This window comes from Chiloscyllium punctatum, chromosome 18 (assembly GCF_047496795.1).
Source record: "Chiloscyllium punctatum isolate Juve2018m chromosome 18, sChiPun1.3, whole genome shotgun sequence".
Lineage (NCBI taxonomy): Eukaryota > Metazoa > Chordata > Chondrichthyes > Orectolobiformes > Hemiscylliidae > Chiloscyllium > Chiloscyllium punctatum.
The window spans coordinates 1,563,249-1,635,337 of record NC_092756.1 but is presented as its reverse complement, the minus strand read 5'-3'; positions in this window follow the sequence as shown (position 1 = coordinate 1,635,337).

Sequence of the window (72,089 nt, the reverse complement as noted above, 5' to 3'; positions counted from 1 at the left end):
TAACATTCCCCATTCACCTGTATTCAGACATGTCAAGCGTCTTCTAAAAATACAAATACTCCAATCCCATTGGTTCTCAACTTTCGATGTCACAACGGACAATCTCCACAAACAGGTTTATCAAAGATCATTTCCCTTTCCTGAATCTAGGCCGAATGTACCAAATCATATCATTATTCTCCAAGTGTCTAGTCGTCATGTTCCTTCAAAAAGGTTCCAATTTTTTTTCTCACAGCCGACCTCAAATTATTTAGTTTTCTGTTTTCCCTCTCCATCCTGTTTTAAATATTTAGGTTGACAATAGCTGCTGTCCAATCTGCAGGATCCTTTCCAGAATCTAACTAGCTTTGAAGAATAATCAGTAATTCTTTCACGAGCTCTGTTCTCGTCTCAATCACTCTGAGATGTAACTCATCAGATGCAGCAACTTATGAAACTTCAATTCAATTAGATTTTCATTAACATACACTTCATTAATTCTGATTTCCTTCAGTTTCCAATTTTTACCAGTCCCTCTGTTCCCTAATATTTGTGGAAAGTAGTTTCTGTACCTTCCCTTGCGGACATGGAACCAATGCATTCCTCTCAGCAGGCAGATGGTTTCAGTCAACTGGTGAATACATTGGAGGACTGCACTTCAGAGATGGTGGATATATTACCCACTGCTGCCTGAAATGTTCCAGAATCAATCCAGTTTAATTTATCGTGAGTGTCAGCGCAGTCCTGCTACTGGTGTGAGAACACAGGTTATACTGAAGGAGGGGATACAGCTCAGTGACCACCTCAGTTTTGAGACAAGCTGGTTTTACACTTTACACCTGAATGGCTGCAGATTAGACAAATCTTCCTGGAAATCCCAGAGAGGAAAATATAGTGCCTCGCTCCTCCCTGTTTATACAGCTTCCCTTCTTTGTAGTCTCAGCTCCATTTGTTTATCATGGGCCCAGACACACTGTAAATGCAGTATCCAGAATGGGCTTCCCAGACCACCGAGGCTCCATGAATGAACCCAGTAGCTGACATCAAAATCTTGAGAACACCATCCACAGAGCCTCCACTGACTTTCCAGATGGCAGCAGCAAGTGAATTCCCCACACCTACAATGCATCCATTCACTACTGAAAATGCCTCGGTCTCCTCAGTTTCTCTAGGAGACAGTGAAGACTGCAGATACTGGAGATCAGAGCTGAAAAATGTGTTGCTGGAAAAGCACAGCAGGTCAGGGAGCATCCAAAGATCTGGAGAATCGACGTTTCGGGCATGAGCCCTTCTTCAGGAATGAGGAAAGTGTGCCAAGCAGGCTAACGTAAAAGGTAGGGAGGAGCGACTTCGGGGAGGGGCGTTGGAAATGCGAGAGGTGGAAGAGGGTGGTAGGCCGGAGAGGGGGTGGGGGCGGAGAGGTCAGGAAGGAAATTGCAGGTCAGGAAGGTGGTGCTGAGTTCGAGGATTGGGATTGAGACAAGGTGAGGCACTCTTCCTGCTGGAGGAAGAGCACCTCATCTTCCGCCTACGAACCCTCCACCCACAAGTGATGAATTCAGATGTCTCCAGCTTCCTCATTTCCCCCACCCCCACCTGAAAGTGGAGTCACAGGTAGATAGGGCAGTGAAAAAGGCATTTGGCAAACTGGGCTTCATCAGTCAGAGTAATGAGTATCGAAATTCGGGAGTTATGTTGCAGTTATACAGGATGGTGGTGAGGCAATACAGGTAGTTTTACGTGAAGTATTGTTCACTTTGCTACGGGAAGGATGTTATTATACTGGAAATAGTGCAGAAGAAATTTACAATGATGTTGCCCGGACTCAATGGTCTGAGTTATAGAGAGAGGTTGGGCAAGCTTGGAGTTTTTACTTTAGAATGTATGAGACAGCGGGGGATCTGATACCAGTGTATAAGATCATGGGAAGCATGGATAGAGTGAATTCAATCAGTCTTTTTGAGCAACCACGGACTATTTCTTTTACACACAGGGTGGGGTGCACGTGGAATGATATGCCAGCAGAAGTGGTTGAGGCGGGTAGATACGCAAAATTTAAAATGCATTCGGACAAATACACGGATAGGAAAGAATAAGAAGGATATGGGGCAAGGGCAGGGAAATGTGAATGGACATTTTGTTCGGAATGGACCAGTTTGGGCTGAAGGGCCTTTCTACGTGCTGTCGGACTCTATGATTCTCACAATCATTGCTTCTCCCGTTGAATGTTATATTATATTTCCCCAATTCATTGGAGCGTGCTTGACCCTCTAGCCTCCGGGCTTCCATGATGCTTAACCAGACTGTTCAAACATTCGATATTGTATTCAGACGCCGTGTAAAAATGTAACATATTGATGTCACTCTTCCTCCAAAGCTGCTTCAGAGCAAGGTTATTAATTAGTCCTCCTGACAACACAAAACCAAATCTGAAATAACCTCCTCTCTAGTTTGGTTCACAACATACTGTTCAACCTACCTAATACACACTTACGGAAGTTTATCTTCACAGTATTAGTAGTCACTGCAGTTTCGGTGCAACTTGAGACCATCTATTATTACTGCAGCACACACGATTATTTGTTATTCATTCACAGGATGAGGGCGTCGCTGGATAACCAGCATTTATTGCTCATGCCAGAGGGCAGTTAAGAGTCAGTAGCGTTGTCTTGAGACTGGAGTCACATGCAGGCTACACCAGGTAAGGACAACAGTATCCTTCCCTCAAGGACATCAGTGAACCAGATGAGTTTTTCCAACAATCGACAATGGATTCCTGGTCATCATAAACCCTTGATTCCAGATACATATTGAATTAAAATTCCACCATGGCAGGGTTAGAATTCATGTCCCCAGAATATTACCTGGATCTCTGGGTTTAGACCCCAGCGATAATATCACTGTGTCATTGCTCCCCCTTGCATATACTTGCATACCTAATTTCCAGAGCATATGTTGTAAAGTATTTACGTGACAGATTTGGTTTTGATATATAACACACTAATGTTTGCTTCACCTTGCTATTTATAAGATCCCCCCAAACTGATTCTGTGGGAAGTGGTGGAAAGGGTCTGTGGCGTTATTTCCGATAGACTTGGACAAGACGGTCAGGGAGACTCACCTCAACGCTGAGATGATCTGAAGAATTGGTCAGCAATACAGGACAAGCATCAATATTCTTTCCCCCCACTTTTCCAGGATAAGTGTCACCATATTCTTCTGCTGCCTCACACTCACTGTGTATCTGTTATAACACCTACCCCCGAACAAGGCTCACACTCTATCTCCAAATAAGGGTCAAGCACGACCACACTCACTGTTGAGTTCAGCCAGTTCCTTCCCTCAGTTTTTCTGTCACTGACGCAATAGCCCCGCACACTAATACCACTGCATGGATACAATACTTTGGTCAGACTCCCTACGGACATCTCACCCTTCCCCCATACCAGCATTAACAGCAGGGACAGCCACTCCCACCCTCACTCCGTCCCTCCTCTTCTCCCATTACACGAGAAACATCCTGGAATAGGACATAACAGGCCAAGCAGGGTGTTAGAGTGCCCGATTTCCGTTCCCTCACCCTCTACCTCGACATTTGGGGAGGATCCTGGAAAGAGCCAGAGAGGACCAGGACACCTTGTGTGGAGATTCTGAAACATCGCCGTCCCACCAACCAAGTAAACAGCAATGTTCAGTAAAGCGCAATTCTCAATTTAAACTCGCTGGCAGTTCCAATCTCATCTCTCTCACTTTTCAGGCTGAGTTAAAAGATGTCAGATGGAGACAGAGCGTCTGCAATGGGATACAGACAGGGGGAGGTCAGGGCATCTGCAATGGTATACAGACAGGGGGAGGGCAGAGGGTCTGCAATGGGATACAGACAGGGGGAGGGCAGAGCATCTGCAATGGGATACAGGCAGGGGACGGCAGAGCGTCTGCAATGGGATACAGACAGGGGGAAGACAGGGCATCAGCAATGGGATACAGACAGGGGGAGGGCAGAGCATCTGCAATGGGATACAGACAGGGGGAGGGCAAAGCGTCTGCAGTGGGATACAGAAGGGGGAGGGCAGAGCGTCTGCAATGGGATACAGACAGTGGAGGGAACACTGTCTGCAGTGGGATACAGACGGGGGAGGGCAGAGCGTCTGCAATGGGACACAGACAGGGGGAAGGCAGGGCATCTGCAATGGGATACAGACAGGGGAAGGAAAGATCACCTGCAATTGCATACAGACGGGGGGAGGGCAGAGAGTCTGCAATGGAATACACACAGGGGGAGGGAAAAGCGCCTGCAATGAGATACAGACAGCGGAGGGCAGAGCGAGTGCAGTGCGTCGACAATGTGATACAGACAGGAGAAGGGCAGTGTGCCTGCAATGGGAGACAGACTGGGGAAGGGATGCACCTCTGCAATGGGATACAGACAGGGGGAAGGCAGGGCAACTGCAATGGAATACAGACAGGGGAAGGACAGAGGGTTTGAGCTACAGGGAGATGATGAACAGGATGAGGCTTTTTCCTCTGGCATGTCAGAGACTGAATGGTGACATGACAGAGGTTTAATTAAGTCCTGAGGGACATGGAGAGTCTGATTGGTCAAGATCTTTTTCCCAGTGTAGGGGCGTCCAGAACTAGACGGCATAGGGTGAAGGTGACAGGGCAAAGACAGAAGGGACCTGAGGGGAACCTTTTCATACAGAGGCTGGTGGGTGTACTGTCAGAGAGAGTAGTGAAAGCGGGTACAATTACATGTTTACAATGTATCTGGATAGGTACATAAATAGGAATGGATCATGTGATGTGGGCCAAATGCTGGCAAGTGGGACGAAATCTGATTAAGATGCCTGATTGGCATGGACAAATTGGTCAAAAGGATCTTTTTCCACGCTGTATGATTCTCTTATTCTCACAGCGGGATGAGGAATAATTCTAAAAGGGCCATTCGAATGGGAATTCTCTTCCCCGGAAGTTTGTGGTTCTTCTCTGATTACAAGTATTCTCAGCTGAGTTAGTTAAAGATTTGACAGAAAAGTGAGTCACGGATAATGGGAGACAGACAGGACGATGAGCTTGAGACCACAATCTGATCAGCCACAATCTTAATGCCTGGTGGAGAAGGCTCAAGTTCTCCAATGACCCGCTCCTGCTCCTCAGTCCCATGTTTCTGTGTTCCATTCAACCCCTCAAACCTGATAGACAGGAGCAGTTAGATTCCACTTATTGTTATAGCATGGTTTACAGAAATAGAGGAAACACTTCCGTCCCTCGAGACTGTCCCACTCGGTTTGGGAGATTGGAAAATGTAATTGGAAGGCCTAGGCTGGATATGGAAGAGGTTGCTCATTTCTCTTTACAAAACTTCCCCTCTCTGTATCTTGTGCTTCATTTGTTGAACATGTTGTAGACCCAGATTCACTGTGAATACAGCCCCCAAATCTCACCCAGTGATGTCTCACAAAATCCACGGGTCTCCCTGATTGCAATAGTCCATAAAATACCTTCCAGGAAAATAACACATACTAACTTTCCAATAACAGAATGGGAGAGCATCAGAAACAGGTGCAGGTCATTCACATCCCAAGCCTGCCATGCCCTTCACTAAGATCAAGGCTGACCTGCTCCAAGTCTCAAATCTTATTAATGTCCAAGTCTTCTTGAGCACTTCCATAGAACACAGAACAAAGAACAGTATTGATTTGGAGATGTCGGTGTTCGACTGGGGTGTACAAAGCTAGAAATCACATAGCACCAGGTTATGTTCCAACAGGTTTAATTGGAAGCACAGTAGCTTTTGGAGCATCGCTTCTTCATCAGGTGATAGTGGAGGGCTCGATCGTAACACAGAATTTATAGTAAAAATTTACAGTGTGATGTAACTGAAATTATACACGGAAAAATTGATTGTCTGTTAAGCCTTTCATCTGTTAGAATACCAAGATAGTTTCACTTCTTTCATGTGTAAATCACAAAACCTTTTTTTTAAAAAAAAATTTGCATTCTCAGGTGAGCTGTGCACAATGGTGACAGCAAGATAAAATGTTGAAGGTGTTGGCCCCCTGTGTTCTCTGACTATGCCATGATGTTTAGATTGATTCTAAGCTAAAAAGTGAGATAACGGAGTTTTACATGAATTCCTGCAGATTTTGAGCTCAAGGTTCTACATTAATGCATGCAGTTAGGACCTTCAGCTCTCGACGTTGTGTTGTTTGTCCTACTCGAACCTACATGCTTCCGTTCACTTTGTTCCATGTGCCTATCCAAGAGTCTCTTAAGTTTCCCTCACGTATTTGACTCTACTACCACTGATGGTAGTGCATTCAACACACCCACCACTCTCTGTGTAAAGAGTCTACCTCTGATATCTCCCCTAAAACTTCCTCCAATTACCTTCAATTTATGCCACCTCGTGATAGACATTTCTGCCATGGGAAAATGTCTCTGGCTATTCACTCTCTATCTGCCTCTCATCATCTTGTACACCTCTGTCAAGTCACCTCTCATCTATTTTTCCTCCAATGAGAAAAGCCCTCACTCCCTCACGGTTTCTTCGTAAGACTTCTAGTCCAGGCAGCATCCTGGTAAATCAGATCTTTACACTCTCAAAAGCTTCATTATCCTTCCTATAATGAGGAGACCAGAACTGAACACAATATTCCCTGTGAGGTCTGAGCAGGGCTCTATCGAGCTGCAGCATAACCTCGCGGCTCTTAATCTCAATCCCCCTGCAAGTGAAAGCCAACATACCATACGCCTTCTTAACAACCTGATCAACTTGGGTGGCAGCTTTGAGGGATCTGTGGACACGGACGCCAGGATCCCTCTGTTTCTCCACACTGCCAATAATCCTGCCTTTAACCATGTATTCTGCATTCACATTCCAGCTTGCAAAGTGAATTACTTCAGTTTGAACTCCATGTGCCATTTTCAGCCCAGCTCTGCATCCTTTCGATGTCCCATTGCAACCTACAATAGTCCTCCACATTCTGTACCACTCCAACCACCTTTGTGTAATCGGCAAACTTACTATACAACACTTCAACACCCGCATCCAAGTCATTTTTGAAAATAACAGAAAGCAGAGGTCACTGAACTGATCCCAGCGGGACACCACTGGTCCCTTTCAGTGATCTAGCTCCCCTAACTCTCTGTGTAAGAGAATTCCTGACATTCACGACCTTCTGTTTGAAGAAAACATTCTCTGCCTCTGCACCATGACCTATTGATATGAACAAAAGAGGTAACGCAGGGGCTCAGGTAAGAGAGACTGATCTTGAACTCAAGGCAGTATTTGACTGAGGATGACATCAAGAAACCTGAACAAAATCACACTCACTGAGAATTAATTATGACCTCTACACTGCTTGGAGTCATTCACGGCACAAGGGAAGATGATTATCATTGGTGGGCATCAATCATCTTAGCCGTGGGACACATCTGCAGGAGATCCTCAGCGTAGCTTCCTCAGCCCAGGCATCTCCAGTTTGTCATCATAGAATCCCTACAGTGTGGAAAAAAGCTATTCAGCCCATTGAGTCCAAACTGAGCAGATTAGATTCCTGACAATGTGGAAACAGGCACTTCGGCCCAACCAGTCCACACCGACCCTCCGAAGAGTAACCCACCCAAACACATTTCCGTCTGACTAATGCACCTAACATGATGGACAATTTAGTATGGCCAATTCACCCTGCGTGCACATCTTCAGACTGTGAGAGGAAACCGGAGCACCCGAAAGAAACTCATGCAGACAAATGGGGAATGTGCAAACTCCACACAGACAGTTGCCTAAGGCTCTAATCGAACCTGGGACCCTGGTGCTGTGAGGCAGCAGTGTTAGCTACTGATTCACCGTGCCAGCAGAAGAGGGGGCATTCACTGAAGTCTACAAAGTTTTCAGGACAGGTTGTCCCTCTTCAGCTCTTGAAACAATCTGTGACCATGTATAGCAAGACTCAGACAACATTCAAGACCGTGTTGTTAAAGTCTGGGTAACATTTATGTAACAGCACAGTACATTTCCACAGTAAAAGGACAAGTTCATTCAGCAGCTCAATCTGGTTTCACGAGAATGTGGGGAAGCCATTCATCCCATCAAAACTACTGGGCAAAAGAAGGATAGCCCATTCAGTGCCTCCTGCCTGTTGCACAGGAACGTGGGAGTCTGCTCTCTCGCACATGTCACGTACATGGGATCAGAAAGAACCATTTCACACCCGCAGTCACTTACAAAGGAACAGGAAGAGGTTATTCAGCTTGTCAAGCCACTAACGCAGGAACAGGAAAGTGTCAGACATTCTCCAACATCACAAACAAATGGAGCAGGGGCTGCACAGACAGACTGCTCCAAATATGATACATATGGCTTAATTACTCATGGCACATATGTGTTACTTTAACATGGTTTTCTGGCAGTCGGAATGAAGCCAACATTTTTTAGCCATTCTCCAAGTTATCTTCCATCTCCACGAAGGCAGACCCATGGTCTCCGTGGAGGTCAGAAACCGATGGGGAATAACTAACTGTTTCAGAATGATGGCATTTTGGCTGCTGACAGGATTGTGTACAAAGTGACATTCAATGCAGTGTCACACAGTAACTGTGCATTAAAGTGTTCAGAGTTCATTCAGAGCCTCCACCTCTCTGTCAATCGACGTGCGGGTTCTGCAGATGCATGTAAACTGTCGTGAATTAAACATTCAATGAAAAGTATGACATTGTCACCCCATTCAGCTGTTTGGGTCATAATGAGTTTCTGTCCATACCCATCAAGCTTCAACTTCTTATTCTTTCACAGCGCTACAGATTAAGCACATAGTTACTGCACTCTCTCCTCATGGTAACATCATGCTAGTGTTTAGTCTGGTCAAACCCCTTTGCACTGTCTCGGTGACAAAGAGATCATTGGTTATAAAGCAGACCAAACTTTACACAAAGCACCAAATACTGTCTCAACAAAACACGATCAGTGGGAAAGATATTCTAACTTTTGTACTTCAATCATTTTGCCTGAAGAGCCACATATCATTTACTTCCTGTCCCTGTATGAATTCTGTCAGTGACTTATTACCAAGGACATCCAGGTCTTTTTCAACAAAAGCACTCACCAACCTCTCTACCATTTAATAAATATAAATGTACATGATGATATTTGTTGTTCACATCTGAATAATTGTTATACCTTGTGAACAGCTATTGCTCAAACACTGATCCTGCTGCCATCCATCAATCCTTCAGTCCAGAGAAAAACGCTACGCTTCTCGTATCTCCGTTTCTCAAATTTTATTCCATGTGGTATATGTTCCACGCCTACCTACCTATGGACTCTAACATTCCCCATTCACCGGTATTCAGACATGTCAAGCGTCTTCTAAAAATACAAATACTCCAATCCCATTGGTTCTCAACTTTCGATGTCACAACGGACAATCTCCACAAACAGGTTTATCAAAGATCATTTCCCTTTCCTGAATCTAGGCCGAATGTACCAAATCATATCATTATTCTCCAAGTGTCTAGTCGTCATGTTCCTTCAAAAAGGTTCCAATTTTTTTTCTCACAGCTGACATCAAATTATTTAGTTTTCTGTTTTCCCTCTCCATCCTGTTTTAAATATTTAGGTTGACAATAGCTGCTGTCCAGTCTGCAGGATCCTTTCCAGAATCTAACTAGCTTTGAAGAATAATCAGTAATTCTTTCACGAGCTCTGTTCTCGTCTCAATCACTCTGAGATGTAACTCATCAGATGCAGCAACTTATGAAACTTCAATTCAATTAGATTTTCATTAACATACACTTCATTAATTCTGATTTCCTTCAGTTTCCAATTTTTACCAGTCCCTCTGTTTCCTAATATTTGTGGAAAGTAGTTTCTGTACCTTCCCCTGCGGAGATGGAACCAATGCATTCCTCTCAGCAGGCAGATGGTTTCAGTCAACTCGTGAATACATTGGAGGACTGCACTTCAGAGATGGTGGATATATTACCCACTGCTGCCTGAAAAGTTCCAGAATCAATCCAGTTTAATTTATCGTGAGTGTCAGCGCAGTCCTGCTACTGGTGTGAGAACACAGGTTATACTGAAGGAGGGGATACAGCTCAGTGACCACCTCAGTTTTGAGACAAGCTGGTTTTACACTTTACACCTGAATGGCTGCAGATTAGACAAATCTTCCTGGAAATCCCAGAGAGGAAAATATAGTGCCTCGCTCCTCCCTGTTTATACAGCTTCCCTTCTTTGTAGTCTCAGCTCCATTTGTTTATCATGGACCCAGACACACTGTAAATGCAGTATCCAGAATGGGCTTCCCAGACCACCGAGGCTCCATGAATGAACCCAGTAGCTGACATCAAAATCTTGAGAACACCATCCACAGAGCCTCCACTGACTTTCCAGATGGCAGCAGCAAGTGAATTCCCCACACCTACAATGCATCCATTCACTACTGAAAATGCCTCGGTCTCCTCAGTTTCTCTAGGAGACAGTGAAGACTGCAGATACTGGAGATCAGAGCTGAAAAATGTGTTGCTGGAAAAGCACAGCAGGTCAGGGAGCATTCAAAGATCTGGAGAATCGACGTTTCTGGCATGAGCCCTTCTTCAGGAATGAGGAAAGTGTGCCAAGCAGGCTAACGTAAAAGGTAGGGAGAAGCGACTTCGGGGAGGGGCGTTGGAAATGCGAGAGGTGGAAGAGGGTGATAGGCCGGAGAGGGGGTGGGGGCGGAGAGGTCAGGAAGGAAATTGCAGGTCAGGAAGGTGGTGCTGAGTTCGAGGATTGGGATTGAGACAAGGTGGGGGGAGGGGAAATGAGGAAGCTGGAGAAATCTGAATTCATCCCTTGTGGTTGGAGGGTTTCCAGGCGGAAGATGAGGCACTCTTCCTGCTGGAGGAAGAGCACCTCATCTTCCGCCTACGAACCCTCCACCCACAAGTGATGAATTCAGATGTCTCCAGCTTCCTCATTTCCCCCACCCCCACCTTGTCTCAATGCCAATCCTCGTACCCAGCACCACCTTCCTGACCTGCAATTTTCTTCCTGACCTCTCCACCACGACTCCCACTCCGGCCGATCACCCTCACTTTAACCTCTTTCCACCTCTCGCATTTCCAACGCCCCTCCCCCAAGTCCCTCCTCCCTACTTTTTATCGTAGCCTGCTTGGCACACTTTCCTCATTCCTGAAGAAGGGCATGCCCCAAACGTGGATTCTCCTGATCTTTGGATGCTTCCTGACCTGCTGTGCTTTTCTAGCAACACATTGTTCAGCACCTCAGTTTCTCATCCTGGCTGAGAAAGCTCATACATCTCCACACAGTCGCACAGTAACAGTTCCTCTCTCCAAATAAACAGTTGACAATGGAACTTTACGTTTCTCTATATCTCAGCGACTAGAAGTATTGCTGATGGAGTTGATCACCACACTCAGAGACAAGAGATAGAGGGAAAATAACTCACGGTAAGCAGGGACATCCCGTAATAAATATGATATTCAGGAATATGTGAAAAGTGGAAATGGTAGAATAACTTCCCATTCTGTTTTTCTTCCAGTCCATCATCAGCAATCCTTTTGCTTGCTTTTCCTTCTCTCTCTCTCTCTCTCTCTCTCTCTCTCTCTCTCTCTCTCTCTCTCTCTCTCTCTCTCTCTCTCTCTCTCTCTCTCCATCTCTCTCTCCATCTCTCTCTCTTTCTCTCTCTTGATGGACATCACCCACTCAACACAAACCTCCCGCTCACCCTTCCTGCCATCCCTGATATAATAATATTATTTCTCAGCTGCATTCAGTTTTGATAGGTTCACTGAACTCGAAACATGTTTTTTTTTTCCGACCGACTGCCATACCTGCTGAGATTCTCCAACATTCTTTCAGACGGTGCAGAATTTTATTTCAGATCGCCAGCATCCGCATTTCCTTGGTTATTTCACCTTTAATGTTGTTGTTTCCCGGGATGCCAGAATCACTAGCAAGGCAGTATTTATTGTCCATCCTAACTGCCCTTGACCACGCGGCCATTTGTCAAGGCAATATGGAGGCAACTAAATTGTTGTGGATCTGAGGTGACACTTAGTTCCGACAGGTCAAACATGTTAGGCTTCTTTACCAAAGGTTATCAATAAAATAAGAAAAGAAATCCTGATGGTTTGTGCTTGTCATGAGTGAAATTAGGTTTCATTCCAATTTTTGATCTTGGAATTTAACTTTAGTCATCGGCTGTGGTAGGATTTCAGACAATGCTTTTAGAGTCATGACTTGCGCCTCTGAATTACACAGTCAGTGACATTATTCCTCTGTTTAAGATTCCCTGTTGTGAAGTAACTGTAGAGACAAGAACAAGTTTGTGGTCAAAGTTTTTGTAACTGGAAGAGAGGTCAGAAGAGAACTGGAGCCATAAAATCTGTCGTGAACGAAGGGGTCGGTGATTGCGAAGTCAGCAACATAACTCAGGCAGAGCTGGAAATTGGGGATATTATGAAGGGAGTGTCAGCAGATTTGATCACACAGAGCGAATATGGAGATATAAAACCGTTCACAGTAAAAAGGAAACTCAAGGTTCCGAACAGTCTTATTCCTTCTCAATATTTATGAATAAGTAGTTTTGAAATGCATAAGAAGGAAGTGGGGTTTGTGACTGAAAGTTTATGTATTTGTTAAATATAATCAACCAGAATAGCAATGACATTCAGCATCATTTATAGAATTGACAGAGATAGACTAACCAAGAACACCAACAATAGCGAGGATGGGATAGTACCCAGTTTGAATAATCATCAGTACTGCTCGTATCCGCAACTGTAACCATGCCCAATCCTGAGAAAGCCAGTAAAGACCCACATATAAACTCCTGTCCATTGTTGGAACATTCAAGTGTAATGTTCTCAGATTCGGATCCATTGTTGGAACATTCTAGTCTAATATTCTCAAATTAAATCCATTGTTGGACCATTCTAATGTTCTCAGATTCTGATTTCTCTCTCTTCCTCTGTAGCTGCTGATTCCAATCTTGTTGAGGTTGACGCTGCGCCGAATACTATGGCAAAACAAGTTAAAAGAAGGCTCTAATTATGGAAGAGGGAAAGCCTCCAGTGACCCAGGTGGGTCCAGACAGACTGATATTAATCACAGTCACTGAACAAACAGTTCCAGTTAACCCGTTTCATGGCAACTCTGATATATCACAATAATTGGTGTGGGTGGGATTTTGATATCGATGATTATTGGGCTCATGGCACATCTCCAGTTGTAAACATCGAGGTGGGGGAGAGACATAATTCTTTCTCTTCACAAGCTCGATTATTCTGCTGCTTTTTGGCAATATAGGAACTGCTGGGCTCCTGAGGCCGTCTGTGTCTGATCACCAGGCCTGCTGCATCTTTTTGTTTTATTTATTTATGTTTAAATTTGACTTTTGTCTGTCCAGCATTTAACGGCTTAGGTGGGTTTAGGCATTTTTGAGAGACACCTACAGAGCCATAGACGATGTAGATACAGTCCATTCCTTGTGTTCTTGCAGCCACGGCCTGGTCCTGTAGAGTGATGGTCGAACTCTCACAGAACCAGGACTCTTAATTTAAACTTTCACCAGTTATTGCTGGGGTCTCAGCGGGGTTGGAAGGCAGGAAATCTCTTCCCGGTTCTACACACTCTCTCTGTGATTTCTCTCGGAACTGTCTCTTGATGTTCTTTCCTCCTGGATTGGAGAACTGCATGTCAGACAATCTGTTTCCTGCATTTGTTTTTTGACCTTTGTGTGCTTATTAGATGATACCATATTGAAGCAGTTAGTGTATAGTAGTTAAATAAACTATTATTCTGCTAAGTTTTCGAACAGAATTAAGTTATTGCAAGTTCGTCTTCCTTTTGTTGTCTTTTATCGTCAGTCTTCGAATAAATTGTGTTTTGCTAAATGTCGAATATTTTGACCAAGTAAATTCTATCTCAAACACAACACCTTACATTTACCAGCGGAATGGGCCGAGCTGGAGGAGTGATAATCATGGCAAGAATTATATCGGTTACCCAATCCACCTCTCAGATCCAGCCCGGGCACGTATAAGGCCAGATGAGGTACCTCCTCAACATGAAGCGCTGCGTAGACCAGGCTCGTGTACTACTCAGCAATCTGTTCAGGATCGAACACTGTTTAGAGCTCACAAGTGCACTACTTATGTGTCCAACAGTGCACTTATCTATAAATTTGGACGAAATGATCTGTTCAAGACAGGGCGCTGTGCATTGCTCTGTGCACACGGACTGGATATCTGTGCAGCATGGGGAGCTGTGCAGTAAATAGCAGTGAATTTATCTTTTAATCTGGAGCAATTACCTTCCCAGCATACGCAATGCGTGCACCAATTGCTGCATTGCTGTGTAACACTGTATTAGATCACTGCCCAGCGTGGGGAACCTTGCAGTTCATGCTGGAAGCTGCAGGATGTGCAGCACCTCTCCATTTACAGCTCCATATCTCCAGTGTGGCATGACACAGGAGTGCTGTGGGTGTGAAACTCACTGCCAGAGAGAGATGGCGGGGGAATCAGTTTAAATACCAACAAATAGGAGAAACTTTCTTAAAAGCGAGGGGAAGATTGAGAGAGAATTTCAGAGAATGATCTGATAGTAGGTTTAAAAATTGTGAAATGAGAACATTTTGATAGCGTCTTGCAATATAGGCCACTGTTTCTAGGAATGATGGGTGAGCAGGATATTTGTGTAAATTATGATGATTGAGAATTTTGGATAAGCATTTGTCCTGCAGCGTTGTAACTGGGAGTAGGATCAGCAGAGTTTTCGACTCACTGGGCTGAATCGTACAATAATTTGTCTCAGTGCCATTTTCATTGAATGTGACAGAAGGAATATCTGCACGAGGCAGAGCTAGTTTCCTGGTGTTATCTTATCGAACTCACCTCATTAACTACCCACCCTACCTCATGGTGTCCCTCTCATTCAACGCCAGCACGATTTTTCCCCCCATTATGGCTGGAGGTGCTCACCATCGCCCGGATGCCCCTGGATATTCCGTGATCGCTGGTACTGCTGCCATCATGAAAAGGCCAATGGGCACACGGTTGAGCTTTCCCAGTTTGGAGCTGCCCTGCACAGTTTACCCGAGCATGGCAGATAAAGGGAAATTACACCACAGCTTGACGACAGAGGCACGGAGGTCATGGTGAATTGTCTAGTACAGAGGGGGACCATTCTCTTCCCAGACCATGGTCTGAGCACACCACCCAGCTCAGTGCAGTATCTGCGTCCGAAGAAAAGTCCAGCAATACAGGAAAAGCATCAATAACCTTACCCGTTCTGTCAGGATAAGGGTCAATGTATTCTCTCTACTCTCTCACACTCATTGTATATCTGTTAGTGCCTTCCCCAGAATAAGGCTCCATCACTCTTACCACTGTAATAAGCACCTTCTTTCTGTCTCTCTCTCTCTCTCTCTCTCTCTCTCTCTCTCACCTACGTCCTACGTAATACCCCCACATGGTTATAAAATATTCTTATGAGTGCAGTTTCTAGAATTCTCTGGTTGATGTCGTTCGTAAAAATGTTCCAAATAATTTTCAAAATAATTCAATTTCAGCAAAATGTTCATCCCCCAGTATGCAACGCATCAGAGGAAGGAGCAGAGTTTTACTTTTTTAAAAAAATCACTCAGGATGAAAGTGCATCATGAGGCCATTAATCCTCTCAAATATGCTCCACTAATCAAGCAAAGGGAGCACCTAAACACTTGAAGACTCACTCTCTTCTTGAAGACAGGCGCCACTTTGGAGTTTCGCCAGTTTCACTGGAACACTCCTGTAATCCCAAGAGTTATGGAATATTTCACACAGTGCCACCAGTCACTCCGTAACCATTTCTATCAAAACAAGCTATGAATTGCTGATGAGCTGTTTACCTTTGGTCTTTTCTGTTTGAGAAAAGCCTTGTTTATTTTGCTAGAGACAATGCAAAACTTTCATCGGACTACAATTTTGTTTATAATATTGAAACTCTTCGTGCCTTCCCCTGCGAGGAACAATGTAAAATAATGTTTTAAATTCTCTGCATGTTCCCTGAAATCAGTTCCCCAGTCACATCCTACAGGTATCCCATATATTCTTTCTTACCTTCCTTCCAAGGGTCACACACACATCATGAATGTTTTTTTATTTGATATGGGAAAACTCTTGCGGTTAGTTTCTTTTCATATTTCTTGCCAGTTTTGAAATGTTTTTTCTTCGTATTTTGTTTTATACAATCTGCTTCTTGTTCCAAAAGTAAACTTCCCAAATGTGGCCGACGCTAGAGCTCAACAATCTGAATTCTTTAGTTTGTGATTAATTAGTATCCTTCACAACATTTGTGCATCATGGGTGGTTCATCTTCACATCTTCATATCATCTTCTTTTTCACCAGAGCCAAACATTACTGAGAGTTATTAATCAGTACCTGCTTTAATGTTCCCACACCCCTACCCCCGTCACACACATATCTGCTGACCTTCATCTGTGTATATTTTCACACTCCGTATTTGACCAGATATATGACATAAATCTGCATTTGAAATGCCTGGCTCTTTTCAATCATTCAGGGGGAACATACGTATGTGGCTGAACACATGATCAGCTGAGGGTAACTCCATTCTCCCAGTTTCCCTGGCTCTGTCATTTCTGTTCGATGATGTTACATTCCAGTGGGAAGCTTCCTACATGTCATCCTTTTCTCTCAAACAAGAAATCCCCTAAATCTGATGGACTGAGTTTTCAGCTGTGTCTGTCCCATCTCCCTCACTTCTGCCCTCACTCCGTCCTTCCTCCCCAGAACAATGATAGATCTCCCCTTGTCCACACTTCCTTCTGCATTAGAATCTGCATTCACACTCCGCCACTTCCACCACCTCCAGCAGGACAGCACCAGCAAACACAACTTCCCCTCCCGTCCACTGTCAGAAATTCACAGGGACCATTCCTTCTGTGGCACGCTCCATAACTCCGAACACTTCCCCACTCCCCCATGGCACATTCCCATGTAAAGCTGCAACTTTTGCCCATTCATCTCTTACCTCCTCACTGTCCAAGACTCTAAACACACCATCCAGGTGAAGCAGCATTTCACTTGTACGCTTTCAATCCAATTTCCTGTCATTGCTGCTGACAATGCAGTCTTTACATTACTGAGCTAAACAGAAACGGATTTGATGAACATCGCCATTCTGTCTGTAGGAATGACACTGACATTCTGATTGCTCCCCATTTCAAGAACCTGCATTGCTATCAAGATAATGAGAATTCTTTGAGGAGGTAACGACGGGTTGGACAATAGAGAGTTACCTATCTGAACTTCCAGAAGGCCTCTGATATGATACCCCACAGGACGCTGCAGAGTAAGATAAGGACCTATGGTGGCAGAGGACAGGTACTAGCATGGATTAAAGATTGCCTCTCTTACAGGTTGCAGAGTGAGGATAAAATTGTCTCTCTCAGGTTGGCAGCCGGTGACTAGCAGTGTTCCACAAGAGTCAAAGTTGGGACCACAACATTTCACTTTATAGGTTGATGATCTGAGTGGCGGGACAGAAGGCATTGTGGCTACGTTTGCAGATGAAGCGAAGATAGGTGGAGATGCATGTAATAGTGAGGAGGCAGGGAGTCTGCAGAAAGATTTCGACAGTTTAGGTGATTGGGAAAAGGAGTAGCAGATAGATTACAATGTGAAGCAGTGTGAGGTCATGCACTTTGGTATGAAGAATACAGGCATTGACTATTTACTAAATGGGAAAAAATCAGAAATCTGAGGAACAAAGTGACTTGGGATTCCAAGCGCAGGATTCCCCTTATATAAATTTGCAGGTTCAGTCAGTAGTTAAGAAGACAGATACAATGTTGTCATTCATCTCGAGAGGAGTCGGATATAATGGTGGGGTTTCTGAGGCATTCTAAGGCTCTGGTCAGACCACATTTCCAGTATTCTGTGCCTCATACCTCAGGAAGGATGGATTAGCCTTGCTGTGTGTCAAGAGAAGGTTCACCAGAAATGAAAAACTCAGCACATCAGGAACGTTGGAGAAATCTGGGTTTATACTCGATGGAGATTAGAAGAATGGGTTGTGGGGGGGGGGGGATCATATTGAAACTTACAGAATACTGAATGACCTGGATACAGACAAAATTGGGAGCACGTTGGCACTGGCAGGAGGACACAGGCGTAGAGAAAAGGGAAAACCCATTAGAACGGGGATAAGGTGAAACGTCTTTAGCCAACGAGTAGTGACATTGTGGAATTCCTTACCACAGAAGGCTGTGGAAACCAGATCATTTGACACCAACAATATAGCCAGGAAAGTGACTGAGGATCTGAAAAGTGACTACAGAGTGTTAGTTTGGAAGCTGACGAGTAGGACGAGTAGAGTAGTGATCTCAGGTTTGCTACCAGTGCCACGAGCTAGTGAGATGAGGAACAGTCAGCGAATGCAGCTTTACACGTGTCTGCGAGGCTGGTGCAGGAGGGAAGGCTTCAGAATCCTAGATCATCGGGATACATTCTGGGTAAGGTGGGACCTGTACATGAATGACGGGTTGTACCTTAACTGGAGGGGCACAAATGGCCTGTTTTGGAGGTTTGCTCGTGTGATTCTGGCGTGTTTAAAACACGTTTGTCGGTGGGGGGGGGGGGGGTAGGAATAAGACCACATGTCTGAGAGGGGGTTAGTTGCAGACGGGACAGTGACAGGATATATTTAATCTATCAGGAAGGTTTCTCACGCGAAGAAACAAAGGGATCAGTTAAAGTGCATCTGCTTTAATGCAGGGAATGTCTGATCTAAGATTGACAAACTAAGATTATGGATCAGTACTTGGGGCTACGATATCTTGGCCTTAACGGAGACGTAGGTTTCACAGGGGCAGGGATGGTTGCTTGATGTTCCAGGGTTTAAAACGTTTAAAAATGTTTCGGGGCAGCACAGAGTCTCAATGATTCGTACTGCTGCCTCACAGCGCCAGAGACCCGGGTTCAATTCCCAACTCAGTGAACTGTCTGTGTGGAGTTTGCACATTTTCCCCGTGGGTATGCTCCGGTTTCCCTCCAAAATCCAAACATGTGCAGATTAAATGAACTGGCACATGCTTAATTTCCCTTAATGTTAGATGAAGGGGTAAATGTAGGGGAATGGCTCTGGGTGGGTTGTTCTGTGGAGGGTTGGTGTGGACTTGTTGAGCCGAAGGGCCTGTTTCCACACTGTAAGTAATCTAATCTTATCTAAAAAAGAACGGGGTGGGTGTAAAATGAGGAGAAGATGTAACATTGCTAACCAGAGAGTGCGTCATAGCTACAGAAATGAAAGTTGCTGAGGAAGGTTTGTCTACTGAGTCAGTATGGGTGGAAGTTAGGAACAGCAAGGGAACAGTCGCCGCATTTGGGGGTTTTATACAGACCATCTAATAGCAGTAGAGAGATTGAAGATCTCATAGGCGGGCAGATTCCAGAAAAATGCAAAAGTAGCAGGGTTAATGTTATGGGTGATTTCAACTTTTCGAATATCGACTGGAACCTCCAAAGTGCAGATGGTGTGGATGAAGCCGTTTTTGTCAGGTGTGTTCAAGAGGTTTTCCTTGCTCAGTATGAAGACAGACCAACAAGGGGAGAGGCTATTTTGGATTTGGTGTTCGGCAATGAGCCAGGACAGGTGTCAGAACTCACGGTGGGAGAGCACTTTGTTGAAAGTGATCACAAGTGCCTCACATGTAGCATAGTCTGCGAGAGTAAAAAGGAGCAGTTTCCGAAGGAAGATATTTAATTAGGGAAAAGGAAATTATGATGCTATCAGACAGGAGTTGGGAAGTACAGACTGGAGCAATTGTTCCACAGAAAGGGCACAGCAGGAATGTGGAAACTGTTTAAGGAGCAGTTGTTGCGAGTGATGCACAAATTTGTTTCTCTTAGACAGGTAAGAAGGGATAAGATTAAGGAACCTTGGATGACGAGAACAGAGGAACGTCTCATCAAAAGGGAACAGGCAGCTTATGGAAGAATGAGGAAGCAAGAATCTAACACAACTTTAGAGGATTACAGGCTTGCTAGATTGGAGCTCATAAATGGGCCGAGGCGAGCCATGATGGGGCACAAAAAAGGCTTGGCAAGAAGTATTAGGGAGAATCCAAAAGCATTTTTCTCATACGTGAGGAATAAGGGAATAATTACGGAGAAGGTAGGGCCAATCAGGGATAGGGTAGGGAACTTATGCGTGGATTCTGAGCAGATAGGAGAAGCCCTAAATGAGTTTTTTCCTTCAATTTTCACCAGGGAAAGGGAACTTGCTATAAATGAAAACTTAGAGGAGCTGTTCCTGATCAAGATTGATGAAATTGATGTGCTAGAAATTTTGGAAAACATTAAGATAGATACGTCCCCAGGGCCAGATTTATCCTAGACAGCTCCGGGAAGCGAGAAAGGCGTTTGCTAAGCTGCTGGTGAGGATATTTGCTTCCTCAGTCTCCACAGGAGTCGTACCGGAGGACTGGAAGGAGGCGTATGTTGTACCTTATTTCAAGAAGGGTAATAGGGAACTCCCTGGCAATTACAGACCAGTCAATCTTACATCAGCGCTCAGCAAAGTTTGGAAAAAATTCAAAGGGATAGGATTTATGACTATTTGACAAAACACTGTGTGATTAAAGCAGTCAGCGTGGCTTTGTGAGGGGCAGGTCATGCCTCACAAATCTGATTGATTTCTTTGAGGAGGTGTCAAGGCAGGTCGACGACGGTCGAGCAGTGGACGTGTTGCATGTGAACTTCAGCAAGGCATTTGATAGGGTTCCCCATGGAAGGCTCATTCATAAAGTCAGGAAGTATGGGATACAGGGAGAATTGGTTATCTGGATTCAGAATTGGCTGGCTAGCAGAAGGCAGACAGTGGTTGTAGATGGAAAATATTCTGCTTGGAGGACAGTTTTGAGACGGATCCCACAGGGCTATGTTCATGGGCCTCTGCTCTTTGTAGTTTTTATAAATGACTTGGATAAGGAGGTTATGGGGTGGGTTAGTAAATTTGCTTATGACACAAAGATTGGAGGCGTCGTCAATAGTATAGAGGGCTACTGTAGGCTGCACCGCGACTTAGACAGGATGCAGAGCTGGGCTGCGAAATGGCAGATGGAGTTCAACCTGGGTAAATGCGAAGTGATTCATTTTGGAAGGTCAAATTCGAATCCTGAATATAGCATTAAATACAGGATTCTTGGCAGTGTGGAGGAACAGAGGGATCTGTGTGCGTAAGTGCATAGATCCCTCAAAGTTGCCACGCAAGTGGATAGGGTGTCAAGAAAGCATATGGTGTTTTGGCTTTCATTAACAGGGGGATTGAGCTTAAGAGCCGCAAAGTTTTTCTGCAACTCCACAAGTCCCTGGTGAGACCACACTTGGAATATCGTGTCCAGTTGTGGACCCCCTACTATAGGAAAGATACAGGGCTTTAGAGAGGGTGCAAAGAAAGTTTACCGGGATGCTGCCTGGACTGGAGGGCTTGCTTTCGAAGAAAGGTTGAACAAGCTTGGAGCTTTCTCTCTGGAGACAAAGAGGAGAGAGGAGATCTGGTCGAGGTGTACAAAATAATGAGAGGAATAGAGAGAGTCTATACCCAGAGACTTTTCCCCAGGGTAGGATTGACTAGTACGATAAGTCATAGTTTGAAGAAATTAGGAGGAAGGTAAAAGGGAGACGTCAGAGGTACGTTCTTTATGCAGAGAGTTGTGAATGCATGGAATGCATTGTCAGCTCTGTTGGTGGAAGCAGAGTCATTGGGGACATTTAAGCGACTGATGAACCTGCACGTGGATAGCAGTGAGTTGAGGGGTGCATATGTTAAATTACTATATTTTACATTAAGATTAAATCTCAGGACAACATCATGGCCCAAAGGGCCTATTCTGTGCTGTCCTGTTCTACGTTCTATTTAGTATACTTACAACAGACTCAGATAAGTTCTTGATTGACAAGGGGATCAAAGATAACTTGCAGGAAGCAGGGAAATGGGGTTGAAAATCTATCATTCGTGATCGAATAGCGGAGCAGGCTTGATGGTCCGAATGGCTTCATTTCTGCTCGTATGGAGTTGTGGCCTTATAATATTTCGGTCCTGGATGGTATGGTGGCTCAGTGGTTTGCACTGCTGCCTCACAACATCAGGGAACTGGGTTCGATTTCCTCTGGGTGTTCTAGTTTCCTGTCACAGTTCACAGTTGTGCAGGTTAGGTGAACTGGCCATGCTGAATTGCCGATTGTGTTCAGGGATGTTGATGTTAGGTGCAATAGTCAATGGTCTATGTATAGTATTAGAGTAGAGAATGGGATTGGTTCGCATACTCTTTGGAGTGTCAGTATAAACCTGTTGGGCTGAAGGGCCTGTTTCCACACTGTAGGGATTCTAAGAAAATGCAGGCTGCTGCAATGTTCCAATGAAGCACAACCCAAGCTCGAGTAACAACTCACTTTACACTTTGGTGCGTTACAGTCTGTAGGAGTTAATATTCAATTCCATAAATTCCCCGCCTGAACCCATTATGGCTGTTCTCCATTTTCCGTACACTCTCCCTCCTGGGCTCCCTAAGTTCGTGTCTTGTTTATGTTCCATTCAACAGAGAAAATCAATTTCTAATATTTACACATTAATTTACACACTTTATATACCTGTGTCTCTTTCACCACAATTTCAAGCCCATTTGTCTTTCACACTGGGCCTCCAAACACTCTTTCCCACCTCTGCCAAGATACTAAAGCGCTCACTTTGCAATCCTTTACACGTTTGAAGAAGATTTACACTCGACTTGAAACTTTAACATTGTTTATCTTTCTCTGCAGATGTTGCCAGACCCACTGAGTTCCTTCAAAAATGAAATGTTACAGAATACATTTTCAATATAGCAAAGATCATTGGATACAGGAAATCTGAAACAAAAACAAAAATTGTTGCACTTACTGGGTGCTTTGAGGAACAGTCATATAACCCGAAAGATTAACTCCGCTTTCTCTCCACAGATGCTGTCAGACTGGTCAGTATCTTCAGCAATTTCTGTTTTTGAACAAGTTTCAAGCATGTGTGTCAAATCTGCTCACACGCCCCGTCCAACATAGAGAGCCATACACCGGGAAGTGAATTCATTTGCTCTGAAACTATATAAGGCTGGCATTACCGACATGACAGAGCTCTTAATCATGGTCATGGAGAGAAACGGCGGGAAACACATTCGCTTTAAACAGAAGATGGCATTACTGCAGCCGAAAATATTCAGGTGAAAACGTTAAATGCTTTTGAGGAATGCGACAATTGGAGGCATGGCATCATGAAGATACCCAAACAGGATGAGAATTTTTTAAAAAGGAAGCGTTCCCACATCAGAAACCGGGATAGGGCACTGTGTACAGGGGAGGAGGACGACCGTGTCCCCGTGCGAATGAGGACAGGCAGCAGAATTGTATTGCAAATATTGCATCTCAAACTGGGCATTCATGTGATGCTGTAAATGATAGCAGCTGTCGTAGCAGCAGTAGCAGCAGCAGCAGAAATATATTCAACCACAATATAATCTCTCAGTCTACCATTAACATGAACCTGATATCCGCTTCAGTGATGAGTGTGGGTGAACATGCCACGGTCAGAACCGTGTGTACGTAAACCTGATAACAATCCATTCAAGCTACTGCACTTACTGCTTACATTAACAAACAGCAGAGCTAACATCTGATAGAGAGGGCGCCATGATCCCAAGACTGTGACCATTTCTTTTAAAACCAGCTATAAATTACTGCTGGCCTGTCTACTCTTACTCTTATCTGTTAGAAAAATCCTTGTTCCTTTTGTTAGAGACAGTTCAAGAACTTCCCTCCTATTACCATTTTGTTTACATCTTTGAAATACTTACTGCACCTTCCCCTGTGAGGAAAGATATAAAACATGGGTGTAAATTATCTGTCTGCTCCCTGTAGCCAATTCTTCAGTCACACCCTCCAATTGTCCTCAGTATAATTTCCTAATTAATTTCACCTAAGATCACACACTCATCTTGAACTTTTTTATATGCTCGGAAAAGATCGTGCTGCTTGTTTTTGTATTTCTTGCCAATTTACTACATCATGTCTTTTCTCCGCTTTTCCTCGCTTTCTAGATTGATACAGTCATATAGCGCACAAACAGACCCTTTGGTCCAACTTGTCCATGCTGACCAGGTTTTCCAAACTAAACTAGTTCCCATCTGATTGCATTTTGCCCATATGCCTCTAAACTTTTCTCATTCATATGTTTGTCCAAATGAGTTTTAAATGTTGTAGCTGTACTTGCACCTCCCACTCTTTCTCTGCCAGCTCATTCCACATACACACATCACCCTCTGTGTGAAAACATTGATACTTCGTCTATTTCAAATCTCCCCTCTTTCACCTTAAACCTATGCCTTCTATGGTTGAAATCCCCCATCCCGTGGGAAAGAGCTTGGCTGGTCACTCTATTCATACCTCTCATGATTTTATAAACTTCTACAATGTCACCCCTCAAACTCCTAAATTCTATCTGACACTAACTTTACGAACAAGCATTTCAACATAAAGCACTGCAAATTTGAAACAGTATTCAAATGACAGGCAAATAACATTCAGCCCAAGCGTCATACTGTGATTTATTTTTCTCCATGTTATAATACTAAGGCAGCAGGAAACTGTTACGAGTACCAATAAGAGATCAAACACCTGAAGTGCTTTGTCCAAATGGGGTGATGATCTCTACAGTGAAAGCGCATCACAGGCCTGAACCATATACGAAGGGGAATTCTTGTACCACATGGTCAGCGTGCAGTTGCCTTTAGCAGAGTGAGATGAAGGCTGAGTATAACTTTTGAAATTTGGATCACAGTGTGAATTCAGTGCAAAGCGGAAGAGATCTTTTCAATAAGGTTTACTCAAAGAAGGAAACTTTCCGGAGTGAGATGGGAATGGGAGGTGTAAAACAGCATGAATTGAGAGGCCGAGCCACACTGGGACCAGAGGCAAAGTGGCAGCACTAAACACAGCTTGCTGCTACAGCAGAGTAGGTAGACTTGATCAAAGAGTTTCAGGTGAAGTGGGTAGGGACCATAATGTAAGAGAATGTACTCTGTAATTTGAGAGGGAGAACCTGATATCAGGAAGGGGACAAGAGCAGGGAGAAGGATGGAGCAGCAATGGCAGCAGTTTCTGGGGGGAATTCAGGAAGCACAGCTGAAATTCATACCCAGCATCTGCTTCTGGTCCCTGAAATAAACATCCTAAATCTGGCCCTCCACTCTTGCTCATCCATAGTATCCTTGAGAGTCTTTGTCAACCATGGGTGCTTCACCTGCTTATCGAGTTCATCTTTTTGAACAGAAACAATAATTACTGAGCGGTTTGTGATATCTGTTTGAATGTCTGCTCACGTATACTTGATGGCCTTCCTCTGTGTCTATTTTCACATTCCGCTTCAGACCAGATGTGAGGCAGAAATCCTCAAATTAGATGCCTGGTTATTTTCAATCATTCAGAAGGAACTTCTGCATGTGGCTGAACACATGGTCAGCGGAGGTTGACTCCATTCTCCAAGTTTCTGCATCTCTGTTGTTTCTGTTTGACGATGCCACATTCCTGTGAGCTGCGTCTAATGTGACCTCCTTTTCCATCAAACCAGATATCCCCAAATTCTGGTGGACAGGGCCTTCAGCTATGACTGTCCCATCTCCCACAGTGTTGCCCTCAATCCGTCCCCTCCACCCCAGAACAATGATAGATTCCTCCTTGTCCACACTTCCTCCTGCACGAGAATCCACATTCACATATTCATCCTACGCCATTTCCACCATCTCCAGCAGGACAGCATCATCAAACACATCTTCCCCTCCCGTCCTCGGTCAGTATTTCACAGCGACCGTTCCCTCTGTGTCACCGTCCATCACCCCGAAAGTTTCCCCACTCCTCCATCGCACCATCCCATGCAATTATAGAAGCTGCAACACTTGTCCATTCATCTCTTCCCTCCTCACTGTCCAATGCCCCAAACATAGCTTCCAGGTGAAGCAGCATTTCACTTGTAACCTTTCAATCTGATCTCCCGTCATTGCTGCTCATAATGCAGTCTCTTTATATTGGCGAGACCAAATAGAGACTGCTTTGAGGAACTCACCCACTCTGTCTGTAGAAATAACCCTGCACTTCTCATTGCTTCCCATTTCAATAACTTACCTTGCTCTCATGCTAACATTTCAGCCCTGGGTTGCTGCAATGTGCCAAGGCAGCACAACCCAAGCTCGAGTAACAACTCACTTTACACTTTCGTACGTTACAGCCTTTAGGAGTTAATGTACAATTTCATAATTTCACAGTCTGACCCCATTATAACTGTCCTCCAATTTCCGTACAATCTCCCTCCTGGCCTCCCTATGACCTTGTGTGGTTGTATCTGCTTTATCTTTCACTCATTAGAGAGAACCCCTTTTCCCCATTCACATCTTAATTTAAAGCTATTTCACATGATCTTCTCGTTCACCACTACTAAAAGCATGTTTATCTTTTGCCACACCCTCTTTTACCCGTCAACCCCTTCCCCACATCTGTCAAGGGATTATAAAGCTCATTTTCCAATCCTTTTCAGTTCTGAAGAAGTGTCATACTGGACTTGAAACAATAACTCTGTTTCTCTGTCTCTGCAGATGATGCCAGACCTGTTGAGTTTCTCTAGAAATGAATAGGCTCAGAACAAATTTTCAATGAAACAAATAACTATGGATACTGGAAATTAAAATACAAAAATTGCTGGAGAAAATGGGAGCTTTGTAGAAGGTTGACTGGTCCTGAAAGATTAACTCTGCTTTCACTCCACAAGATGCTGCCAGACCTGCTGAGTTTCGTCAGCAATTTCTGTTTTTGAACAAGTTCCATAGACGTGTGTTAAAGCTGCTGAAACGCACTGTCTAACACGGAATGCACTGGGATGTGACCGATAATGCAAGGTGCACAGATTACTTGATCTGAAACTGCATAACGCTGGCATCACTGACACTGCAGAGCTCTTAATCATGCAGAGAGGAAAAACAGAGAGGAACACATTCACATCAAACACAGAAGATGGCATTGGGGGAATGGAAAAGATTCAGATGCATATGTTCAGGGTTTGAGTAAAGTAACAAATTGGAGGCGTTACACCAGGGAGAGACCTTCAGCAGAATGAGAATAGGAAAATGGAAGTGTTACCACATCAGAAACCAGATTAAGACATTGAGTGCAGAGCTGATGGGTGAATGGGTCTTAGTGTGAACTGAGGGATAGTTAGTAGAATTAAATTGAACATATTGGAGCTCAAAGTGGGCATTCATGTAGTGCGGTAGAATCATAGCAGCAGCAGAATTGTATTCAACTACAATCCGTTTCTTTCAAGTCCTGCCTGGAGATACCTTCAGGTATTATCGATGTAAAGGAGATGACCTCTCCAGTCAGACATCGTATTTTAGGCATGCGGTCTTGTTTGAAGTCTGTATATGTATTCACCTGGAATCAGACTAGGTTTATTTCCAAACTAGGAGTTAATAAAATATCATATTGACTGACTGTCTATAAATCGTATTTTTTTTCGAGAAAATATAATGCATCTGGAAATACAAGCCGGCAAATGAAAATTCATCTTACAGATTAGATGTGTGTGTGTGTGTGTGTGTGTGTGTGTTTTTGCGCACGTGCGAGTGTGTGATTGAAAACAAGGTGGACTGTCTGTGGGAGGGAGAGAGAGTGTGTGCGTTTGTGAGAGAGTGAGGGGGAGTATGTGTGTCTTTGGGAGGGAGAGAGAGGGTATGCGTGCATGTGAGTGAGGGGAGAGTGTGTGTGTGCATGTGAGCGAGGGGAAATGTGTTTGTGTGCGGGAAGTAGAGGGTGAATTTGCATAGGTGTATTTAAAGGGGAGAGGGAAAGGATGTGTATCTCCTCGTTAAAACACAGGTAGGTTTTGCAGATCCCTTTCCCCACAAACACTCTGTGGTTCCAGATCTCCCCCTCTCTGCAGCCTCTGCTCCATTTGTTGTTCATGTTGCAGACCCAGATGCTGTAACTACAGTCCCCATGCTCCATCCAGAGTTGGTTCACCAAATCCTCAGGTCTCCCTGAATGTCTAAGGCAGCTCACAGCCCAACCTCCAGTAAACCATCTCCATCACCTCCACTAACCTTTCCATGACAGGAGGCAGTCAGATGCCCCTCAGCTCCTGTTCCTTGACAATAATACTCGAGAAGTTTCCTCATGGTAATGGACTGCACAATCAACTAAGAGGGACAAACACAGGCCTTCAGAGGTCAGGCACAGGCCAAGTTTCAAAGACGTGTCTCAAAGCTGCTGGAACCCCCTTTCCAACTTGGAGCAACAGCCTACCACATACCATTGCATTTTTTCTGAGATTCACAATGCCAACACTCGATAAACTCTGGAGTGAAATACAACACCAGGGAAAGGAACAGAAAAACAAACAATTAATTAACTGATAACATGTGAAAATATGGATAAGGAGACAGGGGAGTGGGAGTAACTGGAGAAGTGAGACAACGGTGCTTCCAATCACAAGAATAGGAGCATTCAAAAAATTATTGCCAGCTCAGTTGAAATGGTTAGTTACATCAAATTGTGAATCTGCCTCACAGAACCATCCAAGACACCATAAACTGGGACAAGGCACCAGCTAGAATGGAGAGCTGTGCAGACCATGCTACTGGACTACTCTATAAACTGGACTACCTGCCCAGCATGGGGACCATTGCAAACCTTTGCCAGTATATTACTACTATACTTGGACTACAGAAATGTCTTGTACGGGAAGATGCGTAACCCATGCAGTAAGTGACAGTAAATGGACTCCCACAAATGTATGGCTCAGTATCTCCACTGCCGCAATATAAGATAAGAGATTGTGTCTATGTGTGTGTGTGTGTGTGTGTGTGTGTATGTGTGTGTGTGTCTGTGTGTGTTGGTGTCAGTAGATACGAAAATTATTATTTGAGAGAGAATAGACATAGAGGAAATCAGTTTAAATGTGAACAACTGACAAGGTTTTGTGTCATTAACCGAGGGAGACTGAGGACCGTGTCATAGACAGAGGTGACGACATGCTTGTGAATAATAAAGTAAAGGCATTGCTAGACCCAACAACAATATAAAGCAATCCGTACAGGAATGATGGGATTTTGGTCTGCGTTTAAATACAAGCCATGGAATACCGACTCAAATTTAGTTAAGCAACAGCAGATTATTGGCTTTATTAAGATTGTATTTCATAGCTGAAGCTTCAAACAGCAGATGGGATGAACCAGTGAAGTACATTCTGCAGATGACAATAATTAAAACTAGGAATGGTCAGGATTTGGTGTCAGTAATCAGCTTGTGGCCAAAGGGATCACCGTAGTTGTGACTTGTCTGTTTCAGCCTCAGTTATTGGCCAGGGATGAGATGTAGTCAGAGGAAGGAAATGGAGTTTGTATCCAGAACAGAAGACAGTGACCTCCAAGCTCTCAATATTTAAATAGCAAGGGCAGTGATGCAATGCATCGTGGTTCATACCTGAAAGTGAGTAGGTCAACCAACAAGGCCCAGTACCAGAACTAAAGAAGGAGAGAAAAAATGAACAATGTTGCTTGTTGTGGTTTGGAGCATGAATACTTACAGAGCAGAGTAAATGAAAAGAACAGTAATACAGTTGCACATGGTTAATGCAAATAATATATCAACAGTGAAACTTACCAGGGACACCAACAATAGCCAGGATAGGATAATAAAAACATTGAATAATGTAAAGTACATATCTGATCCGCGATCATAACGGCCACCAATAATATGTAGAAAAACTCCAAACATAATAGGATAAACCCCTGTCCATTGTTGTAACTTTCCAGTCTATTGTTCTCAGATTCTAATCCATTGTTGTAACATTCCAGTATAACATTCTCAGATTCTGATCCACTGTGAGAACTGTCCAGTCTCATGTTCTCAGTTTCTGATCTCTCCCTCTCTCTGGAGCAGCTGATCCCTGTTAGTGCTATCGGTGGTGCTCCCGCCCATACTATGGGATAACATATTGAATCGAGCCCTTTTATCATTAAAAGATGGAAACTGTCAACTGGGATAATTAGAATCCATGGAGACGAATATTAGTCACAGTTAGCAAACAAACAGGTTCAGTTAACCAGTTCCTTACATCATTTTACATAACACAATGAAAGGGAACAGTTACTCGGTTTGGATGGAATGGATGAGAGTTGCTGAGGGATAGATCATAAATCTTGCAATCTTTTTAATCTGTCTTCCCTATATATGGGAGTATTGTCGGAACACTGCACTGTTTTATATCATTCACCCTATTTATAAAAGGAGACAGGAATAAAATAACAGACGAGCTGCATAAAATGTTTGGTGGAGACGTTTCTAGATACCTTTGCGTAATGCTGCTCCAAGTTTGAAATTACCTGTTATCAAGTCCTTTCTTAACCTTGTGACATCATTTAGAGCATTCAAACTGCTGCTCAGGAACAGGGAGAAACAGGAGGTAGTCACTCAACTGCTCGATTCTGGGCTGAGGAACAGGAGGCAGTCTTTAAACTGTTCGAGACTGGGACACAGGCACAGGAGGAGTCACTCAACTGCTCGATACTGGGACACAGGAACAGGAGGCAGTCACTCAACTGCTCGATACTGGGACACAGGCACAGGAGGCAGTCACTCAACAGCTCGAGACTGGGACACAGGCACAGGAGGAGTCACTCAACTGCTCGATACTGGGACACAGGCAGAGGAGGCAGTCACTCAACTGCTCGATACTGGGATACAGGGAAATCTGGAGGCTAGTAAGGCCCAGATTTATGTTCTCCAGGAACAGGAGGAGGTGACTCACTACCCACCAGTCTGGGACACTGGGAGAGAAGAGGAATTGGCTTGGTACTAAAAGAAACATCTGAATAAGTTGCATGAGCGAGTCATTCAATCCTTCTCCAACATTCTTCAAAACCATGGCTGATCTGATTGTAATTTCCTCATTACATTTTACAGAGATTCCACAGTCTGCGGCCTCTGCTCTATTTGTTGGTCATGTTGCAGATCCAGATGCTGTAACTACAGTCACCATGTTTCATCCAGTTTTGGATCACCATAGCATCTGGTCTTCCTGAATTTCCACAGCAGCTTAAAACACAGCCTCCAGGAAACCATCCCCAGCATTTCCACGAACGTACAAAAACTAGAGTAAATTCAAATGTTCGTCAAAGGCAAATGAGAAGCCTGGTCTGAATCACTAACAGTTGTGAGGATTCCTCATGTTACTGAGCACATGAGCAGCACAGAGTTATTAACACAGCGTTCAATGAATACGCACAGAGCAAGTTACAAAGGTGGACCTCGAAACTGTTCAAACCCCATTATCCAACATGGAGCACAGGGCAGGACACTGGGAAGTCAAAGAAAACGCAAGCAATGCTTTTTTGAACACTTTCTAAGCTTCTTAGTGTTGGAAGCTGATGCTCTTGAGTGAGCAACATTCAAGGGCAAGAAAAGATATAGGACAATTATTCAAATTGAAACTGGATAATTAAAACTAGATGGTGGGGAAGCAGTTTAAACACCAACAAATGGGAGGGATTTGGGAAATAGACTGAGGGAGAGAGACTCTGAGCCAGTGTTATGGAAGGATGTGTTTGCAGGTTTCAGAATGCTGAAATGAAGACATTTTGATCATATCTAGCAACATAGGTTAGCATGTCTGGGAGTGATGAATTAATACGATATTGGTGCAAGGTCAGGTAGAGTCAGAGTCTCGGAGATGTACAGCACAGAATAAGACGCTTCAGTCTAACTCGTCCATGCTGATGGGATATCCCAAATTAAACTAATTGCATTTGGGCAATGTCGATGTAAGCCCTTCCTCTTCATGTACCCATCCCAATATCATTTAGACGTTATAATTGTAAAAGTCTCCACCACCTCCTCTGGCAACACATTCCACACATGCACCACCCTCTGTGGGAAAAAGTTGCTCCTTAGGTCATTTTAAAATCTTTTCTCTCACATCGGAAATCCATGCCCTCTAGTTTTGGGGAAAAAAAGACCTTGGCTATTCACACTATACATACTCCTCACGCTACAGGAATAAAATAACCCAATCATTAAAGTTTGTGAGAACCCAATCTACTGGCACTCTCCCTATAGCTCCAATTCTGGAAACATACTTGTAAATCTTTACTGACTCCCTTCAAGTTTCACAATATATTTCCAAAAGGAAGGAGACCAGAATTGAATGCAGTACACCAAAAATAGCCAAAGTAATGTGCTGTATAGCAGCAACATGACCAGCCAATTCATATAGTCAAAGCACTGGCCAATAAAGGCAAGCATACCAAATGCCTTCTTTACTATACTACCTAACTGCAACTCTACTTTCAAGAAACTATGAACCTGCATTCCAAGGTCTCTTTGTTCAGCAAAACTCCCCAGGACGTCAGCATGAAGTGTACATGTCCTGTCCTGATTTGCATTTCCAAACTACAGCACCTCCCATTTGTCGAGATTAAAACCCACCTGCCAATTGTCAGCCCATCTGCCCATCTGATCAAGATTTCATTGTACTCTGAGGTAAACCTCCTTTGCTGTCCACTACACCATCATTTTGGGTTCCATCAGTAAACTTAGGAACTATTGCTGCAATGATCACATCCAAATGATTTCTGTGAATAGTAAAAAGCAGTGAAGCCAGCACTAACCCTTGTAGCACACCAATGGTCCCAACCCTCCTTTTCGAAAAACAATCCTTCACCACCACCCTCTGTCTCCTGCCTTTGGGCTAATTCTGTATACATATGGCGAGTTCTCCCTGTATTCCGTGTGAACTAAACTTGTCAACCAATCTACCATGCAGGAAGTTGGAAACTGCCTTACTGAAGTCCATACCAACAATATACACCTCTGCCTCAATGAATCCTCTTAGTCACTTCTTCAAGCATACTCAGTCAAATTAGTGAGACACAACTTACCATGCTTCGATCCATGTGGCCTATCACTTATCAGCCCTTGCTTTTCAAAATCCATGCAAACCTTGTGCCTCATAATCCTAATCAACAGCTTGTCCTCCACTGAAGTCAGGCTCACTAGCTTTTCCTTACCATTCTTAAGTGTTGTCAATAATCGCACCAAGTTCGCAAGCCTCCTATCTTCCGGTACCTCATCTGTGACAATTGATGATACAAATAACCTTCTACAGCCACTTATGTTCTCCAAAAGTTTCTTCAAAAGTTACCTTCCCCTGTTTGCATATATTCTTCCCAATGCACTTTGCTTTAATGTTTTCTGATAACTTACTGTGTGTGCTGATTAAACCTCCTCCTGAATATCTGACTGTACCACATTCACTGATTCACTACTGTTTATATCTACAAGAGATATCTTCTAGAAAAAAATTGCAAATTATAACTTCCCTTTCATACATGCAGAACAACTCTCTGGACATTTGCTATTACTTGTCCAATAAGTGTCCAATCAGATCTTCCTTACAATAGGTTGCAACAGATTACCTACTGTGCATGACAACCAACTGGCCTGTAGTCCTCCACTCCCACTTCTTCCCTTCGTAAATCATTAGAATGCATTTAGAACCTTCCGAAGTGAATACAGAGAAATACAGTGGCCCCTTTTGTAATCAACATGTGTATTGGTGTTTTCTCTGAAATTTCAGTTTGAATTATATCCGGTCTGTCAGACTGATCAATCCTCATCCCAGTTCTGTTTCCAAATGCTACCTCATAACTGTATGATGATTTTACTCTTTAGTTACAAAGGTCCCATGGCGACTTGGTATTTCGAGGAGATTTTCTGGATCTTCCTCTTTGAAGACAGACGCAATGTCACTGTTTTGTCTCCTTGTCATTTTTCTGTTCTCTACAATAAATTCACATATCCACACATTCGCTGTGTCACATTTGATCTTGGTTTCATTTTCCTTTCAAGGATGAACAGACGCTTTTCGCTAGTATTTACAAATAACAAAGAAAATCACAGCACAGGAACAGGCCTGTCAGACCGCGAAGCCTGTGTCAATCTAGAGCCTCTATCTTTACATGTCGCCTATTTTCTAAGGTTCTGTATCTCTCTGCTCCCTGCCCATTCACGTATTTGTCTGGATACGTATTAAATGACGCTTTCGACCCCACCTCTACCACCTCCGCTGGCAACGCATCCCAGCACCAATAACCCTCTGCGTAAAGAACTTTTCGAGTATATCCCCAATAAACTGTTCCCTTTCATCGTGAATTCTTGACCCCTAGTAACTGACTCCCCCACTCTGGAATAAGCTTCTTGCTATTCAACCTGTTTACACCACTCATGATTTTGTAAGCCTCAATCAAGTCCTCGCTCAACCTCCGTCTTTCTAATGAAAATAATCCTAATCTATCAAACCTCTCCTTATAGATCGTTCTCTCCACCGTCAGTCACATTCTGGTGAAAATCCTCTGCCCTCTTTCCAAAACATCCAGATCCTTTCAGTAATTTGGCAACCAGAACTGTCTGCTGTATTCTGAATGTGGCTGAACCAAAGTCCTATACAACTGTAATATGGCCTGTCTACTCTTGTACACAATAGATTCCAACCGATTCCCTCCTGTGGGTGACGAGTTAATTGGTCTGTGATTCTCCACTTCTTAAATTGTTAGAATGCAGGAAGGAAAGTATGCTGTATGCCTTCTTGATCATTCTATCGACATGCCACTTTCAGCGAACAATGACCCTGAACACCCAGATCTCTCTGTACATCAATTTTCCCCAGGGCTTATTCCAGTTACTGTATAATTTGTTCTCTAACTGGATCTTCCAGTCTCCATCACCTCACATCTGCCTTTTCTCCACCAACTCTCCAACCCATCTACATTCAGCTGTGTTCTCTGACAGTCCCCTCAACTTTCTGATACTCTACCAATCTTCGTCTCATCTGCAAACTTGCTAATCAGACCACCTATACCTTCCTTCAGATCATGTAAATATATCACAACAAACAGTGGTATCAGCACGGATCCCTGTGAAACACCTCACAGAACAGTTGTCCATTTTGAGAAACTCCCTTCCATTACTACTCTCTGTCTCCAGTTGCCCAGCCAGTTCGCTAATCCACCTAGTTAGTACACCATGGACCCCTGCGACTTCGTTTTCTCCATTAGTCTATCTCATTAAACGCCTTACTGAAGTCCATGCAGATGACATCTACAGCCCTTTCTCCACTATCAACTTTGTCATTCCTCAAAGAATTCTATTTTTTTTTGCTCAGATGTGACCTTCCCTGCACAAACCATGGAAGGTCTTGTGTGGAGTCCGACGTGTTTTACCCTGAGTCATACCGGTTTTATTTCCAAAGCAGGAAATTATACTTCAGGGTCCCCGTCGTGTTTCTGACCACACGATCAGCTGTGAGGGACAAACACAGGTGTTCAGTGGACAGGCACAGACCAAGTTTTAAAGGCATGAGTCAAAGATGCTGAAACTCCCTGTCCAACATGGAGCACTACTTGGGACACACCGGGAAGTGAACAACAACCCGAAACACAATCCCCTGTCCATGGAACACCACATGGGATGCACCAGCAACAGTCCAAAACACACACCGCTGTCCAACATGGAGCACGACGTGGAACACACCGGGAAGTGTACAACTGCCCTGCACCCACAAACACACACCTCTGCATGAAGCACCTCAAGGGACACAATAAAATGCCACAATGATTGACTGCGAACAAATTGAATATTGTTTTGAACAAAATACAATCTATCCACAAATATAAATCTGCAAACGCAAATTAGCCCCCCAGACTTATAGGTGTGTCTGTGCGAGAGATGTGCGTGTGTGCGTATGTGTGTGTGTACACTTGCGTGCGTGTATGTTTAAGGATGAGAGTCAGAGTCTGTGCTCACGTTAAGACACAGACAGATTTGGCAGATCCCTTTCCCCACACACACCCAGTCCGTGGATTCAGAGCGTCCATGCTCTGCAGCCTCTGCTCCATTTGTTGTTCATATTACAGACCCTGATGCTGTGACTGCAGTCCCCATGCTCCATCCACAGTTGGGTCACCAAATCCTCTGGGCTCCCTGAGTGTCTGAGGTTGCTCACAGCACAAACTCCAGCAAACCAACCCCAGCCGCTCTCCTCCACTAACTTCTCAATAATAGGGGACAATCAGACTCCACTCCATTAAAATTGTGATATCTACTCCTTTATAATTATACTTCAGGGTCCTCCTCGTGTTTCTGACCACGTGATCAGCTGAGAGGGACAAACACAGGTGTTCGGTGGAAAGGCACAGACCAAGTTTTAAAGGCATGAGTCAAAGATGCTGAAACTCCCTGTCCAACATGGAACACCATTGGGAACACCGGGAAGTGAACAACAACCCGAAGCAACAACCCGAAACACAACCCCCTGTCCATGGAGCACCACATGGGGTACACCAGCAACAGTCCAATACACACACCGCTGTCCAACAAGGAGGACGACGTGGGACACCCTCTGAATGGAACAACCGCCCTGCACACACACACACACACACACACACACACACACACACACACACACACACACACACACACACACACCTCTTCATGAAGCACCTAAAGGGGCACACCAAGAAGTGAACAACAGCCCATCACACACTCCCCTGTCCATGGAGTAACACATGGGACACAGCGGGAAGTGAACAAACCCTGACACACACCATCACATTATTTCTGAACTTCATAATTCCAGTATTTGATACACAACCAAAACCCAAGGCCAGAGATAGATAGAAATGGACAGAGATATTCACATTAAAGTTAGAAATGGACAATTTATACAGAAACAGAGCATGTTGCTGAAATATGAGAAAAATGAAACAAGGGAGTGGGTCTATCTGGACCAGTGAGACCTTGGCGGCTCAAATCACAAGAATGAGAACATTGAATAATGGCATTGCCAGAGCAGCTGAAAAGATTTGTTCCACTAAATTCTGAATTTGCCTCACAGAACAAACGCAGAAACTATACACTGGCACAAGTAGACTACCCAGCATGGAGAACAGCGCAGCTTATGCTAGTATATTGCTCAGTAAATAGGACTATCTACCCAGCATGGAGAGCTGTGCAGACTATCCCAGTGTTTTGCTCAGTTTACTGGACCATCTGGCCAGCATGGAGAGCTGTGCAGACTATGCCATTGTATTGCTCAGTAAACTGGACTATCTGCCCAGCATGGGGATCTGAGCAGACTATCCCAGTGTTTTGCAATTACTGGGAATTGTTGTCATTTGTCTATTTCAGCTTCAGATATTGGCTGGCGACGAGATGGAGTCAGAGGAAGGAAATGCAGTTTGTAACCAGAACAGAAGATAGTGACCTCAATGCTTTCAAAATTTCGATAGCAAGTTCAGTCATACAACAAATCATGGTTCACAGCTGAAACTGAGCAAGTCAACATAGCAACCCATGAATAACACTGCCAGAAGCAAGGAGGGAGAGAGTGATTTAACAATTTAGTAGTCGCTTGTCAAGTGAATATCTGGATTCAGAGTCTTAGCAAGAACAATAACAGTGACAAGGACAGTAGAATGAATGAAAGAACAGTATTACTGTCAAACATGATTTATAGAATTAATGACTGAACAGTGAGACTTACCAGGTAAGCTAACAAAAGCCAGGATTGGATAATAAAAATATTGTATAATGTAAAGTGCATATTTGATCCGCCACGATAATGACCTTCGATCATAATATGTAGAAAGAAACCAAACATCCCAGTATATACTCCTGTCCATTCTTGTAACATTCCAGTCTAATGTTCACAGATTGTGATCCATTGCTGTAACATTCCAGTCTAATGTTCTCAGATTCTGATTCATTGTTGAAACATTCCAGACTCTTGTGCTCAGACTCTGATCTCTCCCCCTGTCTCTCTGGAGCTGGTGATTCCTGTGAACTCTGTTGGTGATGCTCCCACCATACTGTGGGATAACACATTGAATGGAGCCCATTTATCATTAAAAGATGGAAACCGTCCACTGGGGTAATTGCAACCCATGGCGACTAAAATTAATCACAGTCACTGAACAAACAAGTCCAGCTAGCCCCTTCCTGACAACACTTTTCATATCCCAATAAAAGGGAACATTTATTCGATGTGGGTGGAATGGACGGGCGTTGCTTAGGGATGGACCATAAATCATTCAATATTCTTATTGTTTCTTCCATGTATGTGGGAGTAGTGCCAGAACACTGCAGGATTATGTATATTACATACTGTTTATAAAGGGAGACAGAATCATGCATCCTGAGTAAAACAGCAGACATGGAATTGATCACCTTCCCATTGTCTGTTTAGAATATAATAAGTGTTTGTCCATCCCACTCAGTGTTTAATGCAATCACCTCGCATTCTCTCACAGAGCTACAGATCAACCTTCACTAACTCCTCATGGCGCCATCATCCAGGGTTTAATATGGTGGAACCCGGTTCATTCTGTCTGTGATAAGGAGGTCACTCCTTGTAAAAGAGAGAAATATCTGCCCACAATGCCCCAAATACTGCCTCAACTGCACCCACAGGTTTGATCGCAATAATTCATTTCTCTTACTTAGCTGGCTCCGGTTATTTTGCGTGAAATGGGAAAGCATTCATTTCCGATGCACTGTCACTGAGTCCAAATTTAAAACATCCTTACATCTTTAGGTCAGCATCAATAAAGGCAGCACCGGAGGTGTCTATCGAGATGGACATCACTCTAGGGGAAAGACTCAATCACAAAGAATCCATCTAAAACAGTGAATGGCCACCAACCTAAATGGCAATTAGCTACAGGAATATCGGATACAGGCAGAGGAAGGGAGCTATCTTTCCTTTTGTTCTGACCTCATGGGATGTATGCAGCCCTGGTCAGTCCAGCATGTTATGCCGAGGTTGAACTGAGTGGCTAGTTCAACTGTCCCACTGAACAATAAAAAGTAGAACACAGTGCTGTGGGTTTTCAGTCACGCAGAGACCTGACCAGGGAAGGATGACCCATTGCTTTCTCTAATGGGCATGAGAAAAGGCGATATCAACAGATTATTATTCTGTGGCTCTAGATTATGAATCAATGATGTGACCACCGTACACTGATTGTTATTCCAGAATCAGAGAGGCAGGTGTGGGTCATGTTGTTGATGTTATCGATGCTAAAGAACTGTGATGAAGTGTCATTTACTGGACTTCATTTACATTGTCGTTATGACATTGGGGAAAAGAGAGAAGATGGAGAGGACTTGGGGATATGGCTGTTCAGTCTGAGTGGAGGGACAGTGATGTTCCCCACTCACTAGCATTGGAACGTTACTCTTTATAACTCATATGAAGAACAATGAGGAATTAGCAGAGACAATATTAATGAGATGCATTTATGCAATCCAAAACACAGGAAAAAAAAGATTTTCTGGACAGACCGAAATATGCAAACTGCACTCCTGATATGTAGCTATAAAAACTGAAATGTGGATTACAAAACTATGGAAGTTATGTGCAATATTTATCTAACATTATTTAATCCACAGCTGAGATCCTGATTTCCCCTCTGTCAGTGTAATGGAAAACTACCAAAATTAACGTTTTCTGAGAAACCTGAAATAGAATGTTATGCTAATTCTAAAACCTTTCTGAACTTTGCAAACAGTTTGCTGAATTCTACAGTTGAGGAGACAGCTTGTCTTTGCTTAATTTTTTAAACATTCAAACTGGCTTGGCGAGCAGTCGAATTCAGCAGAAAAGTTAAGGAAAACATAAAGTCCGTTACGTGCATGGCAAGGGAATGAGAAAATGAGAACTCCGAAGTTTCCCAGCCCTTGTCCTTAAGCGTGTTGTAAGAATAGTACAAAAGGAATACATGAATTTTGTTCAGGGCCCTTACACAAGGCGTTTTTGCCAAGTGTATTGGCTCCCTATAGTGGTTAAAAATAAAGCTTATTCTTTGCACTTGCTAGTATCTGAGTTCAGTCAGCTTAATTTCCACAACAGTAAACTTGGGATTCGTCCAGGATTCCGCGTTTGGGTGAGATTCTGAAGATTCCCAGGAGACACAGGTGCCAGCGCATTCGGATCTTTCGCCTCATCTCGAGCGCTGAATTGGCCCCTTTGCGTGAATGGACTGGGAATTTGTAGATTGTTCCTGTGATGGGATTCGAATCGAATGCGGTCGGGGTAAGGGTCATGGCTTAAGTAATCCTATGTAGAGACTCACGCTAAGAGAATAAATGTGTCAGGAAGTTGGTTCGGTAAACTCTCGCACCATATTCGAGCAAAATTCAAGGGAAAGGATTGCTGTCTCGAGAGTGGTTAAGAGAAAGTAGGTTAAAGGGTGGTTTTAGACTTGGAACCACCACTGGCTGAGTTGGACTCGCCGAAGATGTATCAGGTACAAGGTCATTTGGTTTACGAAAACCAAGGCATTGAGAGGGACGCACCCAATGCGAGAGGAGACCTCCGGAGGTAAAAGCAAGTCAAATGGAAAAGATAACGGTACTGCGCAAGAGAGAGAGAGCTAAAGATTTTTCCAGTAATGCTGAAAATTGGCTCCAGCAAGAGCAAACAAAAAGAGGGTCCACAAAGGTCTTGGAATGGCCAACCGAAAATACAGTAATGTAAAGTCATTACAGCCTAGAGTCTGTACAGCAGTGAGAATTGTGGATCAAGGAATGTGGTTTTAGTAAAAGGCAGTTGGAAGTACTGAGGTCACGGTTGGAGGAAAGAGAGAGAAGGAGAAACAGAAGGGGAAAATAGAACCTGTGAATTGGAGTTCGTATAATATGTGCAAGGTTGATGCTGATATCAGAGAAAGGAAATTTCAAGTAAAGGACATATCAAATACGCATACAAACACTGGTGCACATGCAGACGTGTGCAGAAAACAGCCTAGAGAAGCTGTACAGTTCCTTAAGTCTGTTTCAGATCCTGACTGTGATGGCTGCCCTCCGAGACCATTAGTCCCCCGATGTGATCTGCCTGGCAAAGATCCCAAGTCAGCGACCGTCGCTTCAGGGTCTGCTGAATCACTGATAGCATGCTATAACCACAAACATCTGAAGCAAGAAACCCAAAAGAAGGACGGCCACTCCACGATGGGAAGGCATCCAGGGTCTGTCTACTTTCACCTCATGACGGATCATGAGTCAGACGATGAGAATATTCGCGGACGATTATCTAACCAGGTAGTTCTGCAAGCATCAATGGTTGAAGGTGCAGGCCCAGAAGGGTGCTCAGTGTTAGTCCACCGACTATAGACCTCTTCATCTCCCACTCAGTTGGTCGCATCTCTTTCTATTCTCTCTCAGTTTTTCTCTCTTCACTCTCTTTCTCTGTTTATTTCTCTCTCACACAATCTATCTCCACACACTCTCTCTATCTCCAATTGTGCAGTTGGAGAGCTTGTGACCCCACGATGGGCCGACTGACCTCCATTTGTGCTATAATGATTCTGCAGATCCCTGACACACAATGAATACTGTCAGTGCCTGGACAGACACGCTGGTCTGGTGACAGGTACCCTGCACAATCACCCATTAACTCTTCCTGTTCTTCTCTGATGTGCAGCTGCCTTAAAATGTCTGTTCAAACAAAACAGACTGAATGAAATTCGAGCAGTGGGGAGGACGATCTTCACCGTGTATTTCAATCAGGATTTAATGAAGGATGAGGTTCCAGGATAACATAACAATCATAGAAAATCAGGGTAACACAATGAATAGCAGTTGAGTACAATATGTGGTTCCCAGTAGGCCTCATGCTATTATGGCGAGATTATCAATCCAAAAAATCAGCTCCTGTTCTGTGGACCTAGGTTCGAATCCCGCCACTGCAGATGGTGGCAATTCAATTCAATAATTTTAAAATATCCCTGAAATTAAGAATCTACCTATGACAATGAAATCATTGCGGATTGTCTGAAAAATCCATCTGATTCACTGATATCCTTCAATGAAGGAATCTTCCATCCCTCACCTGGTCTGGCCGGCCGTTGACTCCAGACCCACAGCAATGTGATTGACTCTCAATCGCCCTCTGAAATGGTTGAGCGAGTCTTTCAGATGTACTACAAAATCTCAAAGAAATGAAACCATATGTATTGACCTGGGCACCGGAGAAAGGAACACTAGAAACATCATTTTCGAACCTGCAAAGTCCTCCTTACTAACAAATGATGGCTCATGCCACAATTGGGACAACTGTTTTACAGACTAGTCAAGCAACAGCCTGACATAGGCATACTCACGGGATTTTACCTTACAGATATAACCAAGACAGCACCATCACCATCCCTGGATATGTCCTGTCCCAAAGGAAGGGCCAATCCAGCACAGGAGGCAGCTCAGTGCGATAGAGTCGGGCGGTAGATGCTCTGGGAGTCCCTGTAACCTGTAACCTCAGATACCCATCATATCCCCCAATCAATCATTACCATCAAGCAAGAGGATTAACCCTGGTTCAATAGAGATGCAGGAGGGCAAGCCAGGAGCAGAACCAGGCATACATAAACATAAAATGTTAATCTGCCGAAGCTTCCAAACAGAACTACTTGCATGCCAAATTGCATAAAAAGCAAGGGACAGACAGAGTTAAGCGATCCCAAAACCAACGCATTAGATTTAAGCTCTGCAGTCCTGCCAATCTGATCGTGGATGGTGGTGGACGATTAAATAACTCACTGGAGTAGGAGGTTCCACAAATATCCCCAACTTCAATGAAGGAAGAGCCCAGCACATCAGCTTTCAAAGAATTCTTCAGTTGGAAGTTTCGAGTGATGATCCATTTCGGCCTCCTCCCGTGGTCCCCATCATTACAGATAGCAGTCTTCAGAAATTCGATTGACTGATATCAAGAAACAGTTGAAGGCACTGGATACTGCAAAGGCTATGGGCCCTGATAACATGTTGACAATAGTCCTGAAGACTTGTGCTCCAGAACTTTCCGCTCCCCTAGCCAAGCTGTTGCAATACGAGTACAAACCGACAATGGGGAAATTTTGCTCAAGTGTGTTCTCTACATAAAAGAAAAGACAAAGGCAACCCAGCCAAATACCACCTCATCAGTCTACTCCCCATTATCAGTAAAGTGATGGAAGGGGACGTCAACAGTGTTATCAACCTGCACCTGCTCAGCAATAACCTGCTCAGTGACATCCAGTTTGGGTTCCAACAGAGGTACTCAGCTCCTGACCTCATTACAGCCTTGGTTCAAACATAGAAAAAGGAACTGAATTCCAGCGCATGAAATCAAGGCAACATTCTTTCAAATACGGTTTCACAGAACCTGAGCAAAAAGAGTATTGCGGGCAAATACTCCATTATTGGAGTCATACCTGACAGATAGGAAGATGGTCATTGTTGTTGGACGTCAGTCATCTCAGCGCCAGACCATTTCTGCTGTCGTTCCTCAGGATAATATGGATGTTGGTTTGCTCGCTGAGCTGGAAGTTTCATTATCAGACGTTTCATCACCGTACGAGGTAACATCTTCAGTGACTCTTCAGATGAAGCCCTTCAGATAAAAGCATCTTCAGCTGCTTCATCAATGACCTTCCCTCCATCATAAGATCGACGTGGGGATATTCGACAATGACTGCACAATGATCAGCACCATTCTCAAATGTTCAGATATGGAAGTCGTCCATGCCCAAATGCAACAAGATCTAAGCTTAGGCTAACAAGTGGCAAGTAACATTCGCACCACACAGATGCCAGACAATGACAATCACCAATAAGAAACAATATAACAATTCGGTATTCGGCAACATTATCATCACTAAATTTCCCACTATCAATATCATTGACCAGAAACTCAACTGCACTCGCCACATAAATATAAGACCAGATCAAAGGCTAGGAATACTATGCGAGTAACTCACCTTGTGAATTCCCAAAGCCTATCCACCATCTGCAAGACCCAAGTCAGGAATGAGATGGAATTCTCCCACTTGCCTGAATGAGTGCAGCCACAACACTAAAGAAACTTGACACCATCCAGGACAAAACAGGCCATTTGATTGGCATCACATCCACAAGCATTCACTTCCTCCACCACCGTTGCTCAGGAGCAGAAGTATGTACTATCGACAAGACACAATGCAGAAATTCTGAAAAGATCCTCAGAGAGCACCTTCCAATCCCACGAACACTTACATCTAGAATGACAAGGGCAGTAGACGTTTGGGAATACCACCACTTACAAATTCCCTTCCAAACCAGTCAACATCCTGATGTGAAAATATATCGCCATTCCTTCACTCTTGTTAGGTAAAAACCCGGGAATTCCCTCCTTAAAAGCATTGTGGGTCAACACACAACAGGTGGACTGCAGCGGTCCAAGAAGGAAGCTCAGCACCACTTTCTCAAGTGGGCAACGAGGAACGGACAAGAAATGCTGGACCCATCCAGCGATGCCCACATCCAATAAAAGATTTTTAAAAAGTAGTTCCAGGTTGAGCATCTCAATGAGAAAGGTTATCTGATTTGAATATGAACAGCACATTATAGACGTTTATGTCATTAGAAGGGTGTTCAGTGTTCGATGACTTATTGTTGCTGTGTGCAGTGATAAATTGCATCTGTTTTGTTAAATTCAACAACACTAACTAACAAGATCGAACCTTCGAAAATACCAGACTGAAAATGACAATCATCGGAGAGACAATGTATTCCCGCCAGATGAGACTCACAGATAGCTGTTTATATTCATCGTTTAATGGACTACTGGCCGACACTGAACCCTCTCCCACTGTCCATATTACAGGGGTAACTATTGAACAGAACGTGAAGTAAAATCAACATACAAATACAAGGGTTAGAAGAGCAGGTCAGAGACTTACAATTCTGCACTGAATAATAGACAGTATGACCATAAGGACATGAGATATGGCTATCGATTTAGGCCATTCAGTCCATCACTTCTCTCTGAAACTGCCATTTTGTCATAGTCTCTATGACTCGTGGACATATCTTCTACACACTGACTGTATCAATCTTTGCAGTAATCAATCAGTTTCTATCAGATACCTCGCCTCCCATTCTTCCAAATTCCATTGAGTACACACACTGCCACCCATATGACAAATCACCATCACCAGGATGGATCACCTCCAACACCAGCAGATCTTTCCCCAGAGATAGTGCCCAAAAGAACTCCCAATATTCCAATTGCTGTCTGACCAAAGCCCATTACATTCTCAGCAGTATGTCTCCTCTCTAATATTCTAGCTCCCTTGAAATGAATGCTAACATTGCATTTGTTTTCCTAACTGCCATCTGAACCAGCACAATAACCATTAGAGAGGGCAAGTGCTTCAAAATCCTTTTGTACTTCAGATTCCATATATCCTATTAGAACATAGTGTCTCCCTCTATTCCGCCTACCAAAGTGCATAATCTCACACGATCCCTTATTGCGTTCTATCAGCCACGTGTTTTCCCACAGTCCGAAGCTATCCAAGCTTTTCTGCAGCCTCCCCACTTCATGAATATCACCTGCCCATCCAACCATCACTGTACCATCTCCAAATTTAGCAAACTGCCTTCAGGTCCTTTGTTCAGGTGGTTCATGTAAATGGCACTTCCTGACTCCCTTAGGACTGTCCACTATTGAAAAGACTCAGCACTCAAGGTGCTTGACTCCATTCAGGTTAAAGCAGTTACTTGTCCTTTAAATTCTTCACTCCCTGCACCACTGACACCCAGTAGAAGCAAACCCTGCCCGGTTTTGTTGTGAATTTACCCCGTTATGGTGACATAGAACCTGATGGTGCACAGTCCCAATCTAATAATGTCAGTCTGTCCCAACACTAAGTGCGTGTTGCTCACAACAACAAATGACACTGTGTGTTGATGATGACGGAGGGAGGTGGGGGAGGGAATATCTATGATGAATGATTGTGACTGCCAGCATGAAAACTGCCCCGCCAGCCTCGGATGTACCTGTGCCCGCTGTCACCACTGCAGGCATGATCATTCTTCCTCAACCCCCTACTGTACTCCCTGTACTCCCACGGCTGTGCCCTCAGCAGCCTACTGTACTCCCTGTAATCCCATGGCTGTGTCCCTCAGCCCCCTACTGTACTCCATGTACACCCACGGCTGTGCCCTCAGCCCCCTACTGTACTCCCTGTACACCCACGTCTGTGTCCTCAGCCCCCTACTGTACTCACTGTGAATCCACGGCTGTGCCCACAGACCTCTACTGTACTCCCTGTACTCCCATGGCTGTGCCCTCAGCGCCCTACCGTACTCCCTGTACACCCATGGCTGTGTCCTCAGCCCCCGAATGTACTGCCTGTAATCCCATGGCTGTGCCCTCAGCGCCCTACTGCACTTCCTGTACACTCACGGCTGTGTCCTCAGCCCCCAACTGTACTCCCTGTACACACACGGCTGTCCCCTCAGCCCCCTACTGTACTCCCTGTACTCTAATGGCTGTGCCCTCAGCCCCCTACTGAACTCCCTGTACACCCACGGCTGTTGCCTCAGCCCCCAACTGTACGACATGGACACCCATGGCTGTGTCCTCAGCCCCCACTCTACTCCCTGTATACCACAGCTTTGCCTTCAGCCCCAACTGCACGCCCTGTACACCCATGTCTGTGCACTCAGCCCACTACTGTACTCCTTGTGCACCCACGGCTGTGTCCTCAAACCCCTACTGTACTCCCTGTCCACATGCGGCTGTGCCCACAGCAGCCTACTCTACTGCATGTAATCCCATGGCTGTGACTTCAGCCCCCTACTGTACTCCCTGTACTCCCACGGCTGTGTCCTCAGCCTCATACCGTGCTCCCTGTACATACACTGCTGTGCCCTCAGCCCCCTGCTGTACTCCCTGTACTCCCACGGCTGTGTCCTCAGCCTCATACTGTACTCCCTGTACACACGCGGCTGTGTCCTCAGCCCCCTACTGTACTCCCTGTACACCCACGGCTGTGCCCTCAGCCCTCTACTGTACTACCTGTACTTCCATGGCTGTTCCCTCAGCCCCTTGCTGTATTCCCTGTACTTCTGGATTGCTTGAACTCTGTCTTGACCAATGGCCTTCCCTTGTTCAGATAAGAAGTGACCTAAGAGTGACCTGTTCTTGCACAATTTGCAGTTTTGTGAAACGAGCTTTCTGCCCTTCCCTGGCTCGATGGCAGAGCAAGGCAAGCGTACCTTTCTCACATTGTTCCTCTGTTGGTGCTGCTATGAAACATTCGTCTTCATGCTGCAGAAGCGCTGACCCTGGGGTAAAGCAAGAGTCTCCAGACTCCTGCATAGAGCCTCATTAATTATGGTGGGGGGCTCACAGTAATCTTGACATATTCACGTGAATGTGTACGATTTGGCTTTGAATGGAAAAGTGAACCAGAATTGACTTTCTTTGCGTACTGGTACACTAAAGAAGGCATTTGTTATATGCATAACAGATAACAATTTGCTGTCCGGTGGAATTTGAGCTAATATAGTTCAAGGATTAGGAACATTTGGGGTGGGCGGAACAACAGCATAATTGACTACCTGCAGGTCTTGAACAAACCTCCATTTCAACAATTCACCTGGAATGTTTGCCTTTTTGGCCATAAAAATGGGGGCTCCCACCGGTGATTATCCACGGGGGATTATCACTCCAGACTTCAGAAGGGATTCAAAGACTGGAGTAATTCCTTCCACAGCCTCGGGTTTTAACGGGTCTTGTGTTCTGCAAGGACGATACTCAGAGTTTGGGATTATTCTTATGGGTTCACAGCTTCATATAAACCCCAGACCACCTTTGCCTTTTGCCGTGCACTCAGTAGGGACCCTTCTTAATCTTGGGTCCGCGACATCTACCATAAACTAGACGTCAGGCTACGCTTTTGGCGGGAGTTACCTGGACTACCCAAGCTGCCTGAGTTAGCCAATTTTGTTTCTTCATATATGTCCTTAGATCTGCATTGAATCAGATATGCACATCGTCGCTGAAGACACAACCTTTCGTTTTTTGTGCCTGCAGTACCCATCGTCCCAATCCCTGCCACCTGTCGCTGGATGCCTTCACCAATGGTACATGTGGAAAGAAGCCTTCCACATCAAAACGTTTGAGTCTACTTGCCGTCACAGATACTTTGGATAAGTTTACACTGACTGCACATATGTGATGATTCCAATAAAATTCGCACAATAATAACTGATCTGGTTTAACCAATCTCCTCACACAATCCTTCTCATATGTTTTGTAAGGGCCATCATGTTATATGTATGCTGTACAATGCAGCACATCCTCAGCAAGGAAGTCGGTGTTAATGGGATTGACATGGTTACTTGCTTCCTGGGCGAGTGAATCTCTCACTAAACCTATGGCTATCTGGCTTAATCGCCACTCATAGACATGCATCAGGGGTCGTGAGTCGTATTTTACAGCCTGCGCTGGTAAATCTTCTTTTTGTAGTTCCTGCAAGCCTGTCGGGGTACTGCACAAATCCCACCCCAGTCTCACTATGAGATTACGAGCCATAAGATTTAAAGGACAGAATTCCGATAACAGAAATGAGAATTACAATGTTTCACACAATATGGGTGCGGTTAATCTCTCTGGTATCACGACTCCTGAACTGCCTTCATTTAACGACTGAATATGTCCGCCTGTATCGACCAAAAAGGTAACTCGTGCACCGTCCACATATAATACATTTTCCCTTGATACTAGAATTCGCTTCTTCTTATCAACGTCTCAATATCAGGGGCCTGAAGCATTCGAGTTCCTTTCCCAATACAGAGTTGTTTTTTCTCATTCCTAGACTTTTGATACGGTAGTTTACTGTAAGTCTGCTATTAGTTCGGTTTACCTTTACTTTTTTTCTGTCTGTCTGCAATACTTACCTCTACAAAGTCAGTTACTTACTTCTTTGTTTCCCTGTGTTTTTATTGGTTTCAAAATAAATGTTAATTTTCCATTGCAATGGACATCACATTATTTTTACAGGTCGCTGCAGCAGCGAGGGCTGAACTGCCTGTACTGTATTGTAACGTTCTATGTTGTAAGTTACATTTCCTGCTGGTTTCCGATATATTTCCTCACTGTGGAAGCTTCCAGTCACATCTTCCAGATAATTGTCTGAACTTCATTTAATCGAGACAACTGTATTTCCTGCTCAGAATGTGATCTCTCTACAATGGAGAGAGGAAAACAGAGTCGGTGACAAAGCTGAGATCACTAAGGTTCTGGCCAGAATCAACAAAACTATCCCGATTTTCCATTCTCCTGTTACTTCAAAATTACACTGTGTACCCACCCTTCAGGCTCTCTGCCTGTATTCCTGATGGAGGGCTGTTGCGCAAAACGTCGATTTTACTGCTCCCAGGTTGCTACGTGAACTGCTGTCCTTTTCCAGCACCACTCTAATTTAGACACTGTGTTCCCAGGCCACTATTTCAGTCTCTAGTCTGCTGCAGTGCTCCTTCAAGGCACAACAAAAGCTGGAGGACTGGCAACTCATTTTCTACTAACAGACCATGCAAATTTTAGGATCCAACATCGAGTTCAATCATTTTAGAACACGTCCGCCCTCTTCCACATTCCTCACCCACCCGCCCATCCCATCAGTTCCGAAGACGGATCATTGGAATCGAAATGTTAACTTTACTTTCTCATCAGAGATGGACAAAAGCTGCTGATTTTGTTCAGACCTTTTGACTTTTCTTCAGAGAAGTTTGATTTTCCATTGTAATCGCCAGAGAGCTGGAAGCGTCTGATTAGAGGAGGAGAAGTTCACAGGAGATGAAAAGGATGGCAAGGGCTGGACCACTCCCATTGTGAATGTCGACGAGCTGAGCTGGGGATGTTTATCTCAGCGCAGAGAAGGCTGTGTGAGAAATCAATTAACGTGCACATTTTATGAAGAGGATCGATATGTATGACAGGGATAAGCCTATATTGGGAAGGAACAGAGTGACAGATATGAAAGACAGGAGACAAGATGTTTTTAGGAGATTTAGGAAGAATGCTTTCACATATAGAGTGTTGTTTATCTGGAAATCATTATCTGAACATGTGGTAAAGCTAAGTGTCATGAGAACGTTTCAGCAGTGTGAATCCGAACACCTGAAGAGCCAGGGCACACGTGGATAAGGACCATGTACTGGAAAGTGTGACGACGACAGACAGACGCGAGATGGGTATCCTGAACGCAATGGGTCAAAGGCAAACCTCTGTGCTCCTACAATCCTGCTGCGGCTCTGTAGCCCAATAGAAAGCGCGTTGGCTTTCTATGGTAATGTTATAGTTGCTATTCAAAAGTTGTGGGTTCAAGTCCCATCCGAGTCGAGTTTTAGTATATGGTGTGGAAGGTGGTCAGCTCAGACGCAGCTGCTCATCTGCAAAAACAACAATATACGTGCAGAAACCCAACGGTCTCGAAACGGAACGTTTTCCTCTCACAGATTTACATTTTCGATGTCTATTTATAACAGGGATCGACAAATATTTGTTGGGCAGTAGGCATCGCGATGATGTTGATAGGCTGGAAAAATACATACAATTGTTGTGGCAGCCATGATGATATCGAAAGACGTGGCAGGGCAGGATCAGTGTTAAGAATGGCCTCCGTCTGCTCCTTTGTGTCTGTGCCATTTCTGGCCCAGGTTTTTAAACAATCACAATGAGGACAATACGAATTAAACGCCAAGTGATATTTTGGTCTCACCTCCATTTCGATTCCCTCCCAGCTGGAATAGACAGTTCTTGTTTCAGCTTTAGATCAGACAGTGGGGGATTCTCACAAGTTCTCCTTCAGGCTGAATGTTCCTTCCCATAGGTTTCCAAGTGGACACCTGGAGCAAGCAATTGCATCGTTGGTGGGGATTCAGGTGCAGATTTCCCCTTTGCTGCTCTGGAATTCTGGCCAAGGTAATGAACGTGAATTTCTGACTTTTTGTATCTTACTCTGTATTCTTGCGACTTTACTAAATTAAACTGAATTTCAATTTGCCCTTGCATAACATTATTCAATCTTCACTGTTTGTAAAATCCATGCCACGTGCTCTTGGATGTAGTACGCTGAACATTGTTGACGTTGTGTGCAGTGTGGGTCGATGGTGTCAGATGAACATGCCAAAGGAAGTTTGTGAAATGTCAGTGAATCGAATTCTCTGACGAATTGAAGCCGATAGAAGGAAAATCCCAGTACAGTGGCGACATAACATTGCCTGTGGTCAACGCAGGAAGCCAGGGTAAACGTATGCATATTCAATAAAGCTAATTTTCACCACATTTTTCTTTGTCATTTTCTTGAACCTGATGCTTCATAATCGATTATCCATTATCAGTATAATCTACTCTGCACTGTGTTTCATTTTTGATCCACAGAAAAAACTGAGTAATTGGGTAACAGTAGTAAACCAGGAGCCGTTCGTCATCATTAGATTGCAGGTCCAGATGTGTAATTAGTTAGCTTGCTGTACTTGCATGACAGAATGGCAGTACATGAGCTGCCAAAGTTTCGCATTCGATTCTCACCAGGTGTTTGTTTTACTGATAGTGACCAGAGATGATTGCAACTTCAAGCTGAAGAATAGTTCAAACACGAAATATTGCACTACAATAAAGTGCCTTTGGCCCTAATGTTGTACCGACCTGTGATACCAATCTGAAGTCGATCTGATCAGCATTTTACCATTATTAGCTGGATGTTTATCCAATGATCTCTTAATTGCCCTGAAGATTGTTGAAGGCAAGGCGTTCAGCACCCTTACTACTCTCTGAGAACGGAATTTCCCTCGGCATCTATCACCCTCCAATTACATCGAGGTGCCCTTGTGCCAACCATTACCATTTGAAGAAAAAGGCCTCCATCGCCCACCTTATGGCAACCTCTGATCATCTTTTATGTCCTGTATTAATTCACCTATCAAACTTCTCATGTCTATCGCAAACAGCCTCAAGTCCCTCAGCCTTTCCTCCTAAGACCTTCCCTTCGTAGAAGGCAACATCCTTGGAAATCTCATCTGCACCCTTTCCAATGCTTTCACATCTGTCCTATAATGTGGCGACCAGAACTGCACACAACTCTACAATTTGGCTACAGCAGAGAAATGTTTGGAGCTGCAAAGGGGTCTTTTGGCCCTAAAAATCAATCCATCTCCCAATAAAAACTAACACATTGTGCTCCATGCATACAAATGTATCAACGTGTGTGTTAACTTTCAGAGTTTTATGTACATGGGCACCGAGATCGCTCTGCTCATCTAAATCTCCAAGAATATTAGAATTAGCCGAGAACTCGTTATTCTTGTTGCTCCTTCCAAAGGAAATCATCTCACACTTTTCCACATTAACCTCCATTTGAAACCTCTGAGCTCAGATCTGCAGATTATCCATGTCCCTCTGAAACCTGCAGCAGACATTGGCACTGGTGACAACTCCATCGAGCTTAGTGGATTCTGAGAATTTACTCATCCATCATCCCATGCCCTAACCCAGGTCATTATAAAAGTGACAAACAGCAGTGTACCCAAAAAGAAACTTTGCGGTACACCATGAACTCCAGGATGAATATTTCCAATCAACTACCACACTCTGTGTTCTTTCAGTGAGGCAATTACAGATCTAATTTGTTAAATCACCGTCAATCCCATGCTCTGTACTTTATGCAACAGTCGACCGTGCCTTCGTGAAAACCATATCCATCACGTCAACCACTTTACTCTCATCCATCTGTTTGCTCATCTTTTCAAAGAGCTCAATAAAGTTTGTGAGGCACAACCTACTATTCACAAAATCGTGTTGACTGCAGCGAATCAACTTCTTCGTTTTCAGATGATCATAAATCCTATCTCTCATAATCTTTCCCAAAACGTTACCAACAAGGAAACTAAGCCTCACTGTTCTATAATTACCAGCGTTCTCCCTACTCCCCTTCGTGAAAAACGGGACAATATTTGCTCAAATTGAGTCTTTTCGCACTTATCACATAGACAGTGACGAAATAATGGTTGGAGTCAAATGTTCTGCTATCTCCTCCCACGATTCCCAGAGAATCCGAGGATACATTTCATCAAGCCCAGGGGACAAACTATTTTGAGGCTTTGAAGAATTGCTAACAACTCCTCTTTATGAATATCAATTTTGTTTATTCGAACATGTTGCATCTCAAAATTCTCTTCCATAACATTGTCTTTTTCCTTTGAGATATGATGAAAAATATACATTCAGCGCCTCTCCTATACTTGGACTCCTTTGACGACTTCTTACTGCTGTTCCTGACAGGCCCGAATCATATCCTAGACATTCTTTTATTCTTGAAATGTCAAGCTTCAGGGTTTTAAATGACACTGTCAGCTAAAGACTTCTCATGACCCCTCTTCGCTCTAAGTAGCTCTCTCTTTTGGACCTTCCTGACTCGCTTTTACTTTTCAAATGCCCTAACTCAGTCTTCATATCTCATGTTTACATGCACCTCCTTCTCCCTCTTGACAAGAAATCCAACTTTTTCAGTAAAACTGGCTCCCTGTCTCGACCTCATATTCACCGGAATGGCACACACATACTTATCAAGGACATGCAGGAGCGCTTCCGTGAACAAGCTACATATTTCAGGTGTGCACAACCCCTGCGGTTACTTTCCTCGTCTGGTGCATCCGAACTCTTGCCTGATTGCATCATACTGGCCTTTCTCCCAGTGGTACCTCATGCTCTGCGATATGTATGTGTGTGTGTGTGAGTGTATGTGTATATATACCTATATCTATCTATCTATCTATGTATATATGTGTGTGTGTGTGTGTGTTTAATATATATATATATATATATATATATATATACACACATACACACACACATATATATATATATATATATTCCTATTCATCACTAAATAAACATACCGAATTGTGGTCACTATCACCAAAGTGCTTACTTACCTCCAAATCCAACAGCTGACTTGCTTCATTACATAGTACCAAATCCAATGTGGTTTTGATTCTTGTTGGCCTGTCCACATGCTGCGTCACGAAACCCTCTACTACACACACTGGACAAAGAATGAGCAAGCAGAGGTACTCAAACAATAACATTTCCAATTAATATTTAGAAAGTTAAAGTTCCCCTTTACAACTACCCTGATACTTTCGTTCCTATCCAGAATCATCTTTGCAATCTTTTCCTCCAAATCTCTCGAACGTTTTGGGTGTGGCCTCTACTTTCCTGATTTTAATTTCACCCATTTTTGTTCAGCAGATTCAGTAGAGTCCACACCAAATATCCTTTCTGTTACTATAGTACTGTCTTTAACTAATAATGCCACATCTCACCCTCTTTAACGACATTCCTGTTCTATCTGAAAAATCGAAACTGAGATGCCAGGAACAACCATTCATTTCAGTGATCCATTCATATCTCTGAAATGGCCACAACATTGAAGTCCCAGGTAACAACCCATGACACCTGCTTTATCCCAGATGCTCCTGGCGGTGAAGTAGATGCACTTCAAACCGCTTTCATCCTTGCCAGTATACACTCGCAAACACGAAAACCTATTTATAAGCTAACCACTCAAAAACATCCTGCAAACTGCACCTAAAATTCAGGTTCGCACTCTGCTGGTGAATTCGTTTAAACCCTCCTGAAGAGCGTTAGAATACTATCCACTCAGGATATTGGTACGCTTTTGGTTCAGGTGATGACCATCCTGTTTGTAGAGGTCCAACCGACTCCAGAATGAGCCCCAACTGTCCACATATCCGGATCCCAATCACCTGCACCATCTTTACAACCACGTGTTCAATTGCTCACTCACTATTCTTTCCCTCACAACGTGGCATGTGGAACAAATCAGAGAGAACAACTCTGTTTGATCTAGATCTAAGATTCACCGGGATCCCTGAATTTCTGCCATTCATCCACAGCAATTTTCTGACCTATGTTGTTGGTGCATATCTGACCCATGACCTCGGGCTGTTCCCCCTCCCCCTTATTGATCCTGAAAACGCGATGCGAGACATCATCACCCCTGGTAACTTGGAGGGATCACATCAATCATGAGTCTGCCCTGTACTCACAGAAACTGCAATCTGTCCCCCTCATTATTAAGTCCACAATAACTATTGCTTTCCTCCCCTCTCCCATACCCTTCTGATCAACAGGGACAAACCCTGTGCCAGAGACCAATACCACATGGCTTACCCCTCGTAAGTCATCCCCCCAAAAAGTAACAAATACAGTATGTTTGTTACTAGGGGGCACGGCCATAGCGGATGTCTGCACTGGCTGCCAGTCCCCTTTTCGTCTCCCGACTGTATCCCATCGACCTTTTTCTTGTACCTGAAGTGTAACTGCCTCCCTATAACTCATCTCAATTCCTCTCAGACTCCCGAAAGATCCAATGTCCAGCTCCAGCTCCCTCACGCAGTTGCCAAGGAGATGCAGTTGGGTGCACTTCCCGCAGATTCAAACGTCAGGGACATTACTGAAAACTCTTATTTCTCACATTCTACATGAAGAACATTCAAATGGCCGACCATCCATTTCTAATGTTCTGAATTCAAATACACACACACACACATATATATGCACACATACATAATAAATATTTCCATATATATATATGTACATATAAATGTGTGAAACGCATGTATGTATGTGTGTGTATATATACTTAAAAGTTGCAAAAGAACATTGAGTAAAACAGCATTTATTCTAAAAAAAAAGATTTTGTGGAGTGTTCTGTCCTTGGAAAATACCTCAGTTACTTCAGACCAGCCATAACGACTCCCTGAGTGAATATCCATCACTCAATAGAGATACAGAGGTGATTTTTGCAGTCGATGACGTTTCTCATATCGTTGATCCTGCACTGTGTTAAATTCTGGAAAAGATGTTTAGCGCGTTTCATATTCATAAAATTACTGCAAGCTCGCACAGGCCATTAAAACAGTCCACAAAGTATTAGATTTATCTCATTGGACATTTTGACTGTTATCGGACAACTGGAATCAAAATGATAAAGATTTTTTCAAGTACTGTTATGAAGATTACAGAATACCAACAGGGCTATTCTTCATGTCTTGTCACTGAATATTCTTGGGGGAGATGAGTGAGCAGCAAATGGACTCACTCCCTTCTCTGTGATTGCAGCTAAATTTTTCAATGCAACAGAGGATAGAAAAAAAGTGCATTATATCGGCAGGTAAGTTCCAACTCACGATACTATAGTTTCACTTTGAACATCTCTATGGTCTAGAGTATTAGCTAAGTGGGTCAACCAGGACCCTAACGGTATGCTGAGACATTGTGAGAATTAATCCCACACTCTTGGCATCACTTTATATCATAAACTAGTTATGCAGCGGACTGAGCTAATCGGCTTCCCTTCAATGCTGAGATAGCACAAACAGCTCAGCTCTTTAACAACTTAGAGAAGTTCACGTAGAACAAACTGCTAAACTTGTCCTCACAATCAGCTCATTCTATACTTTGTCGTACTCAGTATCAGGTGTTGTGAACGTTCTTTCCAATTAACGTTAACCAATTGGAGAGTGTGCATCTAACGCGTACCCATCCTGGCCACGCATATCCCTGTCCAGGTGAAATTCACTCCTTGTGTGTCTGCACTCGTCTTTACAAATATTTTAGAATCAGATTCTGAATCTTTTTTCCTGAGAAAAAGGAATCATTTTCAAGTTCAATAGCTCTTGAACGAAAAAGAAAACGTGCTCCAAACTTCCATTTATCATTCATCGCTGGTTTTGAAGGTCTAAACTCTAAATATAGATCCATCCGAATGGGGGAACTTCCCTCCTGTTTACTCTCACTAAATTCATATCGCTTGGAAACCTTCCATATGGACACAACTCAGTTTTACCTGGTGTTACGCCACATGATCTATTCGTCTTTTCCACCATCCCATGAAGCCCCGCCTTGTCTTTTCAAATGGCATTAGCCCTCACTGCATCATTGGCTTCCTTTCCACTTTTTTTGTTTCCAAGTAAACGCAATCCATTCTTCCTGACGTCTTTTCATTCCAGTCATCGCCATCCATGTCTTTTATATCCCAGTGAAATTCATGTTGAGAAAGAATGCTGGGTCCAATGGAACACATGAAAACCCACTCTAATGCTGTATACTGCCATTATCAATGTCGGGATAATGGGAGCTAACTAAGTCAAAAGTGAATTAATTGGTTGTCGCACCATGGATCAATGCCTGACTGTGAATGACTGTCTTTCCTCACTTTTCTCCCCTGTCTGAACATGTGCCAAAGCAACACAGTCAGGGATCATAGAATGCCTACAGTTCAGAAACTACCTATTCGATACAACAAATGCACACCAATCCTCCAGGGATTAACCCTCACAGAACAATTCCTTTCACTTTTTCTCTTCGTTTGCTCCTGAACAAGGTACTGACAGTCAACCCAGTTGTAGGCAAATCATATGTCTGGCGCTGTGAGGCAGCAGTGATAATCAGTGAGCCACCTTGCGGCCCTGTACAATATTGCAAGACACATGCAGACGCATTTGAAATGCGATTCCTGTCAAAGGTGCTCTACTTCTGTTGTTGCCCTTATCAGTAACAAGAAATCCTGATTCCTGAGCAAGAAGTTAACCCAAACCACAGGGGGGAAAGCGCTGCATTGTAACCACTAGTCGAACAGGAATTGTGCAATTGCATCTTCACTTAACAGCATAGCTTTCTTTTCCTGTGATGAGAAATTTCTTCCAAAAAAGAATGGCCGTGACACCGTGCTTTTACAGCCAGAATAATACATTATGTCAGTGCCAGTCATCAAACATCCATCCATTCTCGTTTCCAGTTTCCACTAATTGGCCCACTGCCTGACGGCTGAAGTGTTCATCTCAATGAGAAATTTTTAATCTCACGTGAACCAGCGAATGAGACTGAACTCAGAAACCGTCAACTTTCTTTGTGACCTGCGGGAGAACTGAACCTCATTTTGACCCATAGAGGGAACAATACAGACACATCTTTCGAGAGTGACAAAGGCCTCAGGAGAGCCCAACTTCCATAAAGTGAGGAATTGAACCGTTTGGTCTCTGCTTTCTTCACTACTAGCTTTAAAACCCGATTCTGTTTCCATAAGCAGAGGGGTAAACAGGCGGGAGGCTGTCCTTCGAGGACTGTCCCAATCATGAATAATGGGGACCTGCTAAACTTTGACTTCTCCACCTCTGAGGCAGCCTGGCTAGCTGTGCTCTTCCAGCCTTCTACCTGTTTAATTTGGATTCCAGCAGATTCCTGTCTCGTCATAAGGAACGGAAGTATTCAGTTGCATCCCTTAACGTATTCGTCCCCCACTGTTTCACCGTTACTTTACTGTTTCTATTGAGACACATTGTTCTTCCAGCCAAACGAAGGCATCCATCGCATCAGATGCTTGTCATCCTCATGTTCCTCGAAGGAAAAATTCGGATGTGGACTTCAAAACTGAAACAGCTGCGGCCTGGTCTGAATAAAAAATAACTTCCAGCTGTTCCTTCAAAAATAATCCCAAACAACAGAGACAACACATCTTCAGATGCTTGTTGTAATAGTTGTAAGAAAATTGTGCAAGGCCGCCGTGCGAATCGAGGTTACAACTCCTGGTTTACAAAACCAGGGTTCGGACCACTGTGTTATGGAAGGACTGACACATCAGCCGTTTTCAGACTGGCAAAACATGATGACGTCGAGCAGAACAAATTCGGTCATCTCAGTTTTGTGATACAAGCTTCGTTTTGTGTGACAAAATACGACTTGAAACCCACTTCTTTGATCACTTGTTTGATACAACACTTTGTCAGCTTCCTAATATTTCATAATGTGACAGTGATCAACATTTGTTTCAGCTCCGTCCAGAGTAAAAGCTTTGAATTTTCTATTATGTAAAAGGCACGATGCAGTAATGATACTAATTAATTGCACTTGATTTCAGCATGTATTACAGTTTTTCTTAATCACTTGGTGTGTACTTCCTTTTGTATAGCCTTGTGGGATTTATGTAGCGATGGGATTTCATAATTTTTAGCCTTGGCTGATGACGTTTATACACCAAACGTGAAACAGTTCAAATCGAACATGCTCCGGAGGTTGGAATTCGAGGGAATGCAGACATCTGAGAGAGCACTTTAAAACAAAATCTCGGGTGTTGTGTCCGCTGGCTGGGCTGGCATACTATTGACCAGCTTGTTTTGCTCTTGAGTGGGCTGGAGGACATGACAGTGATAGGTAGAGGGAAGACAGTCAAGAGATTTGTAGAAAATGATGAAAACTTTGAAATGTAGCTGCGCAGTGATGGGTGAGCAACCTTTGTTGTGAGTACTCCCTCATACAGGAGAGGCATTGGAAGACCTCAGGAATACATCAGTGGGTGAATAACCTGCAACTCTTTCCCTTCCACCATGTGGGAGCGCGTGTAGAAATGTAAAGCTGCGGACGCCGCAGTGCACGTTTGGGAAAATGGACGTTGGTAAAAATGTCATTCAGATAATGCACAATGAAACAGTGATCAGAACGCAAGTACACCATTGAATAGAAGCAGAGCGAGTTACACCATAGAACATAGAACATAGAACATTATAGCTCAGTGCAGTCCCTTCGGTCCTCGATGTTGCGCCGACCTGTCATACCAACCTGAAGCCTATGTAACCCTCACTATTCCATGTACGTTGATATGCTTGTCCAATGACGACTTAAATATACTTAAAGTTGGCGAAACTGTTACCGTTGCAGGCAAAGGATTCCATACCCTTACTATTCTCTGAGTAAAAAAAAACCTCTGACATCTGTCCTATATCTATCACCCCTCAATTTAAAGCTATGCCCCCTCGTCCTCGCCGTCACAATTCTTGGAAGAATGTTCTCCCTGTCCACCCTATCTAAACCTCTGATTATATTATATGTCTCTATTGAGTCACCTCTCAACCTTCTTCTCTCTAACGAAAACAACCACAAGTCCCTCAGTCTTTCCTCGTGTGGCCTTCCCTCCATACCAGGCAACATCGGAGTAAATATCCTCTGCACCCTTTCCAAAGCTTCGACATCCTTCTTATAATGCGGTGACCAGAACTGTACACAATACTCCAAGTGCGGCCTCAATAGAGTTCCTACAGCTGTAGCATAACCTCATGGTTCCAGATCTCGATCCCTCAATTAATAAAAGCTATTGATTCCCCTATCTCCTCTGACTCCATACACAACTTGCCACTACTATCCCTGATTGGCCCGAATCTTACTCTCGTCATTCCTTTATTCCTTAAATACCTATAGAAAGCCTTATGGCTAACCCTGATCCTACGCCTTCTTAACAACCCTGTCAATCTGAGTGGCAACTTTCAAGGGTCTGAGTACTTGCACACCGAGATCTCTCTGCTCATCTACACGACCAATAATCTTACCATTAGCCCAATAATTTGCATTCCAGTTACTCCGACCAAAGTGAATCACCTCACACTTGTCGGCATTAAAACAACCAACACCCTCTTTCTTCTTTCAGCAAGCCAATCACTGCTACAAACTGCTATATCTCCTACAATCCCATTCCTTCGCATTTAGTTCAATAGCCTTTCTGGCCAGCTCTGCTCATTGCACATCTGGCCAATGGAGACAGCCTGGTTCCTTGATGCGGGGCAAGCAGCAACGTCAGTGAGCAGGGAAACAAAATGGGAAGCAAGTTTTATGGAAACACTTGGCTGCTCTAAATTCCAAGATTGATGTGGAATGAATTTGTCCCGGTGACGTGCTCAGATGCTGGCGCATGCATAACGCAAGAAGACTGAGTTTCATTGCTTACTGAATGTCTTTTTTTTTTGCTTTCGGACTTTTAGTAATTTACATATGTGGTTCAAATCTCGGATGCGCCCATATGTCCGTTCTGCACGTACACAAGAATGTTCAATCGATTTTCTTAAAAAGTAGTTTCGGTAAATGAGGTCGGTGAGCCTGAAGTTGGGATGGAGAAGAGCTGCGATTCCAGCGAACACGACAAAGAGAATCACTTTTTCAAAGTGAAGACGTGTTTCAAATTGTTCAGTTAGTCATTCTGACTCTGAATGAAATCTCCATTATTGCTCAATTCTGCTCGTGAAATGCCAGGAAGTGGGGAAATTGAGTGATTTTCGACAGCGCTGAACTGGGAAATGTGAATGTTGCAGCGTATGTACAATGTCAGCTGTAAACTTAGATTGGAAAATTAGGTCAGTTCTGCTTGGAGAGTAGAAGGCTTAAACCAGGTGTACGCTTACCACCGCAAAAGGTGAAATACATTCACCTTCAACAACTACCTCATCTCTCTCCACCATTACAAAGCATCTTTCAACATCCAGCAGAGATTTTCATGCAATGCAACCACCTTATTTACCGTGTCTGTTGTTCTCGACGCGGTTTCCTTGACACTGGGGAGGCAGGACGGGAAAACGCAGAGCGTTGCAGAGAACATCTCGAGAAAACATGCACCAAACAATTCCACCGTGCTGGAGCTGACTACTTTACCTCCCCTTCCCAGTCCAAGTGCATGCAAGTAATGGGCATCGCCCACCATCAAACACAAGTTACTCGATGAATGTACGAATAACAACTCATCTTCCTCGATAGGACCCTCCAAACACTCGACATCAACGTTAACTTCACCAGTTTCCTCATTTCCCCTCCGTATCCTCCCATCGCAGATTAAACCCTGCTACCCGGAACCACCCTCTTGACTGTCCTACCTGTCCCTCTTCCTTTAAATCAATCAACACCAGACTCTGCTCCGAAATTTCGCCAGTAGCCCACAGGCCCCCGTTTTACTCTGATCCCCTCATTCCTCTCATCTTCAATTCATTGTCTCAACTCTCCTCAACTTGGACTTTCCCTTCCTGCTTCAAAGGTTCAGCACTAAACTTGTCTCTAGCAAGACTGATTCGAGTCTATAAGTCATAGGGTGGATTCAAGACAGAGACAATGAGAGACAAAACAATCTGCGTGGGGTATAAACAAACATGGGCTGGGGTTCCATTCCCAATTACCTGTTACTGTCCAGGCTGAAGAACTACGTTGTGTGTATCCACACACAAAATCGTTTCCAGGTGACATGGATGAGTTTGCACTTTCTGGCATCCGGCTGTCCTCATCTCTGCACAATTAAAGTCTCAGCCTGTATTTTAGTCAAGTAAAACTGGTACAGGATAATTGCGGTTTCAGTAACTGCAGTCTGAAGATGGAACGCGCTGACACCCAGGCTTTGGAATATTACAATTTTGTTTTATCTCAGAGTCTGTGGTGATTTAGTCAGCACGTTCGGCTGTTATCCAAAATATCATTAAGTTAGTATGGTGCCTTATCTAAACATTTAAAGAGCACATTACGAAGCACGTCTACATGCTGTGTTTGTCAGATGTTTGGAATTCTTTTGAACAATTAGCAATGGTTACAGGACGATTTGTTAACTTTAAATCTGAGATACACTGATTTTCTTGTAGAGGAGATTGTCACACTCCTCAGATTAACTACCTCAAATCGGTTAGAGATCAGTGACAGAAGGGTGCGGCAATGAGTGAGGCAGGGAGAAGGAACCAGAGAGTAGTACTGAGTCTGAGACCTTCAACCTGTCCAACAGGTCTAAGATACTTTCTACCGGTGTGGGTGAGAATGAGTAAACAGGTAACAGATTTGTGGTCGAGATGGCTATTCAAGAGGAGGGAGAAAAGAGAAGAGTCGCGAAAACTGGGGATAGTAGCTGCCAGAAAATACAGACTATTTCCTATTGCCCGCACATCGTCTCCACATCAGTCTCTTGCTCCAGTTAACACTCCAATCCAGCGTACATTGCTTCCATTCCAACACTGAAACGCGTCGTATTCTCTCTCGATCTGGGAAAATCTGAATTGACAATGTCATTCTTTGAATAGAGAAATGCAGCAGGGAGTTGTATGTTCAGCAGTGATCTATTGGACTAGTTATCTTTGAAGACTGGAACGCGGCAGCTGCTGTTACTTAAGTTCGATGAATAAAATCTGGAAAATAAACCCAATCTCAGGAACAGAGACAATAACTATATCTTGCTGAAAACTCATTCATTCATGTCACTTCGAAAGGTAAATTTGCCGACGGTAAAGAGTCCTGTCGACATGTGACTCCAGGCAACAACAATGTGGTTCACCCATAAATGCCCTATGACTCAGTTCAAGGTGAATTAGAATTAACCACAAGTGCTCTTTAGACCAATGATAGCCACATTCCGTGGGAGAATAAAGAAGAATAAAAATACATGGACAACAGGCGAAATGGGAATATTGTCTGTGTGGACTCAATTTCAACTGATTATCCAAACTAAATGGACACAAAGATACCCGCAGCGCCAAGACGTCAGGGACATGGGGTGACTGCAAGAAGGGATTCAATTACCCGCTGAGGTGTAAACTCACTTGGTCAGTCACAATGCATATAGGTCATTCACCACTCCCATATGTGAGAAGTGATCCCTCAGGAGACCAACTGGCAGAGTCACCAGCAAGTTTACAAATGACAGCAGGAGTTAGATTCTACTGTTATTGCAGCTGCTAATCCCAATCAGCAATGAACCCTGTTTGGATACTTGTTTCCAGTGGAGTGCCATTGTATTCTGATGTAGACCAATGATTTAGACTTAATTGTATGAGCCACGATTTAGAACTTTGCTGATGATGCAACAATTGGCCGTGCAGTTGACTATGGTTAAGATGCCAGGGACTGCAAGGATGTATCAATCAGGTGGAAAGGTAAAATGCTGAATGGAATTGAATCCAGATCAATATGTGGTAATGAATTTGGGTAGCAGATACACTAACAGTGAGTATTCTGTGTGGTGTATGCGGAGATAGAGATCATGGAGTGGACATTCACGATCGCTGAAGATATATGGACAGGGGAGTCAGTTCGATGGAAGTACGTACTGCAGATGTTGGAAAGCAGAATCAATATTAGAGTGGTGCTGAAGAAGCACAGCATGTCAGGTAGCCACCAAGTTGGAGAAAGAAATGACGTTTCGAGCAAAAACTCTTAATCAGGAATAAAGCTGGGAGCCTCGAGGATAGAGAGATAAACGGGAGGACTGGGTCTGGGAAGAATTTATCTGAGAGTGCAATAGGTGGATGGAGGTGGGGTTAAAGGTGACAGGTGGGTGTAGACGGTATAGCGTATAGGTGGGAAGGAAGACAGACAGTTGAGACAGGTCAATAGGATGGTGTCAATCTAGAAGGTTGGAACTAGGGTAAGGTGGGCGTGGAGAGATGAGGAAGCTGGTGAAAACCACATTGATTCCCTGGGGTTGAAGGGTCCCGAGGTGGAAGATGAGGCGTCGGGAGTTGAGGGAATGGCGGTGGAGGAGGCCCCGGAACTGCAAGTCATTGGGAGAGTGTGGTGGGGGGTGGGGGGGGGGAGGGAGATTATGTGTTTGGTCATGGGGAGTTGGGGTTGAATGTTGCGGGTGTACTGGAAATATTCTCTGAAGCGCTCTGCGAGAAGGTGTCTGTTGGATTCAATGTAGAGGTGAGCAACAGATGTAATAAATAACATGTGCAGAGGTCCAGATGCAGATCTGATGGATGTGGAAGGATCCATTGGAGCCTTGGCAGGATGTGAGGGGGAAGATGTGGGTGCAGGTTTTGCAATTCCTGTGGTGGCAGGGGAAGGTGCCGGGAGGGGAGTGTGGCTCATTGGAGGGCGTGAACTTGACTAGGTAGTCTGCAGGAAATAGTCTATGTGAAAAGTGGATAAGAGTGGGGATGGAAATATATCCCTCAGGTTCAGTGTTACTGATACGTTTTACAAACCAACTGACTCCCGCAGCTGTCTGGATTATGCATCCTCCCACCCCACCTCTTGCTCAAATGTTATCCTATATTCCCAATTCCTCCACCTCCATTGAATCTGCTCCCAATGGAGAAGCACAGCAGTTCAGGTAGCATCCGAGGAGCAGGAAAATCGAGAGTTTGGGCAAAAGCCCTTCATCAGGAATGCAGTCAGAGAGCCTGAAGGGTGGACAGATAAATGAGAGGAGAGTGGGGGTGGGGATATTGTAGCATAGAGTACAATAGGTGAGTGGGAGAGGGGATGAAGGTGATAGATCAGGGAGGAGATGGAGTGGATAGGTGGAAAGGAAGATCAGCAGGTAAGACAAGTCATGGGGACAGTGCTGAGCTGGAAGTTTGGAGCTGGTGTGAGGTGGGGGATGGGTAAATGAGGAAACTGGTGAAGTTCACATTGATGCCCTGGGGCTGAAGTGTTCCGAGGCGGACGATGAGGTGTTCTTCCACCAGGTGTCAGTTGGTGATGGAGGGGCGGTGAAGGAGGCTCAGAGCCTCCATGTCGTCGGCTGATTGTGAAGGGGAGTTGAAATGATGGGCTACAGGGTGGTGTGGGTGATTGGTGCGGGTGTCCCAGAGATGTTCCCTAAAGTGCTCTGCTAGGAGACGTCCAGTTTCCCCAATGTAGAGGAGACCGCATCGGGAGCAACGGATAAATTATATGATATCGGGGGATGCGCAGGTAAAACTTTGATGTATATGGAAATCTCCTTTGGGACCTTGGATGGAGGTGAGGGAGGATGTGTAGGTGCAAGAATCAACCCCAGTGTCCCCATGGCCAAACATTTCAACTCCCCCTCCCACTCTCCTGAGGACATGCAGGTTCTGGTCCTCCTCCATTGTCACTGCCTCACCACCAGATGCCTGGAGAAAGAAAGCCTTTTCTTCCACCTCGGGATCCTTCAACCCCATGGCATCAATTTGTACTTCACCAGTTTCCTCATTTCCCCTTCCTCTACTTGACCCTAGTTACCACCTTCCAGCTCAACACCGTCCTCCTGACCTGTCACACTGTGCTTCTTCATTCCCAACTATCCACTGCACCGTCTTCTCTGGCATCTTATGTTCCCCGAGGAGAAAGTGAGGACTGCAGCTGCTGGAGATCAGAGCTGAAAAATATGTTGCTCGAAAAGCGCAGTAGCTCCTAAAGAAAGGCTCATGCCTGAAACGTCGATCCTCTTGATCTTTGGATGCTGCCTGACCTGCTGCGCTTTCTCAGCAACATATTTTTCAGCATATTGTGTTCACCCCCCACCTCCATCCACCTCAGCTACCTGCTCCCTAGCCTCGCCCCTCCTATTTATCTTTCCATCCCATATACGCACTGTCTCATTCCTGATGAATAGATTTTGACTGAAATGTTCATTTTTCTTGCTCGTCAGATGCTGCTGGAACTGCTGTGCTTCTCCAACACCACTCTAATCTTGTGGGGAATCAATTGATTGAGAGGGTTTTCGGATATTTTCTATTGTTGACCACAGGCCGTGTATGATTATCGAACTTTAGCAACCACCAGGTTAGGGAACAGCTAAATGAATGAGCACAAGTCTTGTCACCGCATAAATCAACATGTTTTCTTAAAATTGTAAGATAAAAGATGGAAGGCCGAAGTATGCAGCTTGGCCTATCAAGATCGTTTCACCAATGAGTTTATCACTGATTTCTTTCCAAGGCAGAGTGCTATGGGCATTGGTGGGGGACTTGCAAATGGTGGTGTTTCTTTGTATCGTCGAACCTTTTCCTGACAGTCAGTAGAGTTGTTGTGCTTTGAAGGTTCTGTCAAAAATGCCCAGGTGACTTACTCTAGTGCATCTCGTAGTTGGTGCACTCTGCTGCATTTGTGCATTAGCTGTGAGGGGAATGAATATTGCAGGGATTGAAGAGGGTACAATCAAGCAACTGCATTGTCGTGGACGGTGCCCAGTTCCTTAAGTGTTACTAAGTTACACCAATCGAGGCAAATGTTCCCCGTCTCATTTGTGCCTTGCAAACGATGTAGGATTTACTGAGACACGAGTTGAGTTTATAATCAAAATATGTCCTTCAAAGGACATGCTTTTGTTGTTAAATTGTTTATATAGCTAGTTTATATCCGTTTATTTTCCTCAATGGACGATTACACGAGGTAATGTGGTGACAGTAAAGCCATTGAATGTCAGTGGGATATGATTAGATTCTCATTTGTCAGAGTTATCATTACTTTATTTCGTCCTTGTGTGGACCAATCTGATTCAGGTCGCTGTCTGGTTTCAAGTTCCAATTCCCGTTTGTACTTGAAATTTCAACCGTTTCTTCGCATAAATTTCTCCACATGCCTTAATAATATGTAAGGACGCTGCAGGGGACCGCAGAGATTTATGAACATGTCGTCAACACTTGAGAAAATGGAGTTTCGTGGAATGATTGGTTAGGCTGGGATTATTCTCCTTGAAGAAAAGGAGGCGGATTGGATCTCTTATCACATAATAACAGTTATAAACGTTCAATATGCATGGGATCTTGACAGGGTATTTGTGGCAGGTGGTTTACTCTCTGGTATAAGGACAGCACCAGGGGACATGAACTTAGAATTAGATATTGCCTACTTAATTCAGAAATGAGGAGTAATTTCTTTGCTCAAGGGCCAGTGAATCGGTGGAACTCCTTCCAAAACTGTTGTTGGGGCTGAGTTGTTGTGTATTTTCAAACTGTGCCAGACAGATATTTAAACAGAGAGACGATGAAGCTTTGTAGAAGCAATGCAGGAGAATTGAGTTGAGGATTTTCAGATCTGCCATGAGTTCATTGAATGGTGGAGTAGACTCGATGGGCTGAATGGCCAACTTCCAATCCTACATCATTTGGTCTAATGCATTATTTTATTGATAAATTTAGAATTCTGAGGGGATGGGATGAAGTGATAGAAAAGGTTTCTCAAACAGATCAGATAGTTCAGGAACTAGGCCCATAAGCTCATGAATAAGAAATGTTCTGTGGCCTGGAGACAACAAATGGCACTGGGCACACCACAGATGGGTATGTGCAGAAGTTGTGATTGCTAAAGAAAATTGGTGCATCTTATTCTGTTGCCAACTTGGCGGTCACACTGGATGACGGATCGCGGTATGGTTCACACAGCAAAAGGTTGTGAAAGAATGAAAGGTTCGTTTTATTGGAAACATATTCTGCGATTCCAATTCAATTGACTGTTTAAAATACTGTTCAGAACTTTGAGTGGAGTGTTACATCAAAATTCACAATCCCACTGGATAAACTATTGCACCAGGTCTCTCCTTATTTGTTTCACTTTCATTCGATGTAAATTCATAGAAAGTCAAGATGGAATAAAAGGAGGAAAGAAACTTTGTACTCCTTTTCATTATCCCAATTTAACTTGCAACAGAATCAAATTGCTTTATTTCGACTTTGATGAGGTATCGATTTATCACAAATCTCTGGTGCAATGAAAGGCAAGAGCAAGATTCTCCATCCAATGTATCCTAAAGATGCGAGGTACAAAGGGAAACCGCAGCTGCATTTGATCGAAGTAACAACCAGACAAGGATACAAATCCACACATGCGCATTGAAAGAGCAACCAGTCGCCTTAACCTCTGGGCCACTTCAGCCCATGGCAAAGGGGATCACATGTGACCACATCAAGATAACATATGGTGCACCTAGTGGATAAGAAATTCCATGAACGGAATCGAATGCACACCATTATGTTTCTGCTTTCAGCGGAGAATAATACCAACGAAATCCAAAGAATTTACCTCGTCCTTGGAAGGAACACCTGTCCTTGATTCATTCCGAATCGGACCTGTCTCAGAATGAACCAGCAAACAGGTCATTCCCGTCACATTCACACGCACATTTAGGCTTGACGCATAATTTCTTCAGACAGTTTCTCTCTCACCTGAAGAAGTATATATGGAGAGAGAAGTGAAGGTCATGTTGTCGCTCAATGGTCTTTCTCATAGGCTGAACCTGAACTGGGTAAAATTCCCGGAAATGCAGTTTTGTTCGTTTCATTTTATTAATTTTCCTGCAACTTCACTCTGTTCATTGCAATGATGGGAAGTGAATTGGATTTAATTCATTGGAACATTTAATGTTGTATTCAATTTTGCAACGAATTTATTTCAGCTTAAAGAAAATACTGCTGAGAAAAAATTAAGGTTAAACTACAAAACAAGATGCCAGTTTTGATGCTCAGTTACTTTGGCAGATTTCAGTGGGTATCAAATGAACCCAACATCATGGTGATTGTCCTCCCATCTTTAAGGCATGGGATGAAAGCAGGAAATCGATCTCCAAGAGACGGGTCACTTCCCATTCATTCTGGAATATCTGTCCTTGACAATATTCAAAATCCGCTCAGTTCCATTTATAATGCTTCATGTGGCATATTAATAGAAATCTTTCAAAACTCTGTTTTTTTTTTGCTGAATCTTATTCAGCTGCATACGTTTGCGATATTTCATTACATCTAAAGTCGTGCAAATTAGACATTGTTTTCTCGCACCTTTCAACCCCCACACCCCACTTTTACACTTTTACCTGGCCACAGGTTGTCTCTCTCCTGCTGAAACTCACTGCTTGTGTGTCTCTAAATGTACCTTTCCTAATATTTTGGAAACGGATTCTCTGAGTGACAGATATGATGCTCCCATTATTTCTTTATCCGACATCGATGGTTTTGAAAGCCTAACGTTCAGAAATATACGAACTTGAAAGAGTGAATTTACCATCTATTTACTCTCTCCAAACCTCAAATACTCTGGAAAACTTCCATTCGGTTTTCCTAGGTTTAGTTTCAAATTTTCCTGAACACAAATAAATAAAATTCTATCCTCACTAAACGCCGTCAGCATCGTCTCTAATGCCTTAGCGGCCCAGTAAACGCTGGCAGTGTCCTCTCTGATCGAATCACAGATTCCCTACAATGCAGAAAGTGCAATTCAGCCAATCGGGTCTGTAGGGAGACTCTGAACAGCATCTCAACCAGACCTAGCTCCCATCTCTATCCCCGCAGGCCTCGGGCTTGTGATTTCAAATAAACCTGTTGGAATAAAACCAGGCATCATGTGACTGCTGACCTTATCACTGCGTTTCCCATGGCGAACTCACTTTACTTTCTGATTTCACTCCCTGGACACACCAGCGCATTTTAACTTGACCAATCCACCGAACCTACAGACTTAGGAGCAGTGCGAACCACTGAGCAAATGTACCATCACATTGAACACTATCGGTATCATTTACACACTGGTAACTCAGCCGAGTGAAAGCAAGCTGCGCCCATCCACCTGAATTCAATGCATACAAACGCGGTTCTACGCTGTACAACCTCATTAGTGCTGCTGGAAATGTTTCTGCACTCAGATCAGAATGAGTTTACTCTGTTTTCGTCCTCAGATTCCTGCTTTAAATAAACACATCAGTTAGGAACAACTCTACATAATGGCTTTCACTGCAACACAAACACAATGTGCAGTTTGCTGAAGTTACATGTTTGCACTTTCACTGACACTCTCACCCCAGGAGCTGCAGTCCTTCCCTGCGCTGATTCACACAGCACTGTCCTTCCTGTGACATATCCAATCGAGAATGGAAGGCCAGGCATTAATAACCTTCACTGGGGAACAAAGCGACAGGTTTAAAACCTTTACAATGCCCCAGCGGAGAGTTTGGCCCTGTGACATACGGGGACACTAATCACAATACTGTGGAGGACAACAACATCGAAGGAGGCTCTTCAGCCTGTTTTGGCCGCACTTGTCCAACACAACTGCTTAACGACCTGAGTCAAGTTTTCCATGATTTAGCCCATAGTCTTATATGGTTTGGCATCACAAATTCACATCAGAAACTTTTATCAGGTTAATAGAGTTTCTGCCTCTCTGACCGTTTCCGCACGTCTACTCAAATCTTTCTGCCTTTTCCCGAAATCTCTTGGCTCCAGTGTTCGATTCCTCCATCAATAACAAACGGTTCTTTCAATCTAGCCTACACATATCCCCCATTAATTTGTACATCTCTTTCATGTCTTCTCCAATCTCCTCTGCTCAACGACAAACAACCCCAGTCTGTCCAATCCCTCCACATAACTGAAACTCTTCAGCCCAGACAATATCCCATTGAATCTCTCCTGCAAAGTTCACAGTGCGATCACATCATTGCCATACCGTCAATTGCAGAACTGCACACAGTAATCTCGCGAGAGACGAATGAACTTTTTTTTTCTATTCTGTTACAGGATGAGGGCGTCGCTGGCTTGGCAGTATTTATTGTGATCCCTAATTGCACAGCGGGCAGTTGAGACTCAACCGTATTGCAGTGAGTCTGGAGTCACATCGAGGCCCAACCAGGTAAGAATAGCAGGTTCCTTCCTCAAAGGACGTCAGCTAACCCGATGTTTTTGTTTTTTCAAAAATTGACCATGGATTGAGAGGTGTTATTAGATTCGTAATTCCAGATATTTATTGAATCTCAATTCTTACACCTGGCATGGTTGGAGTCAAAACCGGGTCCCTGGTTCATTTGCTTGGTATCTGAATTAACAGTCCAGTGGTTCTTGTGCTCGGCCATTGCAGAAAACCCTTGAAACTAATCTTTCTCAATGAAAGTCGTTTTTCCTCGATATTGCCCTGTGTCATATTCCTGGGTTTGACCCCCAATAATCGCAAGTCCATATCAGTAAAAGCTGCTACCTGAGGATTAGCCTCACAACAGTGGTAACCAAATTTATCAACTGGTCTGCAGGTCCCGATGGTGGGGTAGGGGCACGTTCACCCAGCAACAGTGACCGCAGCAGCACAGAGAGAACAGTATCAATGTGAGAGTCAGTGTTAGATTCTGCAGTGCCTTAATGAAACAGGAAATGACTCCACAACCACATGATGAAAGAGCAGCGCTCCGATAGCTAGCGCTCAGTTAAACCTGTTAGACTCGAACCTGGTGTATTGTGATTTTTAACTTTGTACACCATTGTCCAACACCGGCATCTCTAAATGAATGAAATGGGTGTGTGGGACAGAAAGTTCCAGAGTGATGGAAGGAGGGAGAGAAATATCTGAGAACGGGTGGATTTGAATTCTGACATATGAAACACAGAGATGTGTGCGAGCAGAATTTGAAGGGAAAAGATCATCACCTTGGAGAAAATTACCATCTTAAAACAACTGATTCCTTTGTGTTCCCCAAATCTGGGGCAGATAGAGCAATTACTGCTGTGACTCAGATTCGAGCCGAGGTTGCTGCGGCCACGACGTAGAGTACTAACC